General features: G+C 43.6%; 6 protein-coding genes and 1 pseudogene across 7 annotated transcripts; 4 read left to right on the plus strand and 3 right to left on the minus strand.

Annotated features, from left to right (window-relative positions):
- The first annotated feature begins 10,871 nt into the window (after nucleotides 1-10,871).
- LOC127765164 (transcription factor bHLH18-like) lies at nucleotides 10,872-13,280 on the plus strand. 2 transcript variants are annotated; one of them, XM_052290007.1, is made up of 5 exons: nucleotides 10,872-10,892; nucleotides 11,041-11,143; nucleotides 11,234-11,824; nucleotides 11,929-12,306; nucleotides 12,404-13,280. In XM_052290007.1, exons 2-5 carry the CDS (start codon nucleotides 11,117-11,119, stop codon nucleotides 12,476-12,478), a joined length of 1,071 nt encoding a protein of 356 aa, XP_052145967.1. In that variant the 5' UTR covers nucleotides 10,872-10,892; nucleotides 11,041-11,116; the 3' UTR covers nucleotides 12,479-13,280. The 2 variants fall into 2 exon arrangements, with proteins under 2 accessions (XP_052145967.1, XP_052145966.1); XM_052290006.1 differs by lacking the exon at nucleotides 10,872-10,892 and having other exon boundaries at nucleotides 10,899-11,143.
- A 1,669-nt stretch (nucleotides 13,281-14,949) lies between these two features.
- On the minus strand, nucleotides 14,950-15,712 carry LOC127766396 (uncharacterized; annotated as a pseudogene).
- A 4,660-nt stretch (nucleotides 15,713-20,372) lies between these two features.
- On the plus strand, nucleotides 20,373-23,245 carry LOC127768689 (tubulin alpha-1 chain-like). Its single transcript, XM_052294317.1, has 4 exons — nucleotides 20,373-20,599; nucleotides 21,547-21,781; nucleotides 21,868-22,238; nucleotides 22,347-23,245. Exons 1-4 carry the CDS (start codon nucleotides 20,507-20,509, stop codon nucleotides 23,001-23,003), a joined length of 1,356 nt encoding a protein of 451 aa, XP_052150277.1. The 5' UTR covers nucleotides 20,373-20,506; the 3' UTR covers nucleotides 23,004-23,245.
- A 6,823-nt stretch (nucleotides 23,246-30,068) lies between these two features.
- Nucleotides 30,069-36,206, plus strand: LOC127767635 (inositol-tetrakisphosphate 1-kinase 3). The gene is made up of 10 exons (XM_052293034.1): nucleotides 30,069-30,465; nucleotides 32,748-32,829; nucleotides 32,969-33,001; nucleotides 33,109-33,229; nucleotides 33,883-33,975; nucleotides 34,764-34,871; nucleotides 34,959-35,135; nucleotides 35,242-35,297; nucleotides 35,376-35,460; nucleotides 35,864-36,206. The coding sequence occupies exons 1-10, from the start codon at nucleotides 30,254-30,256 to the stop codon at nucleotides 35,968-35,970; spliced, it is 1,074 nt and encodes a 357-aa protein (XP_052148994.1). The 5' UTR covers nucleotides 30,069-30,253; the 3' UTR covers nucleotides 35,971-36,206.
- Nucleotides 36,207-37,955: 1,749 nt separating this feature from the next.
- Nucleotides 37,956-44,258, minus strand: LOC127767936 (CSC1-like protein RXW8). The gene is made up of 11 exons (XM_052293425.1): nucleotides 44,062-44,258; nucleotides 42,853-43,184; nucleotides 42,459-42,605; nucleotides 41,159-41,222; nucleotides 40,798-41,007; nucleotides 40,368-40,559; nucleotides 39,896-40,194; nucleotides 39,528-39,804; nucleotides 39,118-39,393; nucleotides 38,735-38,968; nucleotides 37,956-38,576 (listed from the first exon to the last, which is right to left on the minus strand). Exons 2-11 carry the CDS (start codon nucleotides 43,134-43,136, stop codon nucleotides 38,328-38,330), a joined length of 2,232 nt encoding a protein of 743 aa, XP_052149385.1. The 5' UTR covers nucleotides 43,137-43,184; nucleotides 44,062-44,258; the 3' UTR covers nucleotides 37,956-38,327.
- A 7,123-nt stretch (nucleotides 44,259-51,381) lies between these two features.
- Nucleotides 51,382-54,299, plus strand: LOC127768187 (uncharacterized). Its single transcript, XM_052293725.1, has 2 exons — nucleotides 51,382-51,856; nucleotides 52,694-54,299. The coding sequence occupies exon 2, from the start codon at nucleotides 52,775-52,777 to the stop codon at nucleotides 54,023-54,025; it is 1,251 nt and encodes a 416-aa protein (XP_052149685.1). The 5' UTR covers nucleotides 51,382-51,856; nucleotides 52,694-52,774; the 3' UTR covers nucleotides 54,026-54,299.
- A 956-nt stretch (nucleotides 54,300-55,255) lies between these two features.
- Nucleotides 55,256-60,696, minus strand: LOC127768186 (sulfite exporter TauE/SafE family protein 4). Its single transcript, XM_052293724.1, has 12 exons — nucleotides 60,178-60,696; nucleotides 59,927-60,086; nucleotides 59,634-59,834; nucleotides 59,452-59,513; nucleotides 59,276-59,330; nucleotides 59,126-59,193; nucleotides 58,787-58,873; nucleotides 58,376-58,426; nucleotides 57,869-58,108; nucleotides 56,309-56,402; nucleotides 56,083-56,223; nucleotides 55,256-55,791 (listed from the first exon to the last, which is right to left on the minus strand). The coding sequence occupies exons 1-12, from the start codon at nucleotides 60,364-60,366 to the stop codon at nucleotides 55,712-55,714; spliced, it is 1,428 nt and encodes a 475-aa protein (XP_052149684.1). The 5' UTR covers nucleotides 60,367-60,696; the 3' UTR covers nucleotides 55,256-55,711.
- Nucleotides 60,697-60,948: the final 252 nt, after the last annotated feature.

Consider the following 60,948-nt stretch of genomic DNA (forward strand, 5'->3'; position numbering starts at 1 on the left):
ACGATCAGCTTTGTGAGACGGAGGGAATAGCCGAGTAGCATAACATTGACGGACGGAGGGACTAGTTCTACCTACTTGTGAATTTTCTTTTCTTGAGTGCAACCAACTCAAAAGTATACCGTGCCCCCAAGAAATGGGAACAAGATCGCATACTAATACATTTCCATTGATCTCATCGAGGAGATTTTGCTGAATTTAATACCTCATTTTCTAGCTATTTTAGTAGTAGTTGCCAACAGCTTGCTGCTGTGCCAAAATATTGGCAGTGTAATTTCTTCCTCCAAAGTAGAATCTTCGTACGTGAGCACATTATACCATATCGTCCGTGTACTCGAGTAAAGTACTCAACTGAAGGACCCTAAGATTAAACTACAAGATCTCCATGATTCTGCCATTTAATAACCCTAAGATTAGCACTGACGAAATGTCGCAGATCAAGCTAGTTTCTGCCTTTGTTTAAGAAAGAGATTGGCCTGCACTGCACTATTCCCATCTTGACTAAACTAAATTACTTTCGTTAATCACAGCCTACAACTTGATCACTTCGAGGCAAAGTGTAACAACTCTATTTCAGATAGATGTTTACGGGATACGTACATCTTTAGCATTTAGCAAGATAATATCACTAGCTAGATTAAATGTGTGGACATTAATTTGGATGGAAATTCAGGGTGGTAAGAGCATTTCTGATTGATTCATGAATGTAGTTGGGGGAAGACAGAGCTTGGGTCATTAACTCATTATATGGAGACGCAATTTTCTTTCAATACAAGTGATCTTTAATTGTTGTGGAGCCAAAAAAAGAAAAGAAAAAGGTCATATCTTTCGTTATTGTATCAGCAAAGATTTTCTTTGATTCTTTCACATAAGAAAACTACAATTTGCTAATGATATATTGGATCCACATCAATCTTTCAAGAAGGTATAGTTGAAAAGGATATGAATGCCCATGTTGCATTTAGAAATTATAAAGATAGATAGAAAAGTACCAATAACCACCTTTTTATCCAAATACAACGTACCAGAAGCCCCCCCCCCACCCCCCCCCCTCACATATTTAATTCAGATAATAGACCCATTCGTTTGATCCTGCACAACATCCAAAATCCCATCATAGGCAAGTATTTTTATGACGGTTTCTAACCATGATATTCTACTACCGATAATATGGATATGGATTTTCATCACTTGATAGGATATCCCATCGTTGTTTACATGTTACCTAAATAGTTATTAAAAAAATTGAAAAAAAATGATAATATAGATTAATATGAAATATATCACCTCCACAAACATGCACGACCTAATTCAACTTCTACAAGTTGTAACAAAAAGAACAAATTAAACTGAAAATAATTATCGTACATCCGCATCTATATTTGTTATTTGTCGAAGTTGAATTTTAACTTGCATGTTTATGAAGTAATTTCAAATATTTTATAACTATTTAGATGGTATGCACGAAACGAGAGGATATCTCTCCTCAAGGGATGAAATCACTTTCCCCCGATAATATTACCAATAGAGACCATCTACCGAATATTAAGACTTTCACGCACCGCGGATCCTAGCAATTTCGCTTGGTCAAAACCTCAATGTCATTGCAAAAGAAACCCAAATAAACAATCTAGCAAATCTATGAAAATATGTTGATCCCCTCCTAATATGATCTTATCCCTCTACGTGGTGAGAGCTGATGATGGTCAATCTTATCGATCGATCTCCCGACTTAAAGGAGACGCTGCTAGCTAGCTAGTTAGCTCTGCTTAATTCATCGTCACACGCACGTACGGTTGGGAAGGTGTTGGCCTGCGATTTCAGCACATGCGTTGATCGACTCATCGACGTGTGTGTGTGTTACTGTGTGTGCATCTGCCTCCTCCATCACAGCCAACCTAAGCAAGACGAAGAAATCTCTGCGCCATGTGAGTGTATCTCCTAGGGCTCCAGCTGCCTGCTAGCTACTAGATCACAACCATTGTTTACTCTCGGATGTTGGGAAAATATTTGGTGAAAACTATATATGCAGTGAACCTAAAAACTTAATTTACCGATTCGTCCACGTCATCACAGGTAAAATTTTACTCGTAGATTTATTTATGAGTAAAAATTTTACTGGTGGTGACGTGGTGAATCTCATACATCTATTTTTTTTTCATCCAACGGTAGTTCTAAGTTTCGACTACATATGTGATTTGCACTATATATTTTCTCTCGGATGTTTATGCTATATATGACTGATAAACTATAAAAATATACGAAGCGTGGGTAAAATTTTTTTGCATCCGTGTAAACCAATGTTAAAATGAACTTTAAAAAAAACATAAAATTTATTAAAATTTAAATTTTAGCTACGACTGATAAGCCAACAAGCAGATGAAATGAGACCAGCAAATCATCGTGGGAAATTCAGAGAGCATCTCTGGCGACAGAACGCCAAAAGGTGGTGGTTGTTGGTAGCGCGTGTGATGTAATTAAGCTTGGGCGACGCCAATAGAATGGGAGGTACGTACACGCACGCACATATGTGTGTACATGTGTATGGACCGGTTGGTGATGGAGATTGCGGCCTCCAGCAGGCAGCAAATCCACGCGGATCGTCTAATCTAATGGAGGACACGACGGGAGACCGGGATTCCTGGGAATGTATATAGTTTTGGTGGTACAGAAAACCTTAAAAACTATTATCGGTTGTTGCTAAAGGAAAAAAGGCACTCGATCGATCGAGCTAAGCTATTTTGGCTGCTGCTCGATCCCATGCATGTTTCACGTTGGTTGGATCCTAGCTGTGTTGAATGTTGATTAATTAGTGTAGTACTAAATACTTGGTAGGATGCTTCCCCTGGATGGACGATCCCTACAAACGTGGGTGCTTTGTTATTGATGGATATAGTCTCTATCACTGAAAAAATAATTAGCCGTAAATAGAAATATTTGTGTCAAGTCGAAAACTTTAGTTCGATAAACAGGTTTCACTACAAGCAACCGAACTAGAGCTGAGCACTTAGTTCGCCCGTGGTTCAGAATTTTGGAATGCAAAGTTGTTCAGGCTGAAGGAAACTACAAAATCTCTACAAATTCAAACAATTTTGAAGCTTCAGTGAATAGGTTCCACCAGAAGCAACCGAACTAGAGCTGAGTGCTTAATTTGCCCATGGTTTAGAATTTTGGAATGCAAACTTGTTTAAGGGATGGGAAACTACGAAATTTCTACAAATTCAAACAATTTTGAAACTTCGGTGAACAGGTTCCACCACAAGCAACCGAACTAGAGCTGAGTGCTCGGTTCACCCATGGTTTAGAATATATTTTTTTTAATGATGTCATGTTTTAGAATTTCGGTATGCAAAGTTGTTCAAGGGGAGGGAACTATGAAATTTCTGCAAATACAAACAATTTCAGAACTTTGGCTAGCTGGAGGCACATCCTAACGCCCTACCGCGACCCCTGATGAACCTGAAATTCCGTTCCAAGATAAACATTTGATCGGTCTGATTGAGCTTGCATTGCTCGAGAAGGGTGGTTGGTCATGTGTAGTTTTTGTATGAGGTAACAGAGAAAGATACATAGATACTTGGATGCTTGGTATTTAATTTGGTAGAGCTGCCATAAAAAAAATAAGTGTAGAACGGAATTTCTCAAAAAAAATGATATTTTTTAAACTATTAAGGATATGTTGGTAGAGCTCTAACTCATAAACTTAGCTTCATGAGTTGGGTCTGGAGTAGAGTTGTGTAGCAGTCTAAACCCAACTCCACCTCTTTCGTTAATTTTGTGAGAACGCTACACTTAGCTCCGCTCCTATTTTATATGGAACTGAAACTGTTTGGCTGGACTTGAGCTATAGGAGAGATGGGGTTGTAGCTAGAGCTCTACCAAACAAGCTCTAATTAAGACTCTAGATTTTATAACCCTAAGATTGTATCGAGATTCATGCATACATGGGTGGGAAAAAATCCAATGGAGGACTCAATTTTGCGACTTCAGCCACAAGGGCACACGCCACTAACCACCACATTGATACGAGTCTTCTAATTAATTACATACAAATTATATATAAGTTACTTATAATTATAATGTAGTTGTAATGTAATTTTAATTATACTATACTTATATTTAAAAGCTTTTAAAAATGAATTATCAGAAGTTTATATCAAATTAATTTACTTGGACACAAGCAATGAGTTCTCTGTTCTAACTTCTATTTCTACTGCCAGTTCTGATACATCCCACGTCAGAACTTGCGTGTTATTGACAATCACCGGAGAACAAAAGAGAGAAATAACATGTTCACAAGCCATATCTGGACTAGAAGAATTCTGTGGCCTAGCAAGCAGTACGGCAGGCGCATTTGCCCGTAAACATCCTTCAAATTTTGTGGCTTGATATTTTTTTTCCTTTTCCCGATAGGGAAGGATGCACGACGGCAACGGCACAATCACTCCTGCCCTGTACCGTAAAAAGTTCGATCACGATCGTCGCCGCGGTCGGTCCCAGAACCCACCAATGCTGGCACCACCTTGCATCATCGCAATCGTCGCATCATCATGGTACTACTATCTCTCTCTGTTCCATAAAAAAAACAAATCCTAAGTTTCCGTGTCCAACATTTAACCACCTGTTTTATTTGAAAAAAATATAAAAAAAATAAAAAGACAAGTTACACATAAAGTATTAATCATGTTTTATCATCTAACAACAATAAAAATACTAATTAAAAAAATCATATAAAACGACCAGTCAAACGTTATACACAAAAAAATCTAAAATTTGTCTCTCTTTGAAGGGAGTGAGTACTACTCAGTGTCATCAGTCAGGCCGCCTATCGATCGACGACCCGGTCCAAAGTTGCGGACTGTTTCCCCGCGCATGGCGTCCGCGTAGCCCCCCCACCCCCTGCGCCCACAGGTCGCATCGGTCACTCACACGGGACGCGACCCCAGGAATCCGGGAGAAACGGCACACACCAACCCAACCCAACCCGGGCTCGTCTGAACCGCGCTTCCCCCCGCAGCCGCAACGCAAAAAGCCAAAAAACGTGCGGCACGAGAGCCCCCCCCCCCGCGGCCGCGTCGCGCGTTGGTCAAGCGACTCCCCGCCCCGGACCGCGCGGCCGATCGAACCGACGTACGCGAGCGGCGAGAGCGAGACGCGTCCGCCCGCGCCAGTGCGCCACGCGCACGCCGACGCACGCGAGATGCCGAGAATTTTGGCGTCCCCGCCCGCAATCTCCCGCGCTGCGCACGGTGGGAGGGGAGGGGAGCCCCCGTCCCGTCCGTCTCGACTCGTTTGGTTGGTTGGGTCTCCAAGAATCTGGCGGATATGCTGCTGTGGCTGCCCACGCGCGGGCGGGCGGGCGGGCGCGCGGTGGAAACTGGAAAGGCAAGGCGGATGGGTGGCTTTCGGCTCGGCTATGTCGGCCGAGTTGGGGATGGCTCGTAACGTGGCTAGTAGCTAGTCTCGCTGCTGCTGCTGCTACTCCGTCCAGTAGTAGGCTGTCGCGAGATCCGGTATAACTCAACTTCGGGCTAGCGATGGCTCTCTGTCAACAAAAATTGTCATGGGAAAGTGACGGGGGAAAACTTAAGAGAAAGTGACAGCTTAAAACGAAAGTGACAGTCACTGCTGACTAGTCGTAGTACATTAATTGAGAATATGTGGAAAATGTACACAGGAGAATAGTGTGAGAGATGATAACTGGCTAAGATCCCCTTTAATTTGAAGGAAAAATTTTAATCTTATAGAAAAATTTTCTATGAAACCTTTAAAATAAATGATTGAATTCTATCTAATCCTTTGAAATTTTAATGGAATAGATAATCCTTTAGAGATTTTGAAGGAAATTTAGCAAGAGTTTCAACCTCTTGGTAACTTTCCTTTGGGTCTATCTCTCATCCAATTCCTACGTTTTTCCTACCGTTTAATCAAACGGTCATTCCTATGTTTTTTTTTGTGTTAATCCTCTGTTTTACATTTATATTTTTTCAAAATTCTACAATTTTTCTTATTTCTATGTTTTCTCAATCCTGATATTCAAATGAGCCCTAAGGGCAAGGCTAATAATACAACCGACTTGTTGGCTGTAAGGTTCTTCGTAGCATTTTCTCAGCCTACCCATATAATAGTTAGCTCTTTACAATTAATACAGGGCCTACTTATCTCTCTCATATAGTTTCTTGGTTCTTGTGTCCAAGCCAGCTGTAAGTTTACAGCCCGCTTATCCTCTCTTCTCTCCTCCACCTCAGTATTTAGGGCATGTTTGGCACAGCTCCAGCTCCAACTCCACCCCTCCTGGAGCTGGAGCTCAGCCAAACAGTTTCAGCTCCACCAAAACTGGGAGTGGAGTTGGGTGGAGCTCTCTCACAAAATGTATTAGAGTTGTGGAGCTAGGTTTAGACAGCTCCACAACTCCACTCCAGACTCAACTCCTAAAGTTATATTTAAGAGTTGGAGCTGTATCAAACATGCCCTTAGTCGGCTTATAGTCTTCTATTATACTTAGCTCTAAGTGAGTTCAGCTGCGTAGCTTAGCTTAGCCAGCCAGTGGCCAGCCAGGCTTCTAGATGATTTTAGCCTTCCTTTACGTTCGACCACGCGTCGTGCTGTGATAGAATCACAGTTGATACCCATCATTGGCGTGAGAATTTGGGCGCCTTTTGAGGTTAGTACCAATCAACCATGGCTAATGCAGAGGTGATAGCGATCTACTGCTGGTGGTAGAGGACCAGACCAGAACAAAACAAAAAATCGATTTTACTACAGGCTCTTACTATTACAGCTATAGCCTCAAAAAATAAAGGAAGTGTAAAATCGTACAGAAAGCACATTTTTCTTTTAAAAAACAATGTATATTACTTACTACTAGTAGTACATATCATGGCACGATTTATTTCATCAAAATGAGTTTGAAACATGCATCAGCCATGGTTGATTCTTCTGTTCGTTAAGGATCATGTGAAAACATACGGAAGGACGGTATATGATTATTTCGCCCGTTTTTGCTTCCATATCTTTTGGATTTCTTTCATGACCAGATCATTCCATCCGTTAGTCTTAAAATACAAGCAATGTAAAGGCCCAATTACATTATGGCTGTGTTTAGATCCAAAGTTTGGATCCAAACTTCAATCCTTTTCCATCACATCAACCTGTCATACACACACAACTTTTCAGTCATATCATCTCCAATTTCAACCAAAATCCAAATTTTACGCTGAACTAAACACAGCCTATATCAGTTTCTTCCATTTCATACCATGTCCCTTTGACCGGACCATTATATTCAGACCGTTATCCTTTTCATCTCCTTTCGTTTTGGAGGATCAGTACTTTCATCATCCCTGAATCTTCCTCTCTTTAATCTAACAACCCTCATGCATGCATAGCTTAACATATATCCAAAACGTGATCAAATAAGTTTGTTTATTATGTGTTAATGGGTAAGAGCAATGCAGCCTAGCTTAGGATAGGGGGGGAGAACTATTTTCTTCGCCCTACAATCAGCAGGAGTAAGTAAAAATTTTACTGGTTTATTTGAAAAAAAGGTAGCGAGTTGGATGCTGTTTCACGATGTACTTCCCTTAAAGCAAATGAGGTCCTACGGCCCAGCATTTCACAAACGAAAAGTAATTTGTGAATAAAACTTTTATATACGTGTTCTTAGCGATCTAAAAACAAAGCTGAAAAATATACTTCGATGAAAAAAACCCCAAAATCAGCTCTAAATTTAAGGTTGAAAATTCTTTTTTTCCTAATAAGCATAAGGATAAGCGAAAAGATGAGACCCATAATCTCCACAGATAAAAAAAATATCTAAGTTTTTAATAACTAGATGGAAAGCCCATGCCTATGAAATGCTCAGCTATCTTTTTCTTTTTTAAAAAAGAAGTAATAGATAAATCCGACATTTGCTTTAACATAAGCTACAAGGACTTGACTCATGACCAAGTATAAAAGAATTTAATTTAACAAATAATTCACTAGCTCAATTAATTATCATCATCTTCAACTTGCACACAGGGCAATGCCAGGCAGTCCGGGTTGATTTGTTTATTACGCGTGATCACAATTTACCAAATTGTCATGTGCCTTGAGGTCGAAGAGCAGAACAAACAAGCAATGCAAGTGCCGGAGCCCAGTCCTTATGGTCCATCTAGGCAGCAGGGATGCATGGTGAAATGGCCTCACAGAAAGGTGAGCCCTCACATGCAGTCTTAACAATATGATGGAAAAAAAAATTATATGCCCCCTTGGCCATCAATTTTATCCTGAGGCAAATTTAAGACAAGTTGTTGGATCTGTAAATTATGCTCTTTTTTATCTATTGAAACCATAATTATTAATTTATGCTTGGATACAGGCAGGTATGGGGAAGCTTCTTTGGCAACTGAAGATAGATGGAGGTATGGGTGTTTCGATCATGAATATGCACTGCTAGCTAGATGCAAATCTGGAGTGCTGTTGTATAACAGATAAAAAGCATCCATTTGACAAGTTGAGCTCATGTGTGTAGCTGTCAGATAGCAGTATGCATTTTTTTTCTTTTCTTTTCCTTTACAATGCTAATGAAAATGTAGATATGTGAATTAGCTAGATCTAGTGGTGTATTCATATTACAAACGGACAGAGGTGGCATGTGTAGAGCGGATTAAAATAAGTTGTCTGACCCCTTTGGGAAAAAAATAATCGGCAGAAATTCTCCATGTTCTTACACAAAACCCATGATTTTGAAGTCATAGGTTCCAACGCCAGATGAATACTTTGACATAATTAATATAAACGTACTTATTTAAGCTATAATATCGTGAAATTATATATTATCCATGTATCACAAAATTACATATATATAAGACTTATTATTGTAAAATTATATGTTAGCGTCAATTTATTGCAAAATTAAATTTCATCAAGACAACAATTCTATGATCCAACCTCTAAAAATTTAGGGTGTGATAATTCATTGTTAAATATGTAGTCTGATAATTTAACTTCAATATTGTGTTGCGAGATAAGTGCAATGCTTAAACATATGGTTTTGTGACATTGTGACTTAAATTTATAATTTTGTGATAGTTTTGTTTAGTGATTACATTTTGTGCACGTGGATGTGCATGCTTTGTGCACAAAATAAAGCTAAGCCTTCGCTTAACAGTTAACATGGCCAAGTGGCCAACGGTGCAAATTGCTCGTTTAATAATTTCCAACTTGACACAACTTGGTAGTACTAGCTAGTTATTCTCTTCTTCATGTAACTCTTACCCAAAAGTTCGGAGCCAGATCATACTTTATCGAATGGCTCTTTTTTTTAATCCAACTGGTGTCTCCTTCCCATGAAATGGCGCAACGCACCAATGGTTGCAAGGTCCACTTCTCTGAAAGGGCTTGAAATGTATAATTTTTTTTTGTAAGGGCCTGAAAAGAAATTATAATACAGATCAACAAATCCTGAAACGATCTTTTCGAAGAAATCTCTTGATTAATCTATCGCTAGATCATTCATAAATACAGCTTGCTCGCCTAATGATAATGGTGTTAGGGTTTATTTAACTCGTATTTGACGTCCTTGACGCACTTGTCCCATGTGAGTTGGGCCCAGGTCATCATCATAATCCACCAATAGGTACGTCTTTCTGGTGGAGAAAAGGTTGCACTTGCAGATAAAAATATAATAATAGACAGAGCATTAGTTTGCACAAATTATTTGCTGCACATTATATGATCTGTTAGTCACTTTATTTTTTTTTGTGTGCAGCTCCACTTCTAATGGGTGCTTAATTAGTAAAGAAAAGAAAATGGTGCTGTCGTTTTAGAGGAATGCATAGATTATACCACATCAAAAACTATCAACAGTAAGGTTTTCTTGAAAATTCTGAATAATAATGCTCCAAGCTTAATTCATTTGATTTTGTTTGCCATAAATTTCTACGGCTTATTTGGGTGCATTGGTATTATTTTATTAATCACTTTGAATCCTCTGGAAAAATTGTAATAGAACATATGTTCTTACAAACAAACTAGAAGATTCATGAAAAATGAGGCATGCTGTTTTTAGGAGACAATTGTTTTCTGTAGTGTGGAAAATAAATGTAAGCGCACACTTTATCGATCAGAGGGTTATATATGCTTGAATTGGCTCATTTCTTCCCCTCCAATTCAGCAAAAGGTTTATATTATAGCACTCAAAGGGAACCTATTATTATTATGGCATTAATTGGTACATGTTCTAAACTCCAAATTGCAATAGCTATATATGTGGGTCTTCATATTACACTTCTTTCGTGTAGAAGTTCATTTTTTGCTGGACTTAGTTACCGTCTACAAATTACTAAATTAACAAGTGTTTCCTTTAGACCATAGGAATTTTACGGGTTTTTCACACGAACCAGTTTCCGCCGAAATTCCTCTATTTCAAATTTCTTGTGCAGAAACAAGAGAAACAACAAACCAACCTAGGATACTACTGTCAATTTTCACAACCTCTAGAGGATCTCCATTGACATCATCATGAAGTAATACCAACAATTAAAAATATCGCCTACCAAGCCATTGCAATACTTGAGAGAGAGACCACATAAATTATACTCTTTTTTTTGCTGTGGCCCCCCTAACCTTAAATCAAAAGTGAACCAGGGAAGAGAAGACTTGAGCTTGAGCCACCATTTGCACAGTTTCTGCAGCAGCTCAAAGGAAGCAAGGCAAGAGAGAGAGAGAGAGAGAGAGATTAGTTCACATTCACACCCAACCAAGAGGCCTTAAAATAGTGGCATATTAGCTCAAGCCCCATGGTTATATAAGATGGTGCAGCTTGTCTAGTCTCCATTGGTGGAAACGAAAGAGACCTGAACCCCCCCCCAACCCCCCCCCCCCCCCCCCCCCCCCCCAAATCTCCATAGGTTGGTCTCACACGCTCCTCATCCTCTCTCTCCTCTCCCACACATTCATCGCAAGAACAACTCAATCTCACTCTCTTTTGAGCACAGAAACAAATGCAAATGCTGTTGGTTCTGACTGTTGTGTTGTGGGTGTTTGGTTTATGAGCAGGAGTGTGATTTGAGCTCTCAAGACCCCCATCTTTGGTTTCGAGGAATTAATCGTCGAGGGAAGAAGGGAAGTAGAAATGGCGACGCAGTGGTTCTCCAATATGGTAAATTTTTTGGTCATCTCGATGTTAATTGTGGATTCGAGTATGGTTGTGTGCTGATGTTGGATCGATCCATGGTTTCTTTGGTGGCAGGTGATGGATGAGCCGAGCTTTTTTCACCAGTGGCAGTCGGATGGGCTGCTGGAGCAGTACACGGAGCAGCAGATCGCCGTCGCGTTCGGGCAGGCCGGCGAGGCGGACGCGGCGGCGGCGGCGGCGGCGACGATGGTGCAGCAGCAGCAGTACGCGGCGGCGGAGCACCGGCCGCGGAAGGCGGCGAAGGTGAACACCAGCTGGGACTCGTGCATCACGGAGCAGGGCTCCCCGGCGGACTCCTCCTCGCCGACCATCCTCTCCTTCGGCGGCCACGCCGACGCCGCCGGCGCCGCGGCGTTCGCCAGCGCGGGGCAGGCGCAGAGCGCCCCGTACTACGGCGGCGCCTCCGCCGCGGCCTTGAAGCCCAAGCAGGAGCTGGACGCCGCCGCCGCGGCCTTCTCCCAGGCGCGCCCGGTCAAGCGGAGCTACGACGCCATGGTCGCCGCCGACGTCGCCAAGGCCCCCGCCGCCGCCGCCTCCCGGCCTGCCTCCCAGAACCAGGAACACATCCTCGCCGAGCGGAAGCGCCGCGAGAAGCTCAGCCAGCGCTTCATCGCCCTCTCCAAGATCGTCCCTGGGCTCAAGAAGGTAGGCAGGCACACATCCAAACACCTTGCGTGCATGGCTTCCTCTTCCTATTTCCTGACCTAGCAAAGCTCCGATGATTGACGAACCTTGATTTGCCGATGCAGATGGACAAGGCGTCGGTGCTGGGCGACGCGATCAAGTACGTGAAGCAGCTGCAGGACCAGGTGAAGGGGCTGGAGGAGGAGGCGCGGCGGCGGCCGGTGGAGGCGGCGGTGCTGGTGAAGAAGTCCCAGCTGTCCGCCGACGACGACGACGGCTCGTCCTGCGACGAGAACTTCGACGGCGGCGAGGCCACCGCCGGGCTGCCGGAGATCGAGGCCCGCGTGTCGGAGCGCACCGTGCTGGTCAAGATCCACTGCGAGAACCGCAAGGGCGCCCTCATCACCGCCCTCTCCGAGGTCGAGACCATCGGCCTCACCATCATGAACACCAATGTGCTCCCCTTCACCTCCTCCTCCCTCGACATCACCATCATGGCCACCGTAAGCTCCCAATCTCCCTCGAATTTATTTTAACCCCCAAATTAATCACCTTTTACGCTACATGGATTAAAAAGGAATGGTGATGATGTTCTTGCAGGCTGGAGAGAACTTCTCATTATCAGTCAAAGATATCGTCAAGAAGCTAAATCAAGCATTCAAGTTATCCCTGTGAAGGACTTGCTTTCCTGATCAAGTCTAATCTAGATCAAATCTTTGGTTTTTAATCTTCCTACTACCTTTTTATCATTAGCCTTGAGAGAAATCTGAGGCTGATGGTTCTAATTAGGTCCTTTCCCTGCTTCTGCTTCTGAAGAGAGTTTGCTTGCAATCCACCACAGAGCACACCCCCTCAAGGATTTAGCCATTAACCACCTGTTTTTGCTGCATGGGTGCAGAGAATTTGCAGATTACCTAAATATCCACCTACAAGTCTTCTATTTTCTCTCCCATCACATTTTTTTGCATGGATTGAGCTAGTCACTCCATGTTCTTGGGAGAGGGTAGAAATGTAAAAAAGAGACCTGTCTTTTTCTAGGGCCTGTTTATCAAGGGGAGTTTGACTTTTTCAAAAAAACCTTATTTTCATTTCTCCCCTTCTGCAATGTTGCCCTTTGATTTCACCCTGTTTTTCTATGAGAGGATTGAGGTTTTTCAAACCCAAATACCAACCTTTGCTGGCATCTCATCCACTATCCTATCACATACTGTTCCCAAACCCAAAAGGCTTCAAATTGTGGAGAAAATGGTGCCTTCCTTTTTTCAGCTCTGAGGTGGACTTTTGCAAGCTCTTGATTCAGAATTAGTGTAGGGTGTGTGTCTCTCTTCTCTTTTTTAGGGTCATACAAGCTGGCCCCAGCTTGATTGCACCCTTTGCTTGTAGTCTCCTTTGTGGGTTTTGTTGTAACAGGATCAAGATGTAGCTGTTCCCTCTTGTTTACACAAGTATAAAAATAAATAAATGTGCTTGTTGTTAACTTTATGGCTCCCTATGGTTGCATTTATCTCTTTCAGCTAACACAAGATAAGTCCTTTATTGGTACTGAAAAATATGTGCCCGGAAGAAATCAGAGGACGGAGATGTAACCTGTTTCCATTACCTAAAATATGCACGGAAATAATTATTGGTGAACTGGAATCACAAACAAATCATACGAAGTATTAGAATGAATATAAACAAATCAGACATATCTGGATTAGAATAATATATAGTTTATGCCTTGTCTGTCCAAAAAATTCATAAGATTACGGAGGGCGGCGCAGCGATTCTATGTTCACTTCTGAAGAAACTCTCATATTATTATTGTTCTAGTTTTGCTCTTCCCACCTATAATAGATATTCTTGTTCTCCCAACTATTTTGTTGGGAACTTAAGAATTCAACCTTGAGCATGACAATATGATGCCATTCCCATGTGAACTCCTTCACAATTCCCAGCTAGCTGGGAAGGATACTTCTACTATACAATCTTTTTTATTATTGCTGTGTCACAGCACAACTAAGTGGCTTGACAACTAAGGAGGTCTCTCTCTCCTCATCTGGTCATTAGTCAACTAATGCCTACCTTGCTCTGGTGGTAACAAAGACTTCGATTTTGTTAACCAAAGCATCTAATCTCCTACTATTTGTTTAAACCCTCCAACACAACCACTGATGGAAGCAAGTGGGGAGGCTCTGGCTCTGCAGAGAAAATTTGTCTGTTGTGTGAATTTTTCATATGCATTATTGGAGTGGCAAGATCCAAATTCTTTTTTTGGACAATGTCCAAGGAAAAGATCTGACTGAAAGCTTGCCCAGCGATTTGTTGCATTAGATTATAGCAAACAGTCGCTCTCAAAACCCCATCATAGATAGTGATGTTTGTCCCCTAGAAATTAGCTGCTCAACCAATGGCAACCCCCCCAAATTATATGGCCGGTTAGCAACATAAATTTCCTTGCTGACAATCATAGTAGGGAAAATGGAATTCTCTGCAAGAAATTCTAGACGGTTTATCGACTTGTAAGTGTCATCCTTCGGGAAACTCTGGAACAAAAGACAATGAGAACGCCCAGAAGATAAATGAAAAGAAATGGCAAAGGTGCTTCATATTGCTGGTAATTGTTACTCCAATTGTACTAGTATTTAGCTATCAATCCATTGATGAAAGAATTGTACAGGGGTAGGCAATTAAGCTGTTGAAATTTTTCTCTCCTCTTCTGTCAAGAACACTGGTGCTGCAGCCTGCAAAACAGGTAGTAAGAAGAAGAAAATGGCAGGGCTCCCAATCACGCGCACCATCAGATGGGCCCTTGCACTACTATCTGTCCTTCTGGCCATGGCCCATGGGGATCGCAGCCTCACATGGGTCCATGCTCGTTCGGCCCGACATGGGCCCATCTACACTGTATAGTATAGTAATGGAAAAAGTTCAGTTGTGGTCCCTCCACGAGTCCAACGCAACAGAGAAGGAATAAGTTCACCCGCCGTCCCTCATCTTTACGTCGTTTGACTGACATCCCTAATCCCCAATACCAGAAATCATTGCCCCTCTATTATTCAAAACCGTGCAAACTTGGTCCCATAGCATTATAGACCCTATTTTTCCTTAATTATTGGCCTCATAGAAATCTTTACCAAACGCTTGGCTACAACATTTTCAGGTCATCAAGGAGGGCTTGGACTGCTTGGCAACTTCCTCTTGCGTGTAGCTGGAATTGGACGCGCCCCATTCTCATCAGTGCTCGGAGCGGCATGAGGACAGAGGCAACGCTCGTCGAGGCACCTGAACATGTCGAAACCCAAGAGATAGCCACTGTCCGGGAGATGTCTCGATGACAGGATCCTCTTGTTGCACACGTCGAGGCCGAACAAGTACCGTTGTTCAGTTACCGCCACATCCTCCTCCTCGACGGCGACAACGATGTCTTCCTCCACCTTCTCCTCAGCCGGCAAGACCAGGTACAGGACACCATCTTGCTGCGTGCTCAGGATGGGATGAATCGGTAGGTTCTCTGGCAACCCAGCGTTCTTGAAGCCCTCCAACCCCCACAACGTCGCCATGCTCAGCTCGTGGAGTTTCTTCCACTCCATAGTGGCTGGCAACAGAGCCCACACCTTCAACTCCGGGTGGAGACCGTCGCCGATGGACACGAACTTGATGGAGTCCCCGACATAGCTCATGGTCCAGTGCTCCGCCGGGTTCCCCCTCCCCGTGCAGCTGTCAACGTCGTCGAGCCGGCACTCCATGGGCAGCCCGAGGTAGTGGAACTGGACGTCGTACCCGCCGGCAAGCACGTCGTCGCAGTTGCAGTAGAGGACACCATGCGCGAGGTCAGCCCAGAAAGCCTAGCCGTTGAATGAGAACACCGTGTCGGCGACGAAGCTGCCTGGCGTCTGGGAGGGGAAGTGCGGCTGCTTGACCCGCCATGGCTCGATGCCTCGCCGTCCCGACAGCGGCAGCGGCTTGGCGGAGGCTGGAGGTGGCCACAGGCAGAGGACATCTCGGTCGATGGGGTCTCGTGTCTGTTCATCGAGCACCGAGGTCCTCGCCATGATAGCCAAGGAGTAGTCCCCATCACCGCCATCTCCACCGCTGCGGCGACGCATGGGGAGAGGTCGCATCGTGAAGGAGGGTTAGCAGTAGGAGGGAAGGAGGGGGATCATGGAGAGAGACGTCTTGGTGGCGTTGTAGATGAGGTAGAAGCTAGCACGGTCACAATCTGGTAGCGTCGAGGTGAGGATGACGAGCTTCTCGTCGGCGGCCCTGACGGAAGCCCTCAGAAGAGGTCCTTCCGACAACGACACGTCGCCGTCGCGGATCTCGTCGTCATCGCCATTGCCGCTGTCGGGCATGGGGAAGCGCGGCCTGCGAAGCTCATCGGCGGGTAGGCGTATGTACAGGGAGGACAGATCCGGAGGCTCCACGAGGCGCGCGAGGAGCGTGACGTCCCTCGCCATCGAGGCGCTGGCTTCCTTCACGCCCCGCCATGCGTAGGGGTAGGCCTGCCTGTGCGAGCATTTGATTGCCCACTCTGGCTCGTTCTCGACAGCACCTGGGGCAATGCGCACGGCACTGTTGAGCACGACCCATGAAGGTAAAGGCGTGTCCGTCGCCATGGCCGTCGTGCCCTTGTTGCTGAGATTTAAGTGTGGCGGATGTTTGAGGTACCCTTTAAACCACTACTCCCATCTCTATTAAACTTAAGTCAGAACCCTAAATAAAACGGCGAATATTAGGGAATGACCTAATATCAAATAATTAGAAGAAGCAAGGCTTTGAATCTAGGTCGTCTAACCTACCACTTTGTGGAGCTAGCCGGAAAACCCCTCGACGTTTCTCAAATCAGAACCCTACATAAGCCCCAACTTTTCTCTTTCCTTAGGCTTAGAACTCTATCTATTCATACATAAAACCTTCAACTAGAACTCCTAATACTCCTAATATCAGTAGGACTCTATTCCTAATCCGACGTCGAAGCAGCGCCCGATCGGTCTCGGTCTCCTCACGCGCTCCTGCTGAAGTGCCGATCTCCTTCCTCGCATGGGTCGCCAGCTAGCACTAGCAGTAGCAGGCTGTCCGGTCCAACTGCGCTTGCTCGTTGGGCCACTGCTGCCTCGTTCCTCCTCGCCACTCCCTCGGTCCCACCTGTCTCCTCGGGAACACCGAAGGCTCCTCAACTTGTCATCAAGTTACAAAATCGTCCCCCAACCGCAAAACCAGATACCCAATGTCCCTCAACTAATAAAACAGTTCGTTTTAGGTCCTTAGGTGGTTTTGACCCCGGTTTTATCCGACATGGCGACTGAGTCAGTGTGGGACCCACGTAGGCCCCACATGTCAGGTGCCACTTGGTCCTCACATCTCTCTTCCCCCTCCTCTCCCTTCCTCCTCCTCTCTCTCTCTCTCCTCTCCGGGCAGGCCGGCCGGCGATAGGGAGGAGGTCGCCGGGGCGAGGAGGCGGCGGCGGAGGCATCTGAGCCCCAGCGCAAGCGCGTCCGCGTCGACGGCGGCAGTGGCAGAACCTCTGGCACGACGTGCGGGTCATCGACATCGACGTGGGGTGGTTCCGCCTCCCGAGCGCCGACGGCGACCCGCCGCTGTTCCGCCGGAACGAATCGAGGACTTCACGGACGGAACGCATCGAGATCCTGTTGTCGTCGCTCCACCTCCGAGGCCCTCGACGGCCCAATCCCCGTCCCCGCCGCTGTCACCCCCAACACCATCTGCGACGCCCTCCGCCTCCTCGACCTCTCCGCCAATCGCTTCTCCGGCCCCTTCCCTTCCTCCCTCACCGTCTTCCGCGCCCTCCGCTCCCTCGACCTCTCCACCAACCACCTCCAGGGTCCTATCCCGCACGGCCTCGCCCCCATCCACTCCCTCAACTTCTCCGGTGAACTTCCCCCCGACCTCGCCTCTCTGCCGCCGGACGCCTTCCTCGCCAACAGCCTGGCGCTCTGCGGCCCGCCGCTACCCCACTAGTGCCTCACCAACCCCCCCCCAACCCCCTTGCCCCTCACCTCCTCCACCGTCGCCGCCATCGTCATTGTCCTAATGGCCGCCGCCGTCGTCATTTTCATCGGCCATAGGGGTGAAAACGGAGCAGATATTATCCGATCCGATCTGCTCCGAATCCGTCCGAAGTGAGGATATGGTAAGGGTTTTTAGATATCCGACCGGATGCGGATGCGGATAGTTACATGCGGATGCGGATACAGATATGGTATTGGTAATATCCGGCGGATACGGATTATCCGCTATTTTAAGCGGATTATCCGATAAATGTTTTGCCGGATAATCCGAATTACACAGCCCATATAACCACTCAATTTGGCCCATTTGACATGAGCATTTCATCGTGTAAAGATTCAGCCCATACAGGTCCACCTTATCCATCAATCTATCCAGGAGTTCAGTCCGTGACTCCACCAGCGTCACGTCAACCAATTTTTTCATCGAGACTTCTCTTCTTCTAGTCCTCCCACGCCGCCGCTTGACTTCTCCACCCAGCGACGCGCCCTACCGTCTCCAACCCGGGCATCATTTATATGAGAATTGGACATCATTTGTGGACCTCCAATACTCTATCACCTATGTTACGCGATACTGTTTTTTCTAACATCTGTGGAACTTCTATGTCTTATGTGTTATGTGAATGCGATATATCGTGATGTCAATACTATATGTGTCGATTACATGCTTTTAGACAGAAGACAAGTCAATCGTTAACATCTTGACATAATATTATGATGTGATCGGTGCTTTCATGAGTCATGTGAATTGTGATATTGGTACCTCATTGTTGCTCATTGTACAGATGATCAGATATTGTATCGATTGTATATACATGTCATATCCGATTATTTTCATCCGTTTCCGAGCCGAGTCCGCACCGACTCTGCACCATTTCCGACATCCGAAATAATCCGCTCTGCATCCGCATCCGCACATTATCCACACCGCCTCCAAATCCGATTAAAAAATATGGTATAGGATATGGTATGACTACTATCTGTCCGAATCCGATCCGTTTTCACCCCTAATCGGCCAGATACTGCACCGTCTACAAGGCCAAGCTGGCGGAGGGCGGCGCCGCCGCATCGCCGGCCGCCCGTCGGACCTCCTCGTCCCGGCGAACTCCTCCCCACTGCCGGCCGGTCTGCTGACGTGGCACCTGACATGTGGGGCCCACGTGGATCTCACGCTGACTTAGCCGCCACGTCGGACAAAACCAAGCTTAAAACCGCTGAGGGACCTAATTTGCACTGGTTTTATAAGTTAGGGGATGCGTTGTATCCGGTTTTACGGTTGGGGGACGATTTCGTAACTCGATGACAAGTTGAGGGACCTTTGGTGTACTTTTTCCGTCTCCTCGCTGTTGCTGCATCACCGAGCCCACACAAACCAGCCAAGCCCAGCCCATGTTGACCGTGTCAACCAGCCAACCAAGTACACATATAAGCATGCGTACGTACCTCGTGTACACTATAAGTACTGTTTCCTACTCTCTCCATTTCACAATATAAGTCATTCTAACATTTCTCATATTCATATTGATGCTAATGAATCTAGACATATATATCTATCTAAATTTATTGATATCAATATAAATGTGGAAAATGCTAAAATAACTTACATTGTGAAATGGAAGAAGTAATTTTCTTCACAAATTTTGGCACTTGCACTTACGGCTTGTGAAGCCCGCTCGATCTGAAGATTTTTCAAACGATGCCATTCACCACGTGCCACTTTATATCAAACCTTATTTGTATCAAAAGATTTCTGGTACTGGGCATTAGAGATGTCAAACAAACTCGACGTAAAGTTGAGGAACAGAGTGTGAACTTATTTTATTCCCAGCAGAGAACGCCTCCAAGGCCCATGGGCTTTCTGGTCCATCGCAACGACACGGACTTTCTACAGGGCTGAGATTACGGGCCTAAATGGGCTCCCCCGTCTTGTGCTCCGCGCTGTTTCAAGTTGGGCCAAAATGGAACTGGGCCGAATAGTCCGGTGCGGCTAACGGCATCCACAGCCAAGCCAACGGTGCCGTTCTCCCGCTCTCGCATTTCAAAAATCGAAAATAAAATTGGCAGGGCCGCCGACGACGCAACCACCCGTTGGGATCCAATCTACTCCTACGCACCGAACAACTCATCGCACCCACCGATATGTGGGACCCAGCTGTAACGTGGGCCCACCGGCAAGCGGGACGTCTGCATCGGTCGCACCTACAACGAGGTGGCCAGGTCACCTACTGCTTTTTCTTGGAGCGACGCGTGCACTCGCTAACCGCACACGAAGGAAGCCTCTGGACCTACCTGTCAGTGAAACTAACGAGAGGCGGGTATGGACTTCAACCGAGTGCAAACGGAAATGGCCTCCTTGCGGTGGATATTATCATAAAGCTCCCTAACTTATTAAATATTCTCGATATGATCCAACCACCCGACCGTTGCAGGCACGATGTGAGATGCGAGTGAATTTTGAAGACGTCAAAGGGGGTAAAACGAAAAACTCCCCCATCCCTTCGCTTCCACTCCTGAGAGGTCCAGGCTGTCTGGCCCTATAAAATGGGCGGAGTGCGGGGATCGCAAACCCTAAGCCGAGACAACGCAGAGAAAGGCGTCTTCGTACTCGCCTCTCTCCGCGCCTCCGCGCTTTTCCTCCTCTCCCCTCTCTCCCTTCTCCGCCGCCGTCGCAGCATCAACCCAATCCGCCGCCATGAGGGAGTGCATCTCGATCCACATCGGCCAGGCCGGTATCCAGGTCGGGAACGCGTGCTGGGAGCTCTACTGCCTCGAGCATGGCATCCAGGTACGGATCCGCGTCCCATCTCCCTCACCCCCCGTGTTCTTCGTGCCTGCTTCTGGGTCAGATCTGGGTGGATTCGCGGTTGTTGGATGTGGGGGGCTGTGTTTATTTGTCGGTGGATCTGGTTGTCTGGATCTGCGTTTTCTCTGTCGTAGTTAGCGGATCTGATGAAATGTTTAGTGTTCGTGTATACTGGTATGGTGGATCTGGTCCTAGGATGCGTGGAATGGATATATGTAGGCGAATTGGAGGATTTATTTTGTGAATTTTGCTGAAATGATAGTTCTAAACACTGGATCTGACCTCGGGATGCTGTTAAATGTGGAAATCATGGTCGATGCTGTCATGAACATGGTGTTCTTATGGTAGGTCTGAGCAATGTATGTTTCAAAATTATTTGTATCACATGGAAATGCTATGGTTCTAGATGCAATAGAATGATACATGCCGAGATCCCCTCTAGTTGATATGATAGATCATGATGTTTTACAGCTATGTCATATGAATATGTTCATTTGTTACCGATGTATTTGGATCTACTTAACATTTCCAAAGCACGCCGCGTTCTAATTCTAGATCTGGTAGTCATGTTTGTACACGTCACCCACCTAATACAAATACATATGTCTAGTGTTTGGTGACACTGCCCGTCAGATCTGTTTTTTCCAGATCTGTGGAACAAATACTCCACGCATGTATGGTAGTTTTGAAACGATCTTGTATCTTCCATTGTTGTAGTAACAACTAAATAAAGTACAATTGTTCAATTATTGGGAATCGTATTTTCTGTAGTGCCGATGTACAGCATATTCATAGATGTCTATTTAGGAACTCAAATTTTAAATTGGGACTAGTTATTTATTATGGGTCAGTCTTTTGAATTGTGTTATCTTGCTGTACTGAAATAATAATGTACCACTAAGGCGCTAACATGTATTTTGTCCTTTCAGGCTGATGGTCAGATGCCCAGTGACAGGACTGTTGGTGGAGGTGATGATGCTTTCAACACCTTCTTCAGTGAGACTGGTGCTGGGAAGCATGTTCCCCGTGCTGTATTTGTTGATCTTGAGCCTACTGTGATTGATGAGGTGAGGACTGGTTGCTACCGCCAGCTCTTCCACCCTGAGCAGCTCATCAATGGCAAGGAGGATGCAGCTAACAACTTTGCCCGTGGTCACTACACCAGTGAGTTCCATTCTTACTACCACGGTGCTATTTTTTTTGTTATGTGGCTAATTACATGACTAACTTGGGGTGCTAAATCTTTACAGTTGGCAAGGAGATTGTTGATCTGTGCCTTGACCGCATCAGGAAGCTTGCTGACAACTGCACTGGTCTCCAAGGTTTCCTTGTGTTCAACGCTGTTGGAGGTGGAACGGGCTCTGGTCTTGGTTCCCTTCTCCTGGAGCGCCTTTCTGTGGACTATGGCAAGAAGTCCAAGCTTGGGTTCACTGTGTACCCATCCCCTCAGGTCTCCACCTCTGTGGTTGAGCCATACAACAGTGTCCTCTCTACCCACTCCCTCCTTGAGCACACTGATGTTGCTGTTCTGCTTGATAATGAGGCCATCTATGACATCTGCCGCCGCTCCCTTGACATTGAGCGCCCAACCTACACCAACCTCAACAGGCTTGTGTCTCAGGTACAGTCTTGTATCCTTGCAATGATCTCAAATTCTCTGCTATGTTAATTCACTGCCATTTCTTGTTTGTGCTGTTCTCTAACCAACTTGTTTATTGCTAATGTGCAGGTTATCTCATCCCTGACCGCCTCCCTGAGGTTTGATGGTGCTCTGAACGTGGATGTCAATGAGTTCCAGACCAACCTTGTGCCCTACCCAAGGATCCACTTCATGCTTTCGTCCTACGCTCCAGTGATCTCTGCGGAGAAGGCCTACCATGAGCAACTCTCCGTTGCCGAGATCACCAACAGCGCCTTCGAGCCATCCTCCATGATGGCCAAGTGCGACCCTCGCCACGGCAAGTACATGGCCTGCTGCCTCATGTACCGCGGCGACGTCGTGCCCAAGGACGTGAACGCCGCCGTCGCCACCATCAAGACCAAGCGCACCATCCAATTCGTGGACTGGTGCCCGACGGGGTTCAAGTGCGGCATCAACTACCAGCCGCCCAGCGTCGTCCCCAGCGGCGACCTCGCCAAGGTGCAGAGGGCCGTGTGCATGATCTCCAACTCCACCAGCGTCGTGGAGGTGTTCTCCCGCATCGACCACAAGTTCGACCTCATGTACTCCAAGCGCGCCTTCGTCCACTGGTACGTGGGTGAGGGCATGGAGGAGGGTGAGTTCTCTGAGGCCCGCGAGGATCTCGCCGCGTTGGAGAAGGACTACGAGGAGGTTGGCGCTGAGTCCGACGAGAATGAGGATGGCGATGATGGTGACGAGTACTAGAGGAGTCGTCGTCGTCTGGGGGCTTGATGTTCTGTGTGTCAAGGCCTGATTGATAACTGCTGCTATCCCATGATCTGCCAGTGTGGAGTTATCCTGTTGCCGTGTGCGTGTGTCTTCGAGGCATTTGCTTGTGGTGATCTGATGTTTGGGGCTTAATGGGCTTACAACCCTCGTTGTTGTAACCTGTGTGCCCTGTGTTATGTGAGACCGCTTCGTCACTTATAATATGCGCGTTTGTTCAATTTTATGTTTGTTTCTTGTGTTGATTACGGTTTACTCTCGACTGTGGAACTTAGTATGTTTCAAGGTTTACGTGCTTCTCCTGCTGACAACCCATTACTGGCTCCGATCTTAAGAAAAGAACAGTTCGTTATTAGTGCATTAGTATAGCACTTCGCTAAATGTAGTTTATTGGATTGGCTTTTATACTGTTTTGCCTAATCAACATCTCTGCTAGGTGCAGCTCCTGCCTAATCAACATCTCTGCTATCTGCTGTGTTTACGTTTACGTGATTAGCTCTCTCTCTCTCTCTCTCTCTCTCTCTCTCTTTGCAATCCACACTACGGCCGCACCTAGTGGCCATTGTGCGTTCCAGGTGAGTGGCATGTTAACGTGTACAGTTTGCATCGCGTCGGCAGTTTGCTGCACTTACAACGTACAGTCACCATGACTAGCCTATTCATCAGATTTCTGCAGCAGGCAATATTGTACTTTGATGTCTTGTTAACCCGAGTGAACTCGTTTTTTTTAAAAAAAAATCCGAGTGAACTTCATTTGGAATCGAAGTGCAGTACGCAAAGGCTTCTTTTGCCTTCGCCTGGACTGATCGGCAGTTTGCCACGCCAACGAACGAAGTGTTTGGTTCATTTACCATTCTCTTGTCAATTTTTTGGCATGGCAAAGAATTGGTCATTGTCAAAAAATTTTGACAAGAATTGGCGACGATGTCAAGGTCGCATTCCGACATTCAACTGAGGGTCCAGATTGGTGCCATTTTAAATCCATTAATTGTATTCTCTCTCCTATATGCAAGTATGATTTTATCTCTCCTATATCCTCTTTTAAGTAGGTGATTAATTACTTTTAATCCTAATTATTTTATACATTGTATATTAAAAAACACAATGTATTATAACTTACAATATAATTACAGTTTAAGATTTAAAATTTACAGCGTAATTACCATGTAAATTCTACCAAAATTTTATAACACTATAACTTGTCAAAATTTGACATTCACAAATTATGGAAAGTTTGATTTTGACAGTAATCTAAGCCAAACAATTTGGCATGCCAAACTTTTGGTTACAACCCAAACAAACGAGTAGCGATATTTTGGCGGTGCCAATCTTCTTGGCTGGGTTGAGTTTGGCAGAAATCCAAACACAGCCGCAGTTACTCATCTTCTCGACTCGATTCAGGCACTTCGTTTTCTCCCTGTTGCTATCGCTGTCGGGTATAATCGATCAGCCCCATCGAATAAGCCAAACGGTATATTTGTGAATAAAACTTTTATATACATGTTAAAAATTTAAAGTTAAAAATTTAAATTTTGACTAACAAGCATAAACATTAAAAAAAAAAAAGTTGAGGCCGGATAATTCTCCTCGTTTCATTTCTTGTCCGCATGGAAGGAGATCCCCACACCTCAAATGGGAGCTCAAGCTCAGCCATATTCATTGACCTCGCGCTCGGTGCTATCGCTCTCTCTCTCTCTGCCTCTTGCGTCCTGAGGTGAGGAATCATGTGCCTGAATTCCAACGAGTTGCTTACTTTCTGAAATTCTTAATTCGTGTGGTTTCATGACAATGAACGAGAGCGACCACGAGCAGCAGAGGGATCATTTCGCTGTCTCCTTTAATTTCCAAGCATGAATATCTTCTCCAGATCCTGAAATTTTGGGCAGGAAAAATATCTCGATGTCGCGGTTTCATTTTGCGGCCTATGCGAGCATCACGTGGAATTATTGTGAAAATGCTGGACGAATAAGTTTGTGGTGGTGTTTGCGTTGTGAAAGGGATCGAGATTGTGGACGGCTACTTTTAACTATTTTTTTAGCTCAGGCACACGATCATGGAATCGCCCCGTTACTCCATTTCTGTTCATTTGATCCAATTACGTGGACTTGTGGAGCTGAATTATGCTGAATTTTTCTGAACTCAGCAACAAATGTGTGAATTGAAGCCGGTTCTTGACATAAAAACGTGTTTGATAACTCATTTCAACTGTTGGACATAGCATGAATGGATGGATAGCTATTCTGTGCTTCTTCTGTGGGCTTGATGTGTGTCAGCCCAGTGCCCAAGTGAGAGATATTTGTCGCACAGCTCCTGATCTTTCCAGCTCAATCCTTTATCTGCACACGCAGCAATTGCCATTTCATAATCTCATGAACTCATGTGCTTCAAAGCTTTGGCAATATATTATCTCTCTCGAAGGGTTATCTGAAGAGATTATCATCATAAACAACTTGTGAGGAACTGAAAGGGAGCATTATCAGATACAGCAGTCCGCGTTTCTTTCTTCTTCTTTTTTCCAATTCATCTCCACGCGTGACTAAAAAGCTAAGATAACATTTTGGTGGATCCAAAAGCTCTTCCTTTATCTGATTGTGAAATGGTGTAGTGTGTATCCCTCTACTGTCCAGTTCTTTGAGATAACTCGCCATCTCTCTCAACTTCAAACATTTTTTCCTATCCACTTGTGCAGTTATATTCTCATCTTCTGCCGATCAAAATCGCTGTAAATCTTCACCATTTTTGCTTGAATCAAGAAGAAGGTAACAGCATTTTTTTTTTCAGACAATAGCATTTTTATCTTAAGTTGCAGTTGCAGGGTTTGACTGAATTTTCTTCGATTGCTCCTACAACTAGTTACCAAATACTGGTCTTCCTGGTGATATATAGGAGTATTAAACTGGGAACCTCTGAAGCTGAAGTGCTCCAATTCCATGGGTGATGAAAAGGGCACTCAGCCACTCGTGTCACATCCACATCACAAAAGGATAACTCACAGTAGTGAGTAGTAACTGTGGGAAGAATGCTTTGACACTTTTATCCCCACTTGGAGAGTTGGAGACAGAGGACACAAGTAGATAGGGACAGATGAATTGTAGGCAGGGATCTGACCTAGCATGCCAAACACCTTCAGATTGTTGTAGTAGATTGTAGGATAGTTCAGTGTTGGTTTGGATGTTATTCTACTGCTTCCTCCATCGCAAAATATAACAATTTCTTCACCAATATTCTCTTCCTAACCAGTTACAACTCTTCATCATTCAATTTCCCTACTTACCTTAACTTTTCAACGAATCATAATCTTCTCTCATTTAAGTACAACATTTTCTATTGTAAATTTGATACCTCTTGGTATCTAGGTACTATGAGGTACCAAATTTTATACTAAATTTTTGGTATCTCATGGTACCTCCTCTAAGACCATAAAATTGCTCTTATTAATATCCATGTCTAACCCTATAAATTTTTATATTCTGGTATGAAGGTAGTAGTAAAATCTTGGTAGTGCCAAAACTATAGTATTGATAGAAGAGAAGATTGGTAGCGCCATCCATTACCCTACAATTTGTCATCAAACGGAACTGGTCCTTCAATTTTGCTTTGTATACACGAGACAAGATTGGAAATTGGCGCCATTATATTATGGTCAACTTGGAGAGGCAGAACCAAGAAAGGGAAGGAATAGAAGAAGCGTTGCCCATGCTTCTAGAATATTCCATGGCAGCTTCCTTCCCATTTTTCCACGGCTTCTTCCACACCATCCGGAGTGTCTCGTTGTGTGTGCCAGTGCCACATAACGAACTGTGCAGCTGATACAGATGCACTGATCAGAAGGCAACCCAAAAGAATATTCCAACAATGTGGACATCAATTCGGAGTTTCAGAGTATCAAATTACTATAAATTGGACCATATGAAGACTTGGATATAAAATTTACTCCCTCAGTTAAAAAAAAGAGAAACCCTGGTTTCCGTGCCCAACGTTTGACCGTCCGTCTTATTTGAAAAAATTATGAAAAAAATTTAAAATACAAGTCACGCATAAAATATTAATCATGTTTTATCATCTAACAACAATAAAAATACGAATTATAATTTTTTTTTATATAAGACGGACAGTCAAAGTTGGACACGGAAATCCAGGGTTTGCCTTTTTTTTTGGGACGGAGAGAGTACTCAACATTTTATAATCAATCTCTGCCATCCCTATGTTGACAACTGATCAGTATGGAGTACTATCAAGTATGGACTGTGGAGTCAACTTATGCTCATGCTTGTACTACAAAATTCAATACTCCCTCCGTTTCACAATGTAAGTCATTCTAACATTTCTCATATTTATATAGATGTTAATGAATCTAGATAGATATATATGTCTAGATTCATTAGCATCAATATGAATATGAGAAATGCTAGGATGACTTACATTGTGAAACGGAGGGAATAATTCTTTTTAGTATTAGACGATTGACTAAACCGATCTTGTGGGATTAGCGCCAATATTTTTGCCATCAACAGGTTGGGCCTCAGTGTCCTAGGGCTCGGTGTTGAGGTAGAGGTCTATTTTTTCTGTAGTTTTTTATGGTGTTTATTTATAAAATAAGTTTTCTAAAAGAGCTAGTGTTAAATATTCGGTGTATTATTCCAATTTATATGGAACAATATCATCTCTCTTTCTCTCTGTGTGGTTCTTAGGAAATAGAGGTTTTTATACTCTTTTTGAAGACCAAAGGCTATTAATAATCTCTTGAGTTGAGACCATTTAAAAATCGCTAAAAACATTATTGTTCAAAATGGTCCTTTACAAAGAGCGAAATTCACACAGTGCTCCTTCGTGGAAATTGCAATGACAGCTTCCAAATGCATGATACCCATTTTGATTATGTTGTGAAGCTGATTTTGAGTTTTACATATTTGCATTGCAATTAATTTTAGAGCTTTACGTGGTTGCTAGGAATACACCTTAAAACATACTACTTATAATATTCTTAAAATACCAAACTTCAAAAACGCTAAATCATTTTTGGATTATATAATTTAAAAAGGAACACGCACGGCTTAAGCTTAACAAATAACTGCGGTTTTTCATTTACAAAGCACGTTACTAGTGCTTTTCATTATATTTTCCCGAGGCTAAAAACGTCATATCGAGCTACTAGACAATTCTAGTTTGGAAAAAGAAATGCCGAACAAATCCTCCAGCTAATTTCACAATCCCGGGACGCATGAAGAGACAGCCCTCCGGAAAAAGCACAAAACTTTTTATTTACATCTTCTAAAAAGGAAAGCTTTCAAAAGTTTGGACGCTCTCGAAAAGGTAAAAAAAAAAGGGCCCAAATTTTGGAGTCATGCTTCACTTTATTTATTTATTACCACACTTTTACTGCACGTTAGCTAATACACAACGGTACACACAGCTAAACTAAACAGAACTAAATTGTCTCTAGCCATACTAGCTAGCCTCCAAGAAAAAAGAAATTAAAACTGTCGAGAAAAAAGAAAAGAAAATAAAATAAAAGAAAAGAAAAGGGGAAGAACCAAAGAAGTGTTTGTGTTGCCGTCTGAATTCCACCACAGGAGGGCACCGAGCACGCACGCACTCGTCGATCTCTTGTCAATCTCTACGTACGCTACGCCGTGCACGCAAGCCGGGAATGACACCGCAGCCTGAGCTGCATTCTGCCGTTAAAATCCCAAGACGCCACGCATTTTGGCAGTGCGGATCACGCGCTTGAGCTTAGCTTAGCTTGCACCAACATGTGAATAGATGAGTAGAGATTACACTGTACAAAAACTAGCTAAACACGATGATATTGGTTTGGTAAATATAGAGCTCTTATAATTGATTAATTCTGCACTTATGATGTAGGGTTGGACAATAAATATTGTAATGTATTGGAAATTGAACATGCTTTTTTTTTTCCGATGATGATGTCTCTATTCTACAATGGCTCAAGTTATATATTAATTTAGCGAGTCGCTAGAAAGCGCGTGTATAAAAAATATATTGACAATGTACACCAATCGCTAGAAGGCACGTGTATAAAAAAGTATATTGAAAATGTGCACCGGTGCGATAGTCGCGACATAGAAAACCGTTTTAAGAAAGAAACAAGTTGGCCTCTTCACCTAGGATCCATACTCGGGTTGAATGGTCGCGTGTCCGTCATCCCGTCCACCAATGAAAATTCATCCTAGTCCCTAGAAGGAAACCGCGTTCCACTATGCAAGTGCACGTGTCTCTTGGCGACCGGTGTCGCTTGAAGGCATTCAAAGTCCATTTATGCCTCCGACCGTATAGGATTTGGCTACGTGTGGAGAGGACTATCCAATATCGCCCAATCATCATCCAGAATAGCATTCAAATGATATTTCCCCGTGATCCATTTATGTCCATAATTTTACAAGTATAAGGAGAATCTAACATCGTCTGCGCAGCTAGCTAACAGTGGCGGACCTATAGTAGGACATGGGGTACAGTTGTACCCCCAAATCTTTTAACAATCTATTGTGATTTAACAAGTAAAATATTGTCTAATAGTTCAAAACACCCATTCTTAAGCACAAAATCATGCTTTCCAATAGTATTATAAAATTTTTCTTAGCTATTTTGTTATTAATATAATAATCATTTTTATTTGCACTAGTAACCCATGTTAACACTTCATTTTTTTTCTCACTGGACGATGCTTTGGTAGGTCTGTACCCCCATCATCGAAATCCTGCGTCCGCTACTATCAGCTAACACTTTTTCATACCTTTCACATAATATTAAGCTCATAAAAAAACCACTCCATTTTTTTAAAAAAAAACTTAGGCACCAGAATAGGTCACCAAAAACCAGAGTTCAAAATACGTATTTTTAGACCAGGTAAATATAAAATAGGTCCGGGTAAATAAAATAGCCCTGCATGTGTGTGCAGGGAACCAGAAGAGGAGAAAACACTGCCAGGGGCAAAACCGTAATTTTGTGGGGGCAGATCTCTCTCCCTCCTCCGCCTACAAATACGCAGGCGCTCCCCATCTCCGGCTTCCTCCCTCTCCCTCTCGCTCTCCTCCACACGGCGCCCTCACGCGCGCCACCTGTCTCTCTCTCTCTCTCTCTCTCTCTCCTCGCCGCTCGCTCGCTCGCTCGCTCGCGTGGGGAGGAGTCGCTAGGGCTTCGAGCTCCGCATTCCGATCTCGCGCCGCGTCGCTGCCGATCGGCGGGGTTTGGTGTTTGGTGTTTTGGGGATGGTGTCGGGTGGGCGCGTGGGGGGTGGAGAAGGGGAGGCGGGGGAGGCGGCGGAGGTGGCGGTGGCGATGGTGGATAATGAGGAGGAGGTGGCGCAGGCGCAGGCGCCACCCGCGGCGGCGGTGGCGGCGAGGGAGCTGGTGGTGGGGTACGCGCTGACGTCGAAGAAGGCCAAGAGCTTCCTCCAGCCCAAGCTCCGCGGACTCGCCAGGTAGGTACTAGCTGATTTGTTCGCTTCACGTTTCCGTCTTGGGATGATGATGATGAGGAGGAGGAGGAGGAGGAGGAGGAGGAGGAATTTGGGTGGGAAGAAGGCGCTTCTTGTTTGGGATATTTTTGTGTGTGTGTGTGGGTGCATTGGGGGAGGGAGGGAGGAGGCGTTTGGTGTGGCTGTCCTTTCTGTTTGTTTGTTTGTTTGAAACTTTGAATTGGATGGAATCCTCTCCATTTTTCCCCTTTGGATTCGAGAGATCAGAGCTGATTCTGGATCCTTCTTGCTGGCTGTATTGTGAGGAGGAAGAGGAGAGGTTTGCCGAGCGTAGTAGTAAATAGTTCGTTCGCTGTCGCTGATACCTCGTTCATTGACCTCTGTGCTGTGCTTAACTTGAGTAGATTCTGACACATATTGTCCTCCTCTCTCTTTTTTTTTTTCTCTCTAGTTAGTGATGAAAATGACTTATTTACTTTCCACTGTTTCTGCACTATTGTTTGTGAGCTAAAGATTAGCATGGGTGTTGTGCCAAATTAAAAATGGGTGTCACTTTGCGGTTTTAAAAGGTCTTAAAAGTGGGAGGAAAGGTGGGGGCTTTTCTTTGCGAAAATTAGATAGTGCAAAAGATGGTGAAAGGTGTGGCCTTTTCGGCATTGGAACGTCTGACTGAATATCTCCTTGTGATATGATCTGATCCATCATTTCTCGTGTGAAGGTGGGAGGCGTTGTTGCCAACGTTTCCAATAACGATCGAGCAATTTTTAGAGAATCATAGAACATATATATTCAATGGAAGGGAAGGAATTGGAGTTGCTTAGTTTTCTAGAATCACCCCCTGCACTGACTGACTTAATTACTTAAATAATAGCAGGTCCATATCATTCAAGCACACCTTTGTATTGCACCTATTTTCTTTTGGGATAAGAAAGTGACATCGATGCATTCCCTACTGTGTGGTAGTATTATATTCGCTCCCGATAGGAACCCTCTCTTAACTTATCTAGTAATTTAGTCATATTCCTGAACTTATCCTGCAAGTGTAGAAGTAACATGCACATTCTTTATCTTGAAATTTCTCAAAACCTTGCTGTGCATGATTATGTACTTGTGTGTTTTGTTTGACTGCTTTCATTATTGACTGTGGGACCATGCTTTGGGATCGAGTGTACATAGAGATCCATTAGTCCATCAATTTTACATGCATGATTATTATGGCAATGCAAATTTTTTTTACCTACAATTTGTGTAATCTTCTGGATGCAATTTTTGTTTATGTCTGGAGTTTCACCTTACAGTTTCATAATACATTTTTGCACACGCATCACTAGGACCAGGACAGGGCGTGGAATGACGGCCTGGCAGGCACGATAAGATTGTGGAATAATTTAGGACCCACACAATAAACATTTGCATTGTCTTTTGTGCTTGATGTGGTCCACATGCATCTTGCAAATCAAGTACCATATCTCCATCCAGTCTGAGAAAGATGGTGCTTGATTAAAGCTATTCCTTTATTACCTGATTAGATTTTTATCTTTGATGCCACCTGGTGATTACTATTGTCTTTATGTCGTGACATTTCCATACAAGGCATGGATTAAGAACAACCTACCCTTAGTTCCTTGTACCCCTATAGTCACCAGGAAATTTGGATTTGCCCCATTCTCCCACCATGTGCATGCCCGGTCTCTAGTTTGCACAAGGGTACCTTGCAATTGTTTGAACATATGTTGTGTGTGCCTGTGTCCATTATCTGTTCTTTTTAGCTAAACAATGAATTGGAAGTTTGAATATGTCCATATTCTTTTTTTAGAGAATATGCAGGACTGCCTATCTTTGCATTAAGGAAGAAGGATGTGTTCGTATTCAAATTGTTCATTCTTTTTTATATAGAAACAAATGCCCTGCAATGTCCACCTACATGATCTACTTAGATGAGGTTTATCAGTTTCATCTACTTCTCCTTATACTTTGTAGACATTTATTTCAAGCTCTTATGCCTATTAAAATTGTATGGAACCTTGAAAACAAGACTTCAAGAGGTTGAGAACTTAATAGCATGCAACTATTGCAGATAGGAACAATGATCTTAAATTGATTTGAATTATGAATAGCATGTTGTCAATGAGATGTTGAAGCTATATGTTGACTAGCTGCCAATTTCTCCTATTTGCAACTGTCGCAGACCTACTTATTTTACGTTTTGTTTGTGGACTATATTTTGCATGTTTATCTGTATTATCGGCAATTCGATATCTAAGCCTTCTGAAACATATTTGCAGGAAGAAAGGGATCCTTTTTGTTGCTATTGATCAAAAACGTCCACTGTCAGATCAAGGACCTTTTGACATTGTTCTGCATAAGGTTTGATAATATTCGATGTATTTAATACCTTGATGTATTATATGTCTGGATGCTGTTAAGTATTTGGAAAATAGGTTGCTTTTCTTAGCTTGTCTTTCATTTCATTGAAAACTGAACGATAACCTTGTATTCTCTACAGTTGACAGGAAGGGAGTGGCAACAATTATTGGAGGTCAGTAATCCAAAACATGTTAAAATCACTGTCAGACTTCTTTTTATGGGAATTTACATATTATCTGTTCCTTACTAATCTTTTATTGACTATGCCTCATTTGGTAGGAATATAGGGAGGAACACCCAGAAGTTACTGTTCTTGACCCACCAGGTGCCATAGAACATCTGCTTAATCGTCAATCTATGCTTCAAGAGGTTTCTGAATTGGACCTCTCAGATTGTCATGGTAATTTCTATAAATGGCTTCTTGGTTCTGGTTTGGAAGAAAACAATATGCTATATAAAACAAAATAATTTGCAATATTAAGTGGACAACTGCATTTTTTTTACACGATTAGAATAAGTTCAAAGCAACCGGCATTAGTTTTTCCTTGATTAGAAACATACCATGAAAAGAAGGGGGTAGACTACCTTTGCTATGATAATGCAACAGTTTGTTTGTCTCTACTGGTTAAAAATAAAGTTAACTTGGGAATAGTCTCATATGGAGTCTTTACATGTTTGTCTAATTAGGTATGGATGAAGCATTTGATGTTCTCTGTGACTGTCATCTGTAGTATAAAGCATTGATTTCTCTTCTGTTTTTTGTATCCTTGGTGGACTAGTACCTTTTAATTCTTTTGTTACATGAACTGGCATAGTTCTCACTGCTGGGCCCTTTGGATTGGAGTAGTATTATGTATATAACATTTTTTCCAGTAGCAGACATTGTTCTAATTGTTAGACTTCATGTCTTTACACATTTAAATATATTAAACCTTGTTATTTGCTTCCATCTCAGATTTCCTCCATTGTTTGGGAGACTTGATATGGAGAATTTGGTTCTTAGAACCATCCCAAAGGCTGATTTCCTCATTATGGTGCAGTTGCTTTTTGCAGGTAGAGTCGGTGTTCCTAAGCAGCTGTTTGTTAATACAGATCCATCATCAATACCAGCTGCTGTTATGAGGGCTGGTCTATCTCTTCCATTAGGTGAGTTTGCTTATCTGTTGATTCACAATTATTGTTTCCTCTTACGCATGCTCATAATAATTATTGGTTTGTTCCTGAGTTGTATTTAACAGCTTTACATTTTTAAGTTACAATTTGACGTTCTATGCAGATAGGAGCAAAACATTATAGTTAGTTGCAATCATTTTTTTGTAGTCATCATAAGTGGTATGGTCTCTCACTCAGCATGATACGGGACTATGTTTACTTCAAAAGAAAATCTCACCAAAACCATAACTCGCTGATGAATATGTATGTTTCTTCTCTCTTTCCTTCCTAGATTCTTGAACATGCTGGAGCAAGTTTGTAACTTCTACCATCATTTTGCTTCCATTTGTTATCTGGTTTATGTAGTATGTATATCAGATGGGTAGGAAGCTGGTGAGAGATCAGCATATTATATACAATGGAAATCTGTATGGTGAACTATATAGACAAAACTAGGAAGATTCAACAAAAATCTTCAAATAATTTGAACATAGTGAGGAAGGAAGATTAAGGTCTGTATGTAACAAAGTTTCCATTGTTCTGCTTGTGTATTCTCATTTAAAGGTCTTACTAGAATCTTATGTACGTGGTACAACGCTGGCACTTGGTTCTGGATGAGATAGAGTCATCAACATCTCCATTGTATAAAAATGGGAAATGGTGACATAGAGTTTAATAAAATCTACGCATACTATGTTCAACTAATTACATTTGCTGAATTATGTTTTGGGGTTCCTAGCTGTTATTGTTGTCCATTTGTTAACTACATATATTATATGCAGTGGCAAAGCCTCTGGTGGCAAAATCCCATGAGTTATCTCTTGCTTATGATCCAATCTCCTTGACGAAGCTTGAGCCTCCGCTTGTTCTTCAGGAATTTGTAAACCATGGTAAGTTTCTTTGAGTTATTTTCCCCCCTCTGTTTCTATTCACTATTCCCAATCAATCCCAGATTAACTTGGTTTTCTCGTTTGTAGGTGGTGTCTTGTTTAAGGTCTACATTGTTGGGGATGCGATACGGGTTGTGCGTAGGTTTTCGCTTCCCAACGTTGATGTAGGTGATTTATCAAACAATGCTGGAGTATTTCGGTTTCCAAGGGTCTCTTGTGCTTCAGCCAACGCAGATGATGCAGATCTGGACCCCCATGTTGCTGGTAAACTTCCATACATTGGTTTCCATAGCTTTACGCTTATTGATGTCATTCATTGTTGGCTCTAGAAAATAGTATTGCCAACTAATGTTCTTCCATATTCCCTCAGAACTTCCTCCAAGACCACTTCTCGAGATATTGGCAAGAGAGCTGCGCCGACGATTGGTACTAATGATCCTTTGACTTGTGTGTTATTATGCTTAATTAATGTCATGTTGATTAACCCTTTTACCTAACTTACAGGGTCTTAGATTGTTTAACATTGATATGATTAGAGAGCATGGGACAAGAGATCGGTTCTATGTCATAGACATGAACTATTTTCCTGGTATGTGATCTAATATGTTTCAAGTATGTCTAATTTATCCCCACAAAAAAAAGTATGTCTAATTTATCTGCTCATTATTTTCAGCTAACTTGACCCGGCAAAAAAATTTCAGCTAACTTAATGTTTATGGGTTTGAATTAGCAAACGATTTCCCTCCTATATCGTCCAAAATTTCTTTTTTGTTATGCTGCTAGGTAAAAGTCTAAATTAATACACTACTGTAGAAGTTGTGGCACCCACTTGAAATGTCCTCTCTTCCGTATGGCAGCTCTCAATAAAATCGGGAAACAACATGATGGCAGTCGATTATTATACTGAACTCTTTACAGAAGTGGCCTTCCTTTGCTAAATGGATAGTTCTTATCTCAATTGTGAAAGATGCTCATCACCTCTTATCCTGCAGGGTATGGTAAAATGCCTGGATATGAACATGTATTCACCGACTTTCTGCTGAGTCTAGTTCAAAAGGAGTACAAACGGCGACCAAGCTATAGCTCATGCGAGGGGTGAAACGACGAGCCCTTCACCGTGTCAGTGTGTCTCGAATTCGCTGTGTGTGTAGTACAAATGTGAATGCAAGAAGGCAAGAGCAAATCCTCCGTGGTAAAGTTGGGCATCAGTAGTTGCGATAAAGCAGCGATGACTGTGTCAAGCTGTAAATTATTAGCTCCCGTTTTCTAACTTCTCTTGTTCTCAAATAATTTTGCTCGGCTAATTAATGAAGTTAAGATGTTACCTGCTACAAATGTGCAAAAGGAGTGCCTTTTTTTGCTTGGTACCATCACAAATATCAGCTGTGGAAAAATCGTGATGTCTGGTGAAATCCTGGTGGCTTCAGTTGATGATAAATCTGGAACACCTTTGAAATGCTCGAAGTCCACTGTAAGATACAGGAGTCCCAACTCTGCTAAGGCCATTCACAGTGTGTCACCATTATTTACGAAGAACCTCGTAAGCTCCACACTCCACAGTGCAAGTACTAGTAGTGGGTCCCACTGGTACATCTTTTTACTTTTCATCTTCCAATCTCTCTTTCTTTTCTCAAGCTGTTCTCTCTCAACTCTCAAGTACTACTCTCTCAAGTGAGCTCTCTCCCGAGGCTCCAAGCGGTGGCGGAAGACGGCGGCAGCGTCGAGCGGCGCCCGGTGCCCTCCCGTCCTCTGTCCACAACGGCGGTGCGGGGCAGATCGAGCGGCGGCGGTGCTAGGCAGATGCGGCGGCGGAGCTGGGCGAAGCCGCGCGCTCTGGCTCCTCTTCCTCTGTCGCGACCCGAGCCCGACCGGAGCGGCAGCTGGGTAGCCAGATCCAGCTTGGGCTCGCGGGCTCCTCTTCCTCTGTCGCGACCCGAGCCCGACCGGAGCGGCAGCTGGGTAGCCAGATCCAGCTTGGGCTCGCCGGATCTAGCCGCGGACGGCGATGGCGGGCTCGTCAGCTTACCACTGCGATGGGGGGCAAGGCGGCTCGTCGGCAAGGAGGCGACGACGGCAGCGGGAAGGAGGGCGTTGCCACTCGCTCCACAATGCGGTCTCCCAACCTCACGCGTCCTTTTTTTTCGCCCAAGAACCGGTGGCAAACATTGGACACAACTTTATTTTGGTGGGCCCGGAAGTAAACGTGGCCCAACGTGGGAGGGAGAGGCTGAACGCCACACAAGCCCACTGTGAACGCACTAAGAGTTCGTAGGACTTCCACTACTGTAGTTTGATAGTTCTTACAACCCCTCCTAACGGAAAGGATCCTCTGCCTTTTGGTACTAAAGGCAGAGAAGTGCAGTAAAGCAAAGTCTTGTGTTACAGTACAAAACAATGATGTGCAGTTGTTTGCTGTAGCAACAGTATAAAAACAGTGAAAAAATGCTGTGCATTTCGCACTGTTCACATATCGTTGTAGCGTACTGTAGCAATTGATCTTAAATCGGACAGCTAGAAATATCATTAAATTATGGTACTGTGCTTATCTGACTTGAGGATCTCATTCCCTCCCAACGCACACATTGCTGACACTGATCCAACTTAGATCCAATTTGGCACGATCCTAGACCCGTATATTTGGAGTTTATAAGTTAAAATAAAGTGGTTTAAAATTTTATATTTCATCTAAACTATAAATAATGATTTGTACATATGTTACCAATATAAACACGGCTACATTTAAGCCAACCAGGCCATCCATTCGTTTAGAAGGATATTTTGTTTGAGCTCTAAATCTAAAGTCCTTGTTCGAAGGAGATGGAGTTGAACCAAACACCAAATGATCCAAAAAAAAAATGAGTGAGGCAGGTTCAAGAGTGGAGCTAAAAGGAATGGAAAAGGTGTTTCACCTTGTCCCTGTTCCACAACTCTGCTCAACTCTCACATTGTAAGTTTTATCAAACGCTTTCCCAGCATAGATATTCCAATTTCAGAGCCCTGCCAAACACTCCCTAACTTCAATACCACATGTTATCCGTCGACCACCTGTAGTGTACGAGCCATTACTAAACAAGACGTGCAAATATGAAATATACAATTCTGCAAATATGAAAATATACAACGTTAAGAGGAACATTGGGGCAGCACATAAAGTTGGATATTCAAAGTACACAAATTTGCAAGGTAAAGCAAGTTGATCCACGAGCTCGATGCACATGCTACGAATCTGTGTCATGCACATCATCCGTGGTGGTAAAGTGAGACAGGGAGAGACTTCGGGTAATCTGCACAGTTAGTTCCCCCCCTTAAACCATTCAAGGAGCTTTCTCCGGATTAATCAAGCAGCTACTTGGCCTAAGTATAAGCATATAACGAAGCTACACACATCATCAGAGCGAATGGTAGATTACAAATGGAATCAAACAAGACACGGAACAATATATACTAGCAGAGTTGTCACATCTCGTCGGCATGTTCCTGAATCGACCCAGTCACTTCCTTCACGGCGTCACAGAGTTCTTGGTTCGAATCCTGTGCATCCTGCGCAGGATCTTCCATGATCATTTCGATTGGAGCCCCTCCATTCCTGGAAGAACTGGAGTTGTCCATGTTGGTGGTGCCTTGGGAGTAGGCATCCAGAAGGTGCTTGTGGATCTCCTCCATCCTCCCGGATTGTTCATCGTCTCTGTCCATCTCTATCAGATCCTGCAGAAACCAAAGCTTAAGTTCAAACTTCGGTGCTCCGTTGGAACGCTGGAATTTTACAGGATTTTCACAGGAATTGGTTCAACTTCTATAAAATCCCCATAAGATGCCTCCATTTCAAAGGAGAGGATCTGCCTGAAAATGTTTTTCATACTAACCTGGGCAGAAAAGGAGTTGAATATGCTTGAAAACCGGTGTCTGCAATACTGATGGAAGAGGACTGTCCCGATGATTAGTAGGATGGTGAACCCTGAAGATATAGTAGCGTGCTTTATGGTGAACACTCCAAGAGCTATGGTCTGTGTCAAAACCAGGGCGAAAACCAAGGTGCTGTGCATGATTGGCCACAGTTTCCCTCCCATTTCGTACTTTGGGTAGTAGACATTTAGGATCTGCAAAAATGTTCCGATGCTTAATAGATGGACGTATTCAAAAACAACTGATGTTAATATATTGATTTGATCTTAATAATCTTTGATTGATAACTTGATAAATCAAGTAAACAAGTTCACAGGTTGAGTCAAGAAGGAAGTGTGTTCACCTGATTGCGATACACTAGGTAGCCGAGGCAAAAGTAGACTAGCAAGAAGGGCAGTATGAGAGGTGCCATTATCGAAAATGTGAAGCCAAGCAGGTTGAACAGGAGGACTTTCGGGACTTCAGTATGGTAAGGGAAAGAGTAGCCATATTCTGGATCATCCCGGTAGCAAAATATACATTTTCTGAAGAAGTTATATACTAAGTTGTACACTTGCAATATCTCGGAGCATAGACTTGCCCATCCTGATGTGAGGACATAAGTGATGAAGAAAGTTGCCTGTAAAAGTGGAGAATAATCCATTTAAAAGCAACATATGAAAAAGGGGAATGGAATGTGCTATGGTGATTTATTTCTAGCTGTGAGATAAAAATGAAAATGATGGCATTTCGGCGGTAAAGAAATATCATCACCTGCTTTGGTACAAGTTCGGCAAGCATAGATGGCATATCCCTTGGTCTAGTGAAGACATTTAGCTGATTTAGCACGGATCCTGACAGGACATTGACAAAGAAGACGTTCCAGATGGTAAAGAACAAAATTTTGCAGCAAGCACTTTTTTTCCTGCCACTGCGAGAAATCGATCCTTCTATGGAAGAGAAGAACATCATCAATGGAGGAACTGTGTACAGGGACAGCAGCAGAACGACGCTAGGGAGGTATCCCGTTACAAGTTTGACAAAAAAGGGCCTAAACAAGATGATCAAACAGAAGCTGTCATTGTCAAAACATTAAATCCGAACAGATAATCTAGTGGTGATCTCAGAAAGTCTGAACTTACTTCTTCAACATGTTTTTCAGGCTTGGAAATAGCTGCTCAATCTGATCCAGTTGCATCATGCTTTGGACGAATGCAACGGGGACAATAAAAACAAACATGAAGGCAACACTAGCTGCAAGTGTTGCTATTTTCCGGAGCCAGATCTGTCTATAGGGGATCCAGAGGTTTGACCAATAGACATCCCTTGGCTCAGGAGCCAAATCTGTCACCCATAGCATAGGATTTGAAGATTGAAGAATTCGTGAAGCAACAATTGCCGCATAGCGAGTCTTGAAGAATACTATAGCACCTGGACAATCCTGTTCAGTAATACGACAAGAATTATATATGCTGATGCACCTAAACCTGAGTTACAATGCAACCTTACACATGCATATTACTGAGTGACTATGGTGAGGAGGGATATCATGTAATGTACTAGTTAAAAGCAGTAGTTTAACCCAAATGGCAATGATATCAGGAGGGAGAAGACCTTCTGAGCTTCAATTACTTCTGGATCACTTAGGTCTGGCTTCTTGGAATTGATGAATTTATTGCGATATTGCTGAAACGACGAAGCCCGTACTCCACAAAGACCACATCTGGACAAGTCAGACCTTCTACTCTGTCCAAATGAAGACATCTTAACTCTTACAAATTTCCTATATACCCTCTCTGCATTATCCTGAAGAAACAAACTTATATGCCTGAGGAGGTGATTCGAGGTACCATATGGACTTATTTCATGTGTTTCTGAAACAGAAACAGAAGCCAGAATTTGAACTTCAACTATGAATAGTTAGTCTGCTTGCTTCCGTAAGAATATCAGATTGTAGTAGCTAAATCAATTGTTAGAAAATATAGTTTGAATTCCAGCAATATTTGAGGACAACAAAATCTCTACTGCTGAAACGAATTCTTACCACAAATTTCTGCATACTTCCTTTCCGGTAGATCATCTGATGTGACAAGTAACTGGATCCATGATAATTAACAAAGAAATTTCTGATAGTGTCATCAAGTAGCTCATTATCTGACTTTGGTATTGATCGAACAAGCACAGAAAATTGACCCGGATCAGGTGGTGATCCAGTAATATGCGCCAATCTCTTCCTTGATATATACTTATACTCCTGCAACATGATAATATACAATAAACTATATCTTATAAAAAAAGAAGACATTATACAATATACAACAAGCTGCCACAAATGGCTACTTGGAATATGAGGAAATTGGAGATAAAACCATTTGGTAAAAAAGAAATGTGTGGAAAGGTCTTACATAGTATAGAAGAATACAAGCTGATATTGTTATAACATATAAGGCAACACAATGCACCCAAAGCCTGTGCAAAGAAAAAAAAAGACTTTCAGTAATAATAATAAACTAACTAGAATAGGAAATGTTCATATCTTAAAACACTTGAGCAATCAACAACATTGATTTACCAAATGAAATAAGGAGAAGGCCTTTTGTCATAAGTGGATATTAGTAATTTATCTAATTCGAGAAAGATGCGAGTTTTTAGTCGTGAAATAAAATGTAAAAACTCCAACAGATCAAATGATGTACGTCATGGAAAAATAAATTAAGACCCACTAAGAAATAAAATGTGTTATTGGCAAGGATTCATTAGGGCTAAACACAGCCGGGAAGATAGCCTGGTGGCGTCAACTTGATTGAGGTGAGATGAGATTATAGGTTGGGGAAGAGAATTTGAGGGAAATTACACTAATTCTTCTTCATCATTGCTTAATTCTAAAAGACTAGCCGGATACCATCATATATTTTAAGCAACAAACTCTAACGACTGTAAAATACTTTGTAGGTACTGTTCACGCAACCTAAAGAGGGCGCCTACAACCTGAAAAGGGTGCCTATGGGAAGAGGATCCTCTGACATGAACTTCCCTCTAACATGGTCACTGACAGGTGGGCCCACAAGCAGTGGGGCCCATATGTCAATCCCCGCATTCCTCTGACTTCACATTATAGGATCCCACTTCCTACTATTGAGGCTACTTGACCTGGTCATGGCCCTAAGCCTCCTGGCCCAACACCCGTAACAAATGTTGCTGATGATTTAAAAAAAAAATAGATAAGTTGATTTAAAATTTTGATGTTGCCAAAAGAATTTAAACAAAGATAAGAGGGGAAGTATTGTTCGTCGTTTGTCCAATACTATTGATGCTACCAGCAGTGGTTCAAATGCTTTCCGTCATCCCTGAGGATGTTAATGTTGGACGAGCTTAATCTGTACTAGTGATACTAAATAATAAATAAATAGGAACTCCTGATACTGCAAAACATGGTGGCTCCTATTCTTTCTACAGTTAAAAGATGAACTTGTAAAATACTTATAGAGTATATTTTCATGGTTTAAGAACTATAAAAATATATTATTGAGAAATAAGGGGCTCATTTGTTGCCTACAAAATTGAAGCCTTATTCTTTTTTCTTACTTTGTAGCATGCAATCGTCCAAAATTTTCAGCTAATATTATTCTTTTGCGTGTATCCAACTTCAGGTGAACATGATATATTAGGAAATTGTTTCAAGATTCAGGTGAACCGAGATCTTACATTCGTGATCCTTCTTTGAGATTTGCAATTGTGAATACATTGAGAGACTCTGCTGGAATACGTCCGTGATTCGTTTCTTTCCCATGGTAATTAACAGGAAGCACTCCAAATATGCAAACAAGAGAAGTTATCGAGAAGATACGTATGCTGCAGAAGAAACAATGTACCAACTGTTAAATTGTCGACCTAAAAACAGTTATACTTCCCAGTACCTCCTGAAGGACCGTAAAATCACTCCGACACAAAAAGGTATATGGTTTTGTCATTTTATTAGAACTATGTATCAAGATATGTCCACAATAAAAAAGATGATCCTATCAAACGATGTAAATCATGATTAAATATACTAATTCCTGCCGTGGAAAATGGAGCCTAAATCAGAATGGAGAAAAACCTGAAGATGAAGAGGCGGAGGAACACCACGGAATCCAAGCCAGCAACCCGTCGTATCTCCTCTTCCGTGCACCAGTACGCTTTCACTATCCATCCAGCGGTAGGCAAGAGCCTCTCAAGCGAGAAGTAGTCGACCTGCTGCCGGAACTTCTCCTCGGCGAGCCGCCTCCCGAAGTAGACGCTATAGTTGTGAGGCTGCTTCCTAAGGACTGAATAGAGTGACAGGAAGAGCGCACAGAGGCCGATGTTTATGCCTGCCGAAGTCAGAAGGGCAGAAAATTCCATCCCCCGGCTCTACCGATTGGCGATCCTGACCATCTACCCATGAAAGAGCTGCAAATTTTCACAAGCCAAGAAATGCAGAATGTTTTAATAATCACCACTTCACTAAAGACAATAAATGCAGAATGCTTGCAGTAACGATAAGGAGAAGAATCGTATTGCATTCAACTGTGCTAATCACTGGCTTGAGTCATGAAACCAATTAAGCTACACAATTCAGGTTGCTGGCCATTTCACCATCAAGTCACTGGATCTCACATTGGCACAACTGCACTCTCCTAGGTCCCTAGGCCCTAGCACCACAACGATTAAAGCTTAATTTTCATTCTGTTATCCTCAAACAAAAGGAGACTTTTCACTTTTCAGAAAACACTTGGATTGCAGCATATTATTAATATATCTTCTCATTTTGAAGCTAATAGCTACTGCCAAAAAGGCATTTGCTGGCTACTTTTTTTCTACAGATAAAAATGTGTTGGCTACGTGAGATGTTGATGACCGCTTAAAAAAATCGGTGATGTGTGCTTGCGCACGAGAGAGATCGATAAGAAGAAAGTGTGCAAGTGTGCTTTTCGATGTACAGCAAATGCGGTAAAGCAATGGCGTTGATGCCCTAGCCCTAGCCCCGTGAACAAACTCCACGTTTTGCATTTGGATCGTTCATTCATGGGGCTACGCCACAAGGGTTGCCGGGCAATTCGATCCTCCGCCGCTCAACCGGGGCGATCAGCGAAATCCCCCGCATCCCCAGCCCCCGCCGCATGCGGAGGCGGACGCCCTGCATTGCGATCTCCGACGATCGATATCCATGTCCCTCTCGGCACCCCCATTCCCCGATCTCTCCGTGGGCTAGCTAGGGCATCAACGCCATCTCCGAATCAATCCTCTCCCGGCGGCTAAGGCTAAGAGAAATGTACGACGCGCGTACCTTGGAATCGATGCGGCGGCGGCGGTCGACGATAGGTCGTCCGGCCGGTCGGTCGCCGGGCGTGCGCCGGATGGAGGAGGAGGTTGGCCGCGGCGGCGGCGCGGGGGAGGGGGAGAGGCTGCCGGGGTTGTCTCCGACGCCGCACGAAGCGACCGTGTGCACGAGCGCTCGCCGAATCGATCGCTCGCCCGCCCGCCCGTGTGGTGGTGGTGGTGGTGGTGATGGTGGAGGCGGTGATCGAGTCGGTGACCCGTGGCCTGATGGGTTGCATGCAGTTGCCGCCCTAGATGGGCCTCTAGGCGGCCTGTTTCACTGATGGGCCGTCTCCCCATCACCAGCCCAATAAAAAAAACTCATGCCGGAAGTATTTTGGAAAAAGTCCACTTTGACTCCCTTAATTGTTCGTCGAATCTAATTCATACCCCTCAACCAGAAAACCGGATAGGACTACTCCCTAAACTATTGAAACCAGTGTAATTTGACTCTCTCAGTGGTTTTGAAGGGCGGTTTTGCTGACGTGGCGGTGTTGACCCGTTCTTCGTCCCACGTGGCGCTTATGAGGCATTAGAATTAAAAAAAATATCCGTGGGACCCATCTGTCATTCACACACAAAAATATATTATGGTACCACTGACATGTCAGGCCCACATGTCATCCTCTCTCTCCAACCCTTCTTCCTCCCTTCTTCTCCGGAGCGGCGGCGGCGACGGAAGCGGAGGGGCGAAGGCTGGAGCGGCGGCGGCAGGGAGCGCGGGAGTTGGAGTTGCTTCAGTCCTTCGTTCTCGGCCAGCTTCACCACAGCGCCGCAGCGGGACGACGACGAGAGCAGTGGCGGTGGGGTGCGAGACAACCACAGCGAGCGGCGGCAGCGGCTGGGAGCGCAGGAGCTGGAGTCTCTCTTTTCCCTCCCCTAATCCACCGATCGCTGTCGCTGCCAACAAATCCATGGCCGCCCCATCTCCCCCCGCCATGAAATCCAAACCGGACCACCACCTCCTGATGACGTGAAACCGATGGTGGCAGTTGTGCCGACTCCCACCGTTCATGGAGATCCTCAAGTCGTCACTGCCATTGCCCTTCTACCCGTTGCGGGAATACGAGCTAGTGACGATGCTCTTGTGACTGTGCGCGACAGTCCTCCTCCTCGCCTGCTCCGTCGCCCCCACACTCCCACTTTCGACTCTACTGCCACTCCCCTCATCGGCCACCTCCTCACCCCTCACCAGTGTCCCCACTGCGCCTGACCACCGCCGCCGCCATCACCATCAACCACCGGGCCCGTTTTCTCTTCTATCATCGGCGAGATCCCGCTCCCGTTCCCACTCGCTCCATGCCGCCGACTCCCTCCAGCCAGGAATCCGAGACTACCCAGGCCCGGACCGCACACCATGGTTGGCGGACAACAACACGGGCATGATGGTGATGGTCTTGAACGCGTGGCGGCGGCGGTAGAGTCCGTGAGGGAGCCGCTTGACCCGCCGACCGAGGAGGACGGGTGTTCCGGCTGGTGCAGTTTGCCAGAGGCGCGTCGGAGATCCCGCCGCGCGGAGACGCGTCGCTGCAGACCTGCGGCTCGAAGGAAGAGAGATAAGGGAGAGAGAGGAGAGGAGGAAAAAGGGTTGGAGAGGGAGGATGACATGTGGACCCCACATGTCTGTGGGTCCCACAATATATTTTTGTGTGCGAATGACAGATGGGTCCCACGTGAAAGTTAAGACCATTAGCTGTGCTTAGAAGAAGCCACGTCATCGATTTCTTTTCTCACCATAAGATTATTATTGATGACACAGATTGCCATCTCATCACCTTGCCCCTATCCATTTCCTCTCCTTTCCGTTTCCGCTTGAGAAATTACATGGAAAAATAACACAATTAATTAGGCCACAATGAGCTTTAACGAGTCTCTTAGCATCCCTTCATGAGCCTCTTAACATCCCTTCAGCATTTATAACAGATCACAAATACCTTCCACCATCCTCTAAACTCATGATTACAAAGTAAATATGCAACATTTTGTTAGGATTAAATAACTAGATGACTATTTCTTTTGCAGAATAACGAAGACGCTGCAATTCAGTTCGTAATGTTGCATGCCCTATTTTATTTTTCGACTATATTGGTTCGGTTGAAGTTTTACTTACAAGTGTTTGCTCAATATTTTGTAAGTATCAACCATTATATCATTCTCTCTCTTTTAATATGGTATTTTCATTTCTCTAAAGTATTGATACAAAATCCTGCAGCAATGTGCAGGGTTTCAACTAGTATTTTTTTAATTCTAATGCCACATAAGCGCGACGAAGACCGAGTCAACACCGCCACCTCGGCACCACATCAGCAAAACCGCCCTCCAAAACCGTCGAGGGAGTCAAATTGCACTGGTTTCAATAGTTCGGGGAGTCATCCTATCCGGTTTTCTGGTTGAGGGGTACGAAATAGATTCGGCCTACAATTAAGGGAGTCAAATTGGACTTTTTCCAAGTATTTTCTACATCTAAGTACAGGTGCTATGCATCTAGATGTATATGCATGTAGTTTAAGGCTGTGTTCGGCAGCCTTAGTTTTAACCTCCTCTTCCTCATGTTTTGCGCGCACGTTTTTTTAACGGTAACGATGTATGTTTTTCAAAAAGTTTAATACAGAAGTTGCTTTAAAAAATCATATTAATCTATTTTTTTAAAAAAATAGTAAATAATTAATTAATTATAAGAAAATGCATCGCTTTGTTTTGCGTGTGTCCCAAACACAGCCTAAATAGCTATATAAAAATTTCATAAAGTACATTGCGATAATACAAGACATCACACAAATATGCAAATCTAAATTCGATCAACAAGTGAAGAAACAAATATAACAAATTTTATTTACACTCTAAGGTACTATATACCACTTGATTTTATTATCTTTGTTTCACTGGTTGTAAATCAAAATTAGTCAACCGTATTTATCAGTACACTTATATGATGTTATAAAATTTTAATTGTTTTTCCTAAGTCATATTCAGATAATACTAGGTATCATAACATCTACTCCCGTCCAAAGAGAAACGGGATCTTCTGCGTTTCAGCGTTTCCCACTATGGAGTTTGGACACGGACCAAACAATTTCCTCTCTTTTTCTTTTTTGCCATGTCGACGAGTTGATCGGGTAGGCTTGGGTTGACCGCCATTTTTAGCTTCTAAAGGAGTAGTTTGCTCCTCCTACTGCCGTGATCCCAAATCCTAAAATCCTCTTCTTCCTTTTTTTTTTTTTAACGTTCAGCTTACGTGCACGGTCGCTCTCAAATATGTCACTCACCGATCGATCAATCGATCTCTCAAACATGGATTAGGCCGACACGGTTTCCCGCGCCGACGTGTCGTCCGGTGATCCTAATCCACACGCGACGAACAGAGCGAACCCAACTGAAAAACGTCTTGACCACCTAGCTCCCTACACGTGCCGGCCGTGTGCGTACTCGTACGAACTAAACCAGAAAAAACCGTCAAAACTGTATCGAAATTCGATTGGAGTATTGGATTCCCACTCCTCTCTCTATCTATATCTATACCTATAATAATTTAAAAAATAAGTAAGGATTCCGTAAAAATTTTTTATCCATCGTTTTTTTCTTCCGTAACGCCGTTTTTTTCCGGTTTTTTCACGCCGTTTTTTCCTTTTTTTTTTCGTCCGATTGGTTTTTTCTCCGGTTTTTTCCGTCCGAATTTTTTTTCCTCGCGCGGGTTTTTTTGGGCCCGGTTCTTTTCGCCCGGTTTTTTTTCTGGTCGCGATTTTTTTTGTCGCGTTTTTTTTGGCCCGTTTTTTTCCAGTTTCCGATTTTTTCTTAGTGGGTCACAATTTTTTTTTGTTGCGGTTGTTTTGTGGGCCTGGTTTTTTCCAACCGTTGTTTCGATCAGTTTTTTCTTGGTGCACACGGAATGATTGAATCCCAAATAGAGTTACCTAATCTTTGTCTTTAACTATTATAAAAATTTGAAGATGATTCCATACTCTCCTTATTTTTATCCGTCATCTGTGTTAGACACGTATAAAACCAAATTGGACAAAAAAACAACCAACTGGCAACACAACTAAAAAACCAGATCGAACCAAAAAAAATCGTCCACCGGCGACCTGGACAAAAACTACCAGATCGGACCGGAAAAAACTCAGCGACCTAGATCGTAGCAGAAAAATCATGTGTATTATTAAAAGAACATATCAACCATGTGTATTATTAGAAGAAAAACCAGATCAGATGGAAAAAATGAGCGACTCAGATAAGACTTGAAAAAACCATGTGTATTATTAAAAAACCAGATTGGGCAAAAATAACTCGGCAAAAACCATGTGTATTATTAGAAGAAAAAACAGATCGGACCGGGAAAAAAGAGCAACCCAGATTAGACCCGGAGGTCGCCGTTGTCAGTCGCATTTTGCTGTTCTGGTTTTGTTCGTTGCCAATATCCACCATCAATAGATGAGTCCAATTATGGGACACATCCTACCACAGTCCTCTCCACCGTTTGATCGTCAGACCAACTACGCCCATCTTGAGTATTATTATTATGAGAACATGAGTATATCAATGTGTAATGGTGGTTTTTATCCATCCTAATTATCATTAAAATTTCTAATCAATACTTACCCTAAGCCTAAGAAATAATTTATTCGTAGCGAAGCACAGGCATTTTGCTAGTGAGAGAAAAATAACGAGGAGAAATTCTATTAAAGCAAGCACGCTAAGTAATATGACTGATCAAGGTAACCGAACAGGATCATATATATTTTAATAGTATAAATCTGCACAGACTATTTATTTGTTATAATTGGCTGTAGCTCGTTTTGGAGCAAGGCAACATATGTTATGCACACAGGCCCTCACGTGTACACACGTGCACACCAACTAAAAAATATCACCAAAAAATATAGAAAAAATCATACACATACTTTCAATTGTATTACACCTAGGGTTAAAATCTTAACGTCAAATTTATTATATTTTAGCCGTAACAAAAAAAAACAAAAAATCTGACAGCTTTAAGGTTGCAATTTTGTTAGAATTTTATCTTTTTTGTTATTCTCTATGTAGAATGAATTTGAAGATGCGGCTTTGCACGTAGATGTAATACTATTGAAAGTACACGTATGAATTTTTCTAGAATTTTTTGTGATACTTTTTTAGTTGGTGTACACGGTATGTACACGTGTGTGCATATGACACGCTCCCTTGGAGCAAAGGCCAGGATGTTATATTTTATTATTAAAAAAATATGTTCTCTTTGATACAGCTCCGAATTTAAGATTTTATGAAGCGATTTGAAGATATATCAAACGGGACGGTAGTATCAGAAGATGTCTCGTCCCAACTTAGATCGGAGGGAGTATAGGTCCCCGCACCGGCCAAGTTGCCGGGGGAGTCGACCGGTGCCACGCCTCCGTTGGAATCAACCGCACGCAGACGCAGCGACGCACGGCTGCTCCGCTGCTCGCGTCGCGGAGGCAAATACAAGGGGGGAAACCGTACTGGGGCTCGCGTGAAGCGGTGAAGGTCGGTCACCACCGGCAAGGCAACCCGTGTCTCGCTAAAAAAAAGCCATCATTTCGCGGGTTTCGGTGGAGGAGGGGCGCACGGGCACACGGCGGCTTCCCAGTGCGCAGCCAGGTGGTTGGCCCGCCCGGCCACCGGCACCGCTGGTCTTGGGACTCTCTTGGTGGAGTGGAGGTCTGCAGCTGCTACACTACCCACTACACACGCAATTTAGTACGCAGTGGCTGCTGCCTCTGCCACACTGCCGCTGCCTCCTCTGCTCCAGCTCGCGCACTCACTATACTCTACTACTCGTACACGGATCGATATGATCTGCGTAATGACGCAGTGATGGGGTTTCAGGCGAGCAAAGATGTCACGCAGACGCAGTGCCAGTCATGGCACAGCACACAAACAGTAGTTTATCAGTCTCAAAATAAATTTATTTTTACACATCCCACATATATTTATATAAAAAATACTTTTATTTCATTAAATCACAATACAATTGTTTTTCTATTTAACTATTTCTAATAAATTTATCCTTAATTTTCACAAACTCCGATACAGTAATTGTTTAAAGATTAAATTTATTTTTAGATGAATGAGAGAGACCAACAACATCATCTTTTTGTTTATACAAAACATTAAAATTTTAACCTTTAATCTGGAGTTCACTTTGGGATTTTTTTTCATCGTAGTTTATTTTTCAACCTTTGTTTTTGAATCGTTAAGAACACACATATAAAAGTTGTATTCATAAATTATTTTCCATTTACAAATACTCTATATCGTTTTGCTTTTCCCTCCAATATACTAAACAATGGGCTGCAAAAATGTTTTCTTGTGGGCCGAGGGAGTATAAGCTACTATGATAGCGTGCTGTTGTAGCACTGTATTAATACATAGAGTTTGTCTAAATTTATAATATTAAGATGTGTCACATCCATATAACATATCTTTTATATTTTAGAACACACCGACCAAGAATGAGGTGATGATTTGGTCCATCTAAGACCATAAAACAAAACACGTGAGACCATCTCGGTTTCTTGCATCCTTTTCCCGTGTCTCGTACTACTCTCGTGTGGCAAAATTTTGTCTTAGTTCTTGAAACGTCACACACGCTGATGGCATTGGCACCCCTCCTGCTTCTGACTTGTTAAATCACCGGCCTAACACACCAGTACACCACCAATCTCAGCTTGTACAAGGCTCAACTCCTTTTTTTTTATCAAGTCAGATTTAAGTTCAACTCATGTGGACTAAAATGTGAGAGAGCATGGCACAGCTTTGGTCAAGAGGCGTTGCACCCAACACAAAACCAAGGCTTGGGAGAGGCTGAGGAAGTGGCAAACCGGCAGCTGTGACGACGAGGCCTCCAATGCTCACTGCTCCCAACCTCCAACCACACCATGCCAAAGCCCCAAACCCCAAACACAAGGTCAAGTTTTTCTCCTCCCAAAAAAAACTAAAAAAATCTTTTATTAACATGTAAACAAAAATAGGAAATTATAAATTTACCACTGTATTAAATCGTTATTGTAAAATTAACACTAAAAAATTACAAAAATACTAATAGAACTGTCATTCGAATGGTATTCTTACGAAATTGAAAAAACCGGTGGCAAATTTACAAATACCCCTTACAAAAAATATTACTGTAAAAGTCAGAGAGAAAAAACACACATACACACACACACCATTTCCTTCCTCAAGCAAGTTTCTTTTCATGTACAATAAATAAACAAAAAGGTTAGTGTAAAAGTCAGAGAAAAAAAAATCACATAAAGACACAGAATTTCTTTCCTCCCCCTCCCTCTCCGGAGTCTCCTCCCCCCCTTGTGACTCTGAAGCTGCCTCTCATCTCCTCTCCAATCTCCATCCACATCGCATCCATCATAAATCCCCCACACCCTTCTCCCCAACCAAGCACCTACCACCATTCCCAATCTCCCTCTTCCAATCGCCATATGCAAGAGCCCCAAATCCGCTATTGCATTTGTTTCATTTCATCGGCTGCCGCTCCTGAGAAACAGCAATCTGGATAGGATAGGTGGTCGCCTGTATTTAGATCCGGACTTTTGCTAGTGGGGGGAGAGAGGATTTAGGTGAACGAGCATCTTGATTTTGACCAATCTTTGGCTGTCTCACTGATTGACCCTCCTCCTGTGTGCTTGGTTCTTTAAATCCCGCGTGGTGGGTGTGGGGAAGAGGAGAGGAGGGAGGCAAAGGCACGAGCAAGAACAGCTGCTTCCGTCTTCTTGCTTGCTGGTATTCAAAAGGTGAGCTGTTGTTCTTGCCATGTTCTTTATCAGAGATTTTTGATGTATGTGGGAGCAGATTCTTGAGCTCCTTGAAGTGACCATGGGTTTGGGTTTCTTGGATGTTTATGTGGATGAGGTTGTTGGGTTGCTGGTGTGTGTGTGGCAGGCTCGCGGTCCTTCAGCTTGGGCTGGATGTTTCTTTTCATGGATTTCGCAAGAAATCCCAACATTAGGACAGGTTTATTTGCGGATTGCGTCCTCCAAAAATCGAATCTTTGCTTTGATAATATCGTGTTCGAGGCATATATTAAGCGGCTTTGGTTTTCGCGCTGTTGGCTGATTGGGGAACTCGCCTGTTTTAGGCAGTTTCAAGCAAACTCTGTTACCACATCCTCTTTGGATTATCATTCCTTGGTTATATAGCTTTCTCCTAATACGGTATTTGTGTTCCTTGATTGTTTAGCAATGAGTTTTGAGGTGGTCTGCTAGTTGCCTTATGGAAAATATTGTATTTTTGCCTGTTTTATTAGGATGCTTTGGCCTTGATTTGTGCTGTTTCTTGGGACTGCTAATGTAGCCACGCACAACCTTTTTTCGTTTTGCAGTAGTTGGTTTCCTTTTAAGAAAGTTGTCTTTGTTAGCTGTTTGCCTCACATGCCTTGATTAAATTCTAAAATACTGTACACAATTCCTAGGATTTTTTTCCCCTGTATGCATCTTGACTCTTTTTTTCCTTTCAAGATGAATTGTTTTCTTCAATCAAGAAGAGTAAATGGATACATTGTAGTGTTTTTATCAGTATATTTGTCTTTAGATCAAGAAGTGTACTTATTTCTTGTTAATACCTTAATGTAGGAACTATCAAGGTGTTGAGTGGAGATATTGGGGGCAAAGTTTGGATTTTGGAGGTTATTGTTTGCTTTCCATTGGCTAAAAATGTTGAGGCAGAGCTCTAGTAGGAATCACAGGTCCAAAGGTCTGAAGCTGAAGAAGGCTCTTCAGATAACCCTCTTGGTTCTGGTTTCTGTTTGGTTGATATACCAAGTCAAGCATTCATACGAGAAGAAGGCATATCATGAAAATGAGCCCAATGACCTGCATAAAGATGATGATCAAAACCAGGGTGAGATCAGATTAGGCAGGAAGGACCTGCCTACTAAGCTGGAGGCTGACTCATCAACGCTGGATGAACGGATTGAGGATGAAGAGAATGAAGAGATGGAGCAAGAAATGAAGCACGATGAGAATGATGAAGACCCCATTGATGAACCTGACCTGGACAAAGATGATGATCTTCCTGAGCCTGGCGAGCACTCTGCTGATAAGGATGAAAGATCTGAGGATGTGGGTGTGTTTGAGGATGAAGAGCGGAAGGAGCGGTCTCAGGAGGATCAAGAGAAGACCTTTCATGGGGATAATGTATCAAGTGCTGTCAGTCATGACCCTCCGTCAGCAGAGCAAGATGAGCTGCTTCGTCGTGCCCAAGACAAAATATTATATGTGGATGATGCTTCGACAGCAGTGCCTCATGACAACCAGGAAGCTGAACGCAGGGAGGAGGAAGCTCGCAAGGCTAGGGAGATGACTTTCAGAGGCGATGATGTGTCAAGTTCCGTATATCATGATGCCCAAGTGACAAAACCTCTCCCAGAGGAGCAATTGAAGAGCATGGATAGCATATTTGAAGGCACCACAAATTTATCAAACGGAATAACATTTCGAGGCCCAGGAGTGAATGAATCAACTGCTGCTAGGGAGCTTGGGGCTATTCCAGCTGATGCATCTTCCCATCCAAACACTAGAACTGTTTCAGAAAGCAATACCGATACAGCTCCGGTAAATTTGGATGGCAACCATACTGGATCAGATCAAGCTAATTCGACCTCTTTGAAAGGTCAACAAGAGCAGCAAGCAAATTCAACGGCTGTGTTGAACAACCAGATAAAACTCTTCATTGACCTCACATCAGCTGCTGAGTTGAATTATCCACCAAATGGGACCCTGGCTTCGGCTTCAACTGATGCTGAAAATGCCACTTCTGTAGATAGAGGCCATGATGGTAATACTGGCCATGATGGTAATACCGGAACCAATAAGGCTGAGGAAGGAGATACAGGCAAAGACTTAGATTTATCGACAAAAATCATGAACAAGGCCATTAGTGAAGATGAAGTTGTTCTTGAATGATAAGGAGATCTCTCAGGTTAGCTTCTGGTGTAACCTGTAAGTCTGTAGGACCTTAAGAGAAGGAGAAGAAACTAGTCTTCTCTTTCTCAGTAGACTTGGAGATGCAATACAAGTAAACTATCTCTATTGCCCCCCTTTTTGTATAAATTTGATAGAGATATGCTATGTATTGCCTAGCACATCATGCTCTGGGTTGAGTGATGCGCAAAAGGGCTTGTTATGGAAGTAATATATAGCCATTCAGCAGCTCTGAAGCTTTGCTGCTGCAATGATATTTCAACTTGTCTATAGTTCTGTGCTTTATGTCTACAACTTTTTTCTTGTGATATTTGCAAAGTTGTATACTGGCCCTGTTGCTGTTTATTTTTAGAGCCTACCTGTTGGCAGTTAACAAATATACTCCATACATAAGTAAAGGAGTATTGAAAGTGGAAAGATCAACTATGGTGCAGATGGCAGACTCTGCCCATCTTCAGATATTGAAGACTCACTGGACTTGTAGAAAGTAGTACCAAAATGTGTAGGTACCTAAATTACTGGTGCATTCACTGCAGTTGTTCATCCTTTTTCTTTTTCTCTTTTGCTTTTAAAAAATGAAGTGTATTACTTTCTACACAGCCAATGGCATCGTGCCATCTGACTGAGCAACTCAGAATGCCAGCTCAATCCAACTTGGTTGATGCTATGCTGGGCCTGTAATCTCATTCACTGGTTGTGCTATTTACCTGAAATATATTCAGCTTTTTCATACCTTTCCTAACCTTGTCTTTACAGAGGAGAAAAATGCGTTGTCTTTTATCTTAAAGAACGCGAGGTTGGTTTGTAAATTATGTGCGCGCGCAGCATCCTTTTTGACAATACTTGACAATACACCACGCTAGAACGTACACGTATGTAGCGCTCCCGGTATGGCCCATGGCCGTATGGAACACTGAGCATGTCCTGTGTGATCCTGCCTAACAACAAAAGACTCCAAACTGTAAGACAATATTTAAGGCCGGGGCTCCTGGACGTTGCGGTCAAACAACTTGAACCGCTCCTGGTTTTCAATTCAGAGATTTGAATACTGCAGCAGCGTACAGTTTCTCTCTAAACGACCAGCAACGCCGGAGGCTGGAAGTTACTAGTACGTATTACACTTCACTATAATATGACGGCAGGAAATATCAAGTGCGGTAGGTGCAATCACGAGTGAATTTAAGCTGCAGCAATTGCAATCACAATCACAAATTCTGACAGTACCTAAAAAATGCAACAATTGTATATTGACAGAAGGAATGGGCTGGCATATTTACACTGTTCCATACAATAACCATTTGCAGGCTAGCTTAGCCAGGAGCAAGCACAAGAATGAATGGGCATAGCTGCGATTTCTCCCTAGAGAAACTAAATTGCAGGTTAGCCAGGAGCTAACGCATGCATGACAAAAAGACCAGAAGACTCTTACAAGACCAAGAGATAGGGTTTGCAGGTTAGCCAGGAGCTAACACATGCATATGCCATGAAAACTGGAATACACTACGATACTTTGTCGGACGTGCGCTTGCAGGTTAGCGAGGCGCTAACGCGGTGCATATGTGCACTTCACGACCTTATTTCTTTTCTCGTTTAAATTTGGGGGAGGTGAGGTCAATTAGGTGTTGACCTGGATTTCCCCCAGAGAGTATGGACAGTCTGATGGGTTCTTCACTTCTCGCAGAAGTCGAGGAACCCCATGTACTCATGGTTGTTGATCATGCTGATGCTCTTCTGGGTTCCAACAACACCTGAATTTACGAGGAAACAAATGTTAGGAAAGCTGAGAAGAACAGGCAGTACAGACATACATATAGATAAAGGCAAAGCGATGGGCCTATAAAGGCTAATCAAGGAACGGCTTTTGCAGGCCAAACTGGTTTGAACCTGTCAATACTAAAGTGTATTCTGTTTAGATGTTTCTAAGGAAAACGTAGGATCCATGGTAAATGATTTTGTTGGCTGAATTTCAATTAGACTGCATAGCACTTAGTGGTTTGTTATCTAAAAAGGACATTCAGTCAATGTGTTCTGGCCATTACCCATTGTAAGAGCACTCGCGAAGATGACAGAGGATAGGATGAAGACAATCAGAGATGCTCGCTTGAGCACGTGCACGAGTTTCCGGACCAAGGACTGGCCCCAGAATCCAGCCAATATGGAAATGCAGATCAAGTAGACAGCTGCAGGAACAAACAGTTCACATCATTATTGAACGGTTACTTTGGAAATGCTATTTCTAAACAGATATTAGCATCCAGGAATTACCAAAAGGGATTGGGAATCTGTTCAGGAAGTAGAACTCCACTACGGATAGGGATGAGGAGAACATCATAACGAATGTTGCTGTTGCACTTGCAACCTGACAAATAAATGACAATCCCACAAACAATGAAATAAATGACAAAACAGGAAAAAAGGGGCAAAGAACGCCGAAAATCACATAACATAAATGATTATAAATCACAACATTCTTCTGCATATGAAGAACAAGGCACCGTTTCCTTAGATTTAACTAGTTACATGGGATTCATATCAAATACTGCTATGTTTCTTTTCTGAATGATAATCGAAAGCTTAGGTCCTGCCAATAATAGGGGCACAGTGTAGATGATTGAGGACCAGGCCAGCCAATGCACAATTTAAATAGTTTCAAATATCAGGACACTTTCAAACAATATTTTATCAACCATGCAATTTGGATTATTATTTTTTTCCTTTTTTGCATCGGATGCCTGTTTTGTCGGGGAAAGATAAAGCAGACATGCCTCCATCATAAATATCCTTTACTAATGTTATGGGAGTCATTAGTCACAGAAATATTCATGGAATGCCTTATTATTTGAAAATTAGTCAGTTTTAGAACTCATAAATGTATAAATCCGTACAGAAATCTTAAACCAGTACAGTGTACCTAATGCTTATCTAGCCTGAAATCAACGTCATAGAATATACTATTGCAAATGAACCTGTCTATATGCAGTTAACTAAAGGTTTCTGACAATCATATAATGATACATAAATAGCTAGTTGGACTCCCTCCTCATGTACACCCTCATGCAAACAGATATATACTAGATAAAGTTAGTAACAAAGTTCTAACAAGCCACTTCAATCCAAAAGTGTCTATGTGCATTTATCAAGGCTACCTAAAGAATTAAAAATGAATATATATGTACGAAGTAACATATATCACAACATACAGTTTTGTCCAGACGGCCAAAATATTTGGCATTACTTGCACATACTGGATGCTGAACTATTTATTTGGCATTCCATAAGCTTTCAATAGTATGAGCAAATTGCGGGAATAGAAGTTGCTCATAATTGCCATTTTGAATTATATATTGCAAGCATATGGTTCTGATGCTAACAGGTTTCATTCAGTATATGCATTTGAAGTGCTGAAAGAATACCGAGTCCAAGTTGTATTGGGATTTTTTTTTTCACCTTTTGTAAGGACGTGTGCACACTTATAGAAGCTACATAGACAATGACAAGACCCGTTCTTATCTCTTCACTGGTCTTGCCTAGATGCAAATGCGTTACAATGATCTATACTAGGATTAGGATGCAGCACGTGGAGCCATGAACCCCCCTCCCCCCCCCCCAATGCTTATTTGGCATACTTATCAGCATGGTACCCCACTCATGCTCATTTTACTTGTTATCCCTCTTGGGAAGGCTAAGCCACGTTCTCTCATGAGTTGCACGTCAGAAACAAGACACTAGCTTAAACACAATCAAATGAAAATTAATTTTCTTAAGTATGATGATCTGAATAACGTTTGAAACTGAACCGCAAGAAATGAAAATAATATAAAATACCTGAGGGATGCACCCAAGCTCAAGGAGAAGTGGACCAAGGATGAACCCACCCCCGGATCCAAGAAGGCCACCAACAGTACCACCAAGCAAACCACAGAAGGCACAGAAGATGAGCTGTGCAGGTGACCACTCAATAGAGGCCTCACAGACACACTCCCAGTTCCCATCCATGCGTCGAGCACGGCTCTCTCTGCACAGCTGTACGGCCTCCCACAGGAATACACTTAATGCAACCGGGACCTGAGTTGATAAATAAACTGGTTAGATATTATCATCTTTCAGTGTGCAAGTGAATGAAAAGTGTAGGCAGAGTGAAGTTTTGAGCTGCTCAAAAAATGGTGGATGGACAAACTAAGCTTAGTAGATCCATGGCGATAATATTTCATAGAATAGAAACACCGCACGAGCTCAAGGTTACTGTGACAACTTGGGACCCAGGAGAATTTAATTGTGGTAGTGAAAAACAGTCAAGCGGATCAAGTGTCACAAGGCAGAATGATGTCTTACCTGAAGAATGTTGATCACCCAGTAGAAAGTGCTGCATGATTGTGAGTTATTCTGCAGGGGGAAAACATTTAGCAGTTAGTGACAAATTCCAGACCAAAAAAAGAAAGCCAGCAAAAGCTCTATGTGTAAAGGCTGAATCGACACTATAAGAGCAGTGATGGAGGGACCACGTCAGCACACTGAGCCACAAGGCAATAATAACCACTGACAAACAGACTCACACTTGCACATGTGCGCAAGAATTATTGAACCATGAGACCATGAACAATCATTTGTTATTTACTCAATGTGCATTGCTTGTGCTTACTGGATAAACATTGTGTGTCTATCAGTGTTATGAGGAAGGACATTTTGAAATAGACTAGATTGAAAGTGCAAAACTATTCTTGAGTTGAATGTAAAAAAGGATACCTTGAAGATTTGCAGCACCAAGAAAGACGACCATACAGTCATGAGAACTAGGATATTCTTCCACCTCAAATTGAACAAGAAAGTCTCCTGGAATTAAAAATAACATCGAATCAGTGAGCACAGGGCATAGGACAAACTGTACTTTGTTTTATATTGCTTTCTTGCATGTTCATAGTATCTACCAACGCCACCCTAAACCAATCATAGCAATCATTGAACAAGCTTAATTAGTGCCCCTAAGCCAATCAAAGCATACTATATGATCAAGATCGTAGGCAGTGCTATTGCTTAGTAGATCATGAATCGTACTGGCAGCTTGGCAAGATATTTGTGGCTTACCAGAGCAGATTTCTCCTTGGGCTGAGGCTGGCATAGGAGGGGCTCTTCACAACTCGGGTCAATAACCACTGCAGAAATTGGATCATAACATGTTTAATATATATATATGACTTTCTGACGCTGTACAAGCTGCTTGGGGCTGTTTCGTACCATCCCTTGCGGCACAGGACGACTTCGATTCCTCTTCTCGCTCCCGCGTCTCCATCTGCAATGGAATAATTCCCCCCAAGAACAAAAAGAAAAAAAAAAGAGATTATCAGGACACAGTAATTAGAAAGCGAACCCAACCAACAAACCAAACAAGACAGATGGCGACCAAAACTAACCTGGATCCTCGTCTCATCCTTCCACATGAGAATTCCCTTGTAAAATGACCGCGAGGAAGTCCCTGCAATCGATCAAGCGCACCAAACACACATCAATCTCAGCGATCTCACAGGGCACGCAAAGGACAGCGCCACAAAAGCGCCAGATCGTGCTTAACAACACATTTGTTAGCTGTACAAACCTATGAAGAGGATTATGATGAGGACGGTGATGAGCCAGTAGGGGAAGATGACGCTGAGCTCGACTCCGATTGTGATCCCGAGCATGAGCATGGGCTGGAAGAGCAGCGCGAGCTTGTAGTCGATAACCGGCGCCTCCTTGGTCGGATGCGACACCTGCAGGTTGTACCAAACCGACGACGCCGACGCCCCCATGATCATGCCTGCGCCGAATTCAAAACCAACTTTCAGAAAAAAAAAAAAAAACGAGCCATGTCACCGGTGGAAGGCGAGGCAGGCAGAGCGGCGGGCTTACACTTGGAGAGCGCGGCGGCGGACTTGGTGTCGAAGCCGACGAGGAGGTTGAGCATGGGCACGAATATCCCGCCGCCGCCGACGCCGCCGACGGTGCCGAACGCCGAGCCGAGGAACCCGACGACGGTGGCCACCACCACCCGCCAGTTGAACGCGAGGTCCTGCAACCCCACAGGAGGTCAGCACGCCGAAAGCGCAACCATCACGCGCACGCGCGCACGAGAGAAGCTCGCTCGCTCGCTAGCGGCTTACCGGCCAGACGCGCGCCGACCGCGAGGAGAGGCGGAGGCCGCCATTGGCGTCACCGGCGCGCGGCTCGGCGGCGGGGATGACGAAGCAGGCGAGCACCGCGGCGCACGCCGCCCCCGCCGCCACGTATGCGAGGAACCCCCGCGTGCTGCTCCTGTTGAGGCGCCCGTACAAGCCCGCGGCCGCCGCCATATCCAATCCAACCCAAACAAACAAAAAACCCAAAAAAAAAAACACTCAACCACACCAGCGCCGCGGCGGCGGCGGCGGAAAATGCGAGGACGAAGAGGAGAGGAGAGGAGCGGGAGCGAGAGGGTGAGGGGGGAAATGGCGTGCGCCCGCGTCCGCGTCCGCGTCGCGGTTTATATAGGCAGGGAGGAGGGAAAAAGGAAGGGGAGAGGAATCGTGGGAGATGCGATGCGGATGAGATCGGCGCGGCGGGGGAGGGGAGGGGAGGAAGAAGAGGGAGGGAAGGCGTATTCGGTTCGGAATCGCCTTCCTCCCTCCACCGTGGTTTGGCTGGTTGGCCGTGACAGCCCAAAATAACGTGCTGGAAAATTGTACTACTACTACTTCTGGTTCTGGCTGACTTGGCTGCTGCTGCTGATGTTGCCTCTAGTCAATTTCTTCAGACTTTGGGAGGTCCAGCTGGGCAGGTTACAGATCACGTTTTCTTTCTGAAATAGTATCTCATTGTTTGAGAATCGGTAAGCGTATAATTAGGGGGGCGATTATTTTGACAGTAAATTTAGGGAGTAATTAATCAAGGGGATG

This window comes from Oryza glaberrima, chromosome 3, assembly GCF_000147395.1.
Source record: "Oryza glaberrima chromosome 3, OglaRS2, whole genome shotgun sequence".
Classification (NCBI taxonomy): domain Eukaryota; kingdom Viridiplantae; phylum Streptophyta; class Magnoliopsida; order Poales; family Poaceae; genus Oryza; species Oryza glaberrima.

Excerpts from the sequence above, each read along its gene's own strand:
- LOC127768187 (XM_052293725.1), top strand. The coding sequence starts at position 52,775 with ATGTTGAGGCAGAGCTCTAGTAGGAATCACAGGTCCAAAGGTCTGAAG.
- LOC127768689 (XM_052294317.1), top strand. The coding sequence starts at position 20,507 with ATGAGGGAGTGCATCTCGATCCACATCGGCCAGGCCGGTATCCAGGTC. Across the intron at positions 20,600-21,546 it reads GCCTCGAGCATGGCATCCAG|GCTGATGGTCAGATGCCCAG; the intron begins GTACGGATCCGC and ends TTGTCCTTTCAG. Across the intron at positions 21,782-21,867 it reads TGCCCGTGGTCACTACACCA|TTGGCAAGGAGATTGTTGAT; the intron begins GTGAGTTCCATT and ends AAATCTTTACAG.
- LOC127767635 (XM_052293034.1), top strand. The coding sequence starts at position 30,254 with ATGGTGTCGGGTGGGCGCGTGGGGGGTGGAGAAGGGGAGGCGGGGGAG. Across the intron at positions 32,830-32,968 it reads TTGACATTGTTCTGCATAAG|TTGACAGGAAGGGAGTGGCA; the intron begins GTTTGATAATAT and ends TATTCTCTACAG. Across the intron at positions 33,002-33,108 it reads AGTGGCAACAATTATTGGAG|GAATATAGGGAGGAACACCC; the intron begins GTCAGTAATCCA and ends CTCATTTGGTAG.
- LOC127767936 (XM_052293425.1), bottom strand. The coding sequence starts at position 43,136 with ATGGAATTTTCTGCCCTTCTGACTTCGGCAGGCATAAACATCGGCCTC. Across the intron at positions 41,008-41,158 it reads CTTGTATTCTTCTATACTAT|GAGTATAAGTATATATCAAG; the intron begins GTAAGACCTTTC and ends ATCATGTTGCAG. Across the intron at positions 38,577-38,734 it reads TCAACTCCTTTTCTGCCCAG|GATCTGATAGAGATGGACAG; the intron begins GTTAGTATGAAA and ends TGGTTTCTGCAG.
- LOC127765164 (XM_052290007.1), top strand. The coding sequence starts at position 11,117 with ATGGCGACGCAGTGGTTCTCCAATATG. Across the intron at positions 11,144-11,233 it reads CGCAGTGGTTCTCCAATATG|GTGATGGATGAGCCGAGCTT; the intron begins GTAAATTTTTTG and ends CTTTGGTGGCAG. Across the intron at positions 11,825-11,928 it reads TCGTCCCTGGGCTCAAGAAG|ATGGACAAGGCGTCGGTGCT; the intron begins GTAGGCAGGCAC and ends TTGCCGATGCAG.
- LOC127768186 (XM_052293724.1), bottom strand. The coding sequence starts at position 60,366 with ATGGCGGCGGCCGCGGGCTTGTACGGGCGCCTCAACAGGAGCAGCACG. Across the intron at positions 59,514-59,633 it reads CATCATAATCCTCTTCATAG|GGACTTCCTCGCGGTCATTT; the intron begins GTTTGTACAGCT and ends GATCGATTGCAG. Across the intron at positions 59,194-59,275 it reads GTCCTGTGCCGCAAGGGATG|TGGTTATTGACCCGAGTTGT; the intron begins GTACGAAACAGC and ends CAATTTCTGCAG.